At 38.3% G+C, this 72,089-nt stretch overlaps 4 protein-coding genes and 1 long non-coding RNA gene across 6 annotated transcripts; 4 read left to right on the top strand and 1 right to left on the bottom strand.

Moving 5' to 3' along the window:
* Nucleotides 1–908: 908 nt before the first annotated feature.
* Nucleotides 909–2,056, top strand: LOC138882752 (uncharacterized). Its single transcript, XM_070163382.1, has 3 exons — nucleotides 909–1,028; nucleotides 1,457–1,698; nucleotides 1,945–2,056. The coding sequence occupies exons 1-3, from the start codon at nucleotides 909–911 to the stop codon at nucleotides 2,054–2,056; spliced, it is 474 nt and encodes a 157-aa protein (XP_070019483.1).
* A 14,754-nt stretch (nucleotides 2,057–16,810) lies between these two features.
* LOC104249979 (glutamate receptor 2.7-like) lies at nucleotides 16,811–21,409 on the top strand. 2 transcript variants are annotated; one of them, XM_009806520.2, is made up of 6 exons: nucleotides 16,811–17,129; nucleotides 17,416–18,192; nucleotides 18,318–18,868; nucleotides 19,269–19,581; nucleotides 20,200–20,609; nucleotides 20,897–21,409. In XM_009806520.2, the coding sequence occupies exons 1-6, from the start codon at nucleotides 16,823–16,825 to the stop codon at nucleotides 21,407–21,409; spliced, it is 2,871 nt and encodes a 956-aa protein (XP_009804822.1). In that variant the 5' UTR covers nucleotides 16,811–16,822. The 2 variants fall into 2 exon arrangements, with proteins under 2 accessions (XP_009804822.1, XP_009804821.1); XM_009806519.2 differs by having other exon boundaries at nucleotides 17,413–18,192.
* Nucleotides 20,876–22,843, bottom strand: LOC104249980 (uncharacterized). Its single transcript, XR_011404541.1, has 3 exons — nucleotides 22,753–22,843; nucleotides 22,607–22,669; nucleotides 20,876–22,372 (listed from the first exon to the last, which is right to left on the bottom strand). It is a non-coding gene; the product is annotated as an uncharacterized lncRNA (long non-coding RNA).
* Nucleotides 22,844–40,775: 17,932 nt separating this feature from the next.
* Nucleotides 40,776–41,636, top strand: LOC138882751 (uncharacterized). Its single transcript, XM_070163381.1, has 2 exons — nucleotides 40,776–41,129; nucleotides 41,265–41,636. The coding sequence occupies exons 1-2, from the start codon at nucleotides 40,776–40,778 to the stop codon at nucleotides 41,634–41,636; spliced, it is 726 nt and encodes a 241-aa protein (XP_070019482.1).
* Nucleotides 41,637–59,436: 17,800 nt separating this feature from the next.
* LOC104236676 (uncharacterized) lies at nucleotides 59,437–63,214 on the top strand. The gene is made up of 4 exons (XM_070163380.1): nucleotides 59,437–59,750; nucleotides 59,845–60,115; nucleotides 60,390–60,962; nucleotides 63,137–63,214. Exons 1-4 carry the CDS (start codon nucleotides 59,437–59,439, stop codon nucleotides 63,212–63,214), a joined length of 1,236 nt encoding a protein of 411 aa, XP_070019481.1.
* The last annotated feature ends 8,875 nt before the right edge of the window (nucleotides 63,215–72,089 follow it).

The raw sequence follows: 72,089 nt of genomic DNA, 5'->3' as shown, positions 1-72,089 counted from the left end.
AAGGGAATCTCCTGAATTGTAAAAAAATTAGGATACCCATGTAAGTTAAATCAGAAGGGAACTAAGTTTCAATGGACCAATCCTTGAGAACGAAGTTTCCGGGTATTGAAGGACAAATTAACTTCAGCACCGGTTCTACTGCTCCCAGAAAGGAACGATGGTTATGTTATCTACTGTGACGCTTCAAGTGTGGGATTGGAGCGTGTGCTGATGCAGCTTAGTAAGGTTGTAGCTTATGTTTCTGGACAACTAAGTAAGCACGAGAAGAACTACCCGACCTACGATTTAGAGTTAGTTGTGGTGATTCATGCAGTAAAGATGTAGAGGCACTACTTGTATGGCATTCATTTTGATATCTATATGGACCATAGGAACCTCCAGTACATCTTCAAGCAAAAGGAATTGAATCTACGTCAAAGGAAATTATTGGAGCTACTTAAAGACTATGATGTTGATATTTTATACCATCCAGGGAAGGCGAACGTAGTAGCCGACGCCCTCAGCCATAGCACTATGGGTAACCTGTGTTGTATTTACAGCCAGAAAAGAGGGGAATAACCCATGAGGTTCATCAGCTAGCTAGTCTTATAGTACGATTACTAGACTCAAGTGATATTGGAATTACTCTTCATGATACGACAACATCCTCTTTAGTAACTGAAGTAAAGAAACGCTAGTACGAGGATTCTGTGTTAGTTCATTAGAGGGATACCACCCTTCAGAAGGAGAAGGCGTCATTTGAAATTACAGAATATGGAGTCCTCAAATATCAAGGACGATTATGTGTGCCTAATATTGCAGGGCTGCATCGGCAGGTTATGGGAGAAGCTCACTATTCTCGTTATTCTATCCATCCAGGAGCAACAAAGATATATCATGATATCAGGGAAGTGTATTGGTGGGACGGAATGAAAAAGGATATAGCAGAGTTTGTTGCTCAGTTTCCTAATTGTCAGCAAATTAAAATTGAGCATCATAAACCCAGTGGGTTTTTGCAAGCTATGGAGATTCCGACTTGGAAATGGGAAGTAATCAATATGGACTTCATTGTAGGCTTACCTCGTACCCAGCGTAAGTTCGATTCGATATGGGTGATTGTGGATAGGCTTACAAAGTCAGCCCATTTTCTGCCCATTAGAACTACATATTCCTTAAAGGATTATGCGAGGCTTTATATTAAGGAGATAGTACGACTGCATGGTGTCCCTATATCTATTATCTCGGATAGAGGAGCTCAATTTACAGGTAACTTCTGGAGGTCCTTCCAAAAAAGGATTGGGGACTCAAGTAAGTCCTAGTACAACATTTCATCCCAGATAGACGGATATGCTGAGCATACCATTCAAACACTGGAGAATATGTTACAAGCTTGTGTGATAGACTTCAAAGGTAGTTGGGAGATCATCTACCGTTTATTGAGTTCGCATATAATAATAGTTACCATTCTAATATTCAGATGTCTCCATACGAAGCTCTTTACAGACGGAAGTGTAGGTCGCCTATAGAGTGGTTCGATATTGGGGAAACTACGTTAGTAGGACCAGAATTGGTACAGCAGGCAATCGAGAAAATTAAGCCTATACAGGAAAGGCTATTGGTAGCTAAAGACCGTCGGAAGGCTTATGTAGATAATGGACGACGAGACTTGGAATGTCAGGTGGACGACTGGGTATTCCAAAAAGTTACCACCAATGAAAGGTGTTATGAGGTTCGGAAAGAAAGGAAAATCTATCCCTCAGTACATGGGACCATAAAGGATCATACGCGAAGTAAGCCAGGTAGTATATGAATTAGACTTGGCTTCGGACTTGGAGTCTGTACATCCAGTCTTTCATATGTATATGCTCCATAAATGTATCGGAGATCCTTCCAGAGTTGGTGTTAGTTGACGACGTTCAAGTCATAGAGAATCTATCATATGAAGATCTCTCATTGCTATATTAGATGGACAGATTCAGAAATCGAGAACAAAAGACGTAGCTTCGGTAAAAGTACTTTGAAGAAACAACAATGTGAAGGAAGTGACATAGGAGGCCAAGGAAGACATGAAGTCTAGATATTCCTACTTATTTCCTCCTCAAGAGAAGGATCCTACTGAGAGGTCATAACCTTAAGGTACGTGTATGGATTCTACTGATAGTTATTGTCATTGGTCATGTGAGGCCATTGTCGTTATTGATGGTCATGGTCCTATGTGGCGTTGAATTATTAAGCTTATACATGGAGAGTTGGTAGTAGTGTTGTTACAAAGGCGACCCTGCCAAAGTTATATAGGTATCGGGGAGTTGAACATTTGAGGACGAATATTTCTAAGGGAGGAAGGATGTTACATCTCACGTTTTCATATGTTAAAGCTTCATCTTTAGTTAATTGACGTAGACTCGGGGATGAGATCATATTGACGTTAACATATTTATGTTATTTATAACACGCGATAAATAAGTGTCCTGAAGGATAAAGGATACACGAATTAAAGAAAATGAGTTTCGTTGAAAGTGGCCAATTTGGGATAAAATACGCGTCGAGCGATAATACCCGATAATTATGAACTAGTATCATGCAAGGTACTATATGATCACGATAATATAATATATAAAGTATATATGAAGTATTTTAAAAATAAATAGAATTTTAAGTAATTTGTGGTAATTTTAAAATTATGCGGGTAATTGATTAAATATCGGGTAACAGAACATTACCCAGTTAACTAATAAGCGGACAAAACTTAATTAAATAACCCCCAAAGCCACGTGGCACAAAGCTACAATGGCTAAGAATGACTCTTAGTCATTCAAGCCATGTGGGTACTTATAGGAATTTCATTAAGTCTTATCAAGCAAGACTTAGATATAAAGTCTTATACAAAACAAGACTTGGTTACAAGTCTTACATGTAAGACATGGATATAAGCTTCTTTGTTACAAATTCAAAATGTTTTGTTTCTGATCAAACAAGAAAATGTGGGCAGAAGCAAACTTTCAAAGTTCAACAATTAAGATTGAATCCATATATGTTTTTAGTACACAAAAATGTTAGAAGCAGAACAAAGTCATCCAAGATTCAAGGAATCCAAGTGTAAATTTCGCAGAAGCAGATTCGTTCAAATAATTCCAGGAACAGGTATGTTAAGGCCCTCCATTCTTTCTTTTGGCATGGTTCATATGATACTAAAAAATGAGCAAATACACAGTTTCCATAAATTACTCTATTCATAGAATTATTAGGGGTGTCTATATTCTTGATTCCCATGAAAATTATTATTATTTTCTGTTCATGGGTGTCAGAATAATACGCAGTTGAAAAAATATATCGGGAAGGAATATTAAGATTATTACGTATTTTTTATACCTTTCATACATGTGCATTGACCCATGACCATATGACGTTTATACGCGTATATATGTAAATATATGTATATGGGATATGGGAAAAAGGTTACGGCGTTATATACGCACCACCATCTGATCAGCTGGTATATGTTGATGATGTTGCCCATAGTGGCCGAGATGATATGATGGGATGCCCTCAGTGGCTTCATGATATTATGTACCCCCATACCTATGCATGACACAGTATTTATATGCATGTGCATAACGTTATAAACATTTTAGAATTTTTACAAAGTTATTCAGATTTAAAGATGTGTTTCTATATTCCATGTTTCATCTATGTCTTTTACGTACAAATTTTCATGCCTTACATACTCAGTACATTTTTCGTACTGACGCCCTATTTTACGGGGCCTGCGTTTCATGCCCATAGGTGTACGTAGGCAAGCTAACGGTCCCCCTTCTTAGGATCCCTGATCAGCGAGAGTTGGCATGCTCCATTTGATCCGGAGCTGCTTTTGATTTGGTACGATATGTTTATATATATATATATGTATATGTATATGGGTATGACGTGGCTTAGTTCCGTCTTTGTACAGTTATATTTCTGTTAGAGGCATGTGGACAGTATGTCTAGTTAGGTTGTATGTGACCTTGACGACTTTCAGTTTTTAATGTATAGTTGTCTATAGCAGCCTTGCTGGCTCGCCCACTTTATTCTGCTTGTATACGTACATATGCCTTGAAGGCAGGTTTCCTTCTTGTATGTTACTTTCATAATTCAGCAGATGTTATTTAGGCTCGTATCTTAGACGCATACTTAGGGGTGTTTGACAGGTAGGACTCAGGCATCCGTCACGACCCATCGGTTTGGGTTGTAACACTTAGAACCAAGGATGAGATATTTAAAGTAGTTGTGACTTTTTTCAAGAAGATCCAAGCATATATAGAAGCAAATGTGGGTTGCATCAAATTAGATCATGGAACAGGTTTGGATAATGCAGAATGGATGAATGTAGCATTCAAAGAAGAATTACTCAACCTCTTAGCTCTAAGAACACCGCAACAAATGGAGTTGTGGAAAAGAAAAATAGGACTCTTGAAGATTTGGCCTGGTCAATATTATTTGATAGAGGGATTGCAAACATCTTGACCAAAGTTGCTGACTCATTTGAGGATATCTGGGTACAATTTTTATGTTCTCAACAATGGGAAGAACTATCTTTGAAAATCTTATGCTTAAAAGAGATGGAGGAATCCTCCTGATGTACTCGTCTCAAGAGAGAACAGAAATACTGATCAAGGTGGAGAACGCTCATTGATTCCAGCAATGAACCTGGTCCCACGACTATAATAACAAAAGCTAAAAAACGAGTTGTTGAAAAAGGTTTGACATAGAAGCATCACAAGTCATCAGTACTCCCATTGCCACAGCTACACGCCTAGACATGGATGAACCTGCTCACTGCATGTAGACCAGACATCGTGCTCAGAGTTGGGTTCTGTGCAACGTTTCAGTCAAATCCAAAGGAGTCTCATCTGAAGGTTGGTGTAAGAATTTTGAGATATCTTAGAGGAACACAGAACCTGGTTCTCTATTATCCTTCAAGTAATGGATAGGAAAAGCTCACCTGAAATGGGGCATTCTCTAGGTTCCTATCTTGTCTCATGAGACTCAAGGAAGCAAAATTCAATGGCACTCTCAATAGCTGAAGTAGAATATGTATCATCAGCCTCCTGCTGTGCTCAAATGTTGTGGACCAAGCAACAAATTGGAAGACCATGAGTCCAACTCAAGATGGCCAAATACATTGATTGCTGAAGATTAAGTTGCAGATATCTTCACCAAAGCCCTGGAAAGAAAATATTCCGAGAAAAATTGCCTTGCACTTGAGATGATAAAACCCAACTGAGAACCTAGTTGCTCATGATTGGTTATGAAAGTCATATTCAAGTAAAAGTTAGCTAAAGTATTTTCTGGCTAAGTCTAACTCACCTCTATACCGTTACAGGTAGACACGCATGATGCCTACAGAAGCATATGTTGTAGTGCATGATGAAAAAGGGGTTAAACTCACTTTCCAGACCTATCAGGGAACCTGGTTTTCTTGATACAGGTTAGTAGCTTCTTTGTTCTTTCATACACAATTTAAAATGGACAAAAACAATCCCACATCATCATCAGCGTGTCAGTCTCTTTAAGTTGTGTCTTTTCATCCAAAGCGTCACACCTTTTCTGAACGATACAACTCCCCAAGCAAAAGGTTGCCACCATTTCAGAACTGGTCCTTCATCATAAATAAATCAACATCACAACCCTTCTCTTCCAAATTCAAAACCTCCTCTTTGTCTTCTCTCTTCTCAATCCACAACCCTTCGAGTACAATCTCACCATATCTGAAAATCAAGCAACCTCCAGTGTGTTTGACTACACTGTGATTGAGTCCATACCAGTCAGCATTCCAGCGGTGAGCTCCTCACCAACACAATCACTAGTCCAAACCCTAAAACAGAGTCTCTTCCACACTCCACTCCCTCTACTACCCACTCCGATTCTGTTCCTCATCTGAGCAAGGTTGAGAATGTTTGTCCTCCTTCAGTCTCACTAGTCAAACAGAGTAAACAAGGTGAACAGGGTAAATAAGGGAACCTTGTTCAGGAAACATAAACTCTCTCCATTGTTAGACACTCGAGTGAAAATCCAATGATTACTTATGAAAAGACTGAGACAACTATGATAGGCCGCGATTCTACAGGTATCACTCCTTTTTCTATTGAAATTTCTATGAAACCACAAGAAAAGAAGGGAATAGAAAATATGCTCTCCATTGCTTCAAAAGGGGTTATTATAGAGGAAGGTGGATGTGGGTCTGAATCTCAGGGGAAAGAGCGTCAGTCCATAGAAGACTGGGGAGCAATTGTTCCATTTGAACAACTAATTCAGGATGACACTACTGGGGTCCCAAGTGGTGAACCTGATCCTTCCTCGAAGGATCCGGGTCAGGGGTCATCCCCCAGGTCAGTGTTGATCCTGCTCCTTCTTCCCACTTATGTTGAGCCTCTGAATATTATGGTGCCTGAGATGAATTTCGACAGTGAAGATGACACAGATGATTTGGCATATGCTAGTTTTATCAGTGCTAGTAGTAAGCCAATTGCAGCTCCTGAGTCAACCCCTAAGTGACCCATTACGCGGTTGCAGCAAAAGAAGGCTCTGGAGTCTACTCTCAAGAAGAGTCAAAGGAGCAAAATAAAGAGAAGGATGGTAAATGATAGAAAAGTTGTGCATGAAAAGGTTGTCCCTATGGTGAATGTTGATGAGGAAGCAGAAGAGGAACCTAGTTCCTTAACCTTCAAATGCTCGAAGCAGAAGCACTCTCACTCCTAATCTGTAAGGCACACTTCTACAAATGCTGGAAGTCCTTCCAAGAGTGATGATGTTGCTTCCAGTGAAAAGTTAGTGAAAAATTTCTCATGACAAGTCAGTGAAAGAAAGTGGTGACAAGTCTGATGATGAAGAAGTGGAAAAATCTGGTGAACATATGCAGAAAAAGTTAGTGGAGAAGAGAAAGTCTATTTGCAAGTCAGTAAAAATAAAAATGGATGATGATGAGGAACCTGATTCCATCAAGAAAGCAAAAGTTAGTGAGTCTCTGAGTTCTGAGAAAAGGAAGTTGAGAAATCAGAAAGTATTGTGGGGCCAAACATTTGACTCTGGAATTCTAGAACTTGCTGGGATGAGACAATTGGTAGAAATTTGTGATTCTCAACAATAGACAAATTTGTTTATAAATAAGGTTCCCAAAGTGTATAAGGAGGAGGTACAGAGTTTCTACACCAGCCTCTTCACATTAGAGGGTGATCAAATTTGTGTGTTGATAAATGGGGTGGATATAGTGATGGACTCTGCCTTATTGGGGTTAATTCTGGGTGTTCTTGAGGAAGGACTGTCGTCTGCTCAGGGTGCCTGCACATCAAACTTCAGAAATGCCATTGTTAAGGACAAGACAATACAGTATGGGAAACAAGTGCATAAGAAGGCACTCCTTCTAGTATAACAATTACTTTTTGAGATGGTTAACAAAATATTGCTTCCCCGTGCTAAGAGAAGATCTGTTGCATCCAAAGCTGACCTGTTCCTTATGGAAGCCTTGGATAATTTTACCTCAATCAATTTGCCTGCCATAATGATTGAGCATATGCAGAAGGTAGAAAACCTTAAGGATGGGAATCCTAGACTACCTTATGGTTTTCTTCTCACAAAGGTCTTTGAGTTCTTCAAAGTACCTCTGGGACAGGCCAAAGTGGGCATTAAAAAGCAATCATTTTCAAAAACTACTCTTGAGGAGTGTGAGTGTATTGATAAGGTCGGAGGAGTTGGAAGCACTTCCACTATCTCTCAAATGATAAATGCTCAAAACAGTGCCACAAAGGAGATCCGAAAGTTGAAGGCTAGGAACGCAATTCTTGAGAGTCAAATCAGTCAGTTACAAGAGGTACCCGGTTCTAGTAGTTCTCACAGCTCAGAAGTTGCACGCCTAACAAAGGAGAATGTTGAACTCAGGAAATAGGCGGAGGACCTGAAAGAAAGACTGCTCAATGAGCAAATGTCCGTGAATGCTTGCATGGATCTTGTTCTCCAAACCCTTGCTTCCTTTTCCAAGCCCCCTTCCTCCAGTGTCCCCTAAAGAATGTCCCCCCAGTGTCTATCTTCTTAAGTTGTTTTTGGTGATGTTTTTTCTTTATTTCTGGCAATTATTTTTGTTTGTTTTAAAGTATGGATGATAACAATGATTGTGCTCCCGCATGTAAAAGTCCAAATTTGGTTAATGCAAGTGGTTTCCTTTTTGTTGTTTATGCTGCTGATCTTTTATTTCTATTTTCTATCATGTTGTGCGGACACAAGTGGAATGAGCTAATCACACTAGACTTCTTTATGCTACTTACTTGTTCTGTGCTTTTTATGATGCCAAAAGGGGGAAGATTTAATTGAATAATAAAGAGTATAAATGAATAATAATCTGAATGGGGAGAAATATAGATTCAGGGGGAACTGGGAACTCAGAAAGGGTCAGGTAATAGATTTAGGGGGAACTCACAGAGGTTCATGCACTGATTAAGGGGGAATGTAGAGATTCAAGGAGAAACTTAAGCTTTTTCTGGTTCACAGTCCGGTTCTATGTGGCTCTTTTTGGGATTTTCAATTATGAGTTTGTCATCATAAAAAAAAGGAAAATTGATAGGTTACAAGTACTTTGATCATAAGTACTTTGCTTTATGTTTTGATGATCTAACAAACTTATCATCCAGAATCAAATAAGGAACCTGTTACACATTTACAAGACCTTAAGATCACAAGGTTCCAGGTTAGGATTCAGCGTGAGATATGATTTTGCTCTTCAGAATGGAAGGAACAGCTGAGAGAACAGGTCCCTACCAGTTCCCGAGGAGACTGTACGAAAGTCAACTCTCGAGTTGGAAAGTTGTTGCCTGCACACGCTACAGTGCAGGAACAGGCAGTAGTCAACTTTCCACGAAAGACGTTTTACCTACCTTGCTTGCATCATTATAAGTGATGTCACACATGTATATATACAATCAAGGAATGTAAAACACATCAACTTGAACACTTAGAAATTTTTACTCAAGCTCCTCACATGACTATCCAGCAAGAAAGTTACAAGTGCTTCAAGAATAAAGAACAAAGCAACTACGGACAAGTTCCCATATCAAGTCATTATATGTCCTTAGTTGAGTTGTAACTTTGTAATAGTTCTTCAATTGTAATTCCTATATAGATTGTTTAGAAGCATTCTATAGGAACCCCTTTGTAAACCTTAAACCTGTGTGTTTGAATCTTGGCTAGAGTTAGTCATGTTGTAAAGTCTTTGTAATAGAGTTATTATAAAGTGGCTTGTAATAGAGTATTATAAGTTAGTGAGGGATTAAGAGGTTAATTCATAGATTGCATAGATTGTAATCTAAAAGTTGCTCAGTAGTGAAGTTGAAATCCTACAAGGGTAGGTCGTGGTTTTTGATCCCGTTGAGCTGGAAATTTTCCACATAAAATTCCTCTTGTCATTTATTTAATGCTCTGTTTGTGTACTGTTGAAACTAATAGAGAACATTAGAAGAACCCTTATAGAGTTTGATGGACCCTTATATTCTATCATACCCCATTTTATTGATTGGTGTAAAGACAGCTACTTTGATGTACAATTCCCAAAGAAGAGAACAACTTCATGCAACTAGAATTAAATAATTATGTGCCATTATCAGATCTCAATACTTTAACATTCAAGCCAAACTAATTATGTGTCATTAAGAAGAAATCTTTTTGTAAAACTATTACTTCATAATTTGATTTCAATAAACACACCCAAGTGTACCTACTATAGTCATCCACAAAGGTAACAAAGTATTGCTTCCTATCATAGGTAGGAATCATGTGAGGATCCCACACATATACATGAACAAGCTAAAAAATACTGCTAGTTGCACTACTACTAGAAGGAAACTTCAATCTACTCTGCTTACCTAGTGGACATACTTCACAATCATGTTGCACTCTAGCATCTACTTTAGTCTTCAAGGAGGAAATATGTTGTATTACATTTACTGATGGGTGCCCAAGTCTCATATGCCATAAAGTTGAATTTGTTGTATCTTTTGTGACGTCTCTGCTGTAGGTGTTACTCTCTTTCGTAGTATATATAAACCACATGATTACTTACCAATTACAATAACATTCCTATTGTAAAGACCCTGTAGTACACAGAAGTCGGGGAAGAACATTGCATAACATCTTAGTTCTTTGGTCAATTTTGAGACATATAATATATTGAATTTAAAATCTGGTACATGCAAGATATCCTTCAAGATCTGATTGTTTAATATAGAGACATTCCCTATATGTGTGTACCGTACATATGTTGTTTGTCGGCACTTTCACTCCATTACTATTTTGATGACTAGATTCCTTTATATCATGCAAACCTTCCTTATAAAAAGGAATATGATGTGAAACATCTGAATCTATTATCCAATCACATTCAAAAGCATTGGATAATAATATCGTCATACCTTCCATAAGTGAATGACAATCACCTGAATTAGAATTGTTCAACAGACTCAATAATTATTTGTATTGATCTTCAGTGAAAAACCTCCCTCGTGGTTGTTTCCCCTGTGTTTGACTAACAGAAGAATTCCCAACTTCAGCAGCAAAACATTTGCATAAGACTTCGTACCAATACCCTGAACCTTCTTTTTGCTCTTGAAATCAGAGGGTAGCCTATGATTTTATATCAATTCTCTTTTAGGTGACCTTTATATCCACAATACTCACAAATCAACCCTAGTTTTCTTGCTTTGAACTCTTGATTTAAATCCTGGTTTTTTCCAGCCAATATAGTTAATGGTTCTCGGTTGGATTCAGTCACTCCTAGTATATGCTGACTCTCTTCCTGCACAACTAAGGCATATGCCTTATTCACTGTCAATACTGGTCTTTTAAGTAACACTTGACTTCTCACATGACCATAACTTTCATTCAAGCCAACAAGGAATTGTAACAACCTTAGATTCTTAAATTGTTCAATAAAATATCTAGTCTCCTCATAATTACAACCCGGTGATGCTACTAGTAGGTACATTTCATCCCACAAATCCTTAATTTTAGAGTAATAAGAAGTCACTGAATCAGTACCTTGTGTCATGAGCCAATCGCCTTCCATAATCAATACATCTGAGTGAGGTTCGACTTGTCGAATTGTTCTTTGAATTCATTTCATACCTTCATTGCATTGGAAGAATAAATGTTACTAGGTTGGAATTTGGTTGCAACAGTCTATCCTATCCAAGAGAGGACCATTGCGTTGCATCTTTCCCATTGATTCGCTGATTCTCCTTTTTATGAACTCTTCAAACAAGTTCCTTTTGTAAACCTTAATTTGTTCTTAATCAGCAAAGTTGTACGCATGGCTCGACTCCATAGCCCATAATTTTCCGAACCTATGAGCTTAATATCAATCAAGGTTGCACCATGAGTGTCCGATTCTCTCAAGTAAAATGGGTGATTATGATCAATTCGAAGATTCTCTATTTTCCCATGGTTGTCCAAGTTTAAGCTGTAATAATGGCTGCCAAACGGAAATTGTGAGATCTTCAATCCAATTCCAAAATTGGCTGCTCTGATACCATAATATAATCTGCAGTTTAAGCTATGAATCGAGATCTAAGAACATGCATTGAAGCAAGAGATGAAATCTAAGAGAGAATTTAAAGAGAGAAAGTAGAAAGAATGAGAACTAATCTTATTTATTATATATATGTTATTATGTACCTGGAATACATTATGTGTGGGTATATAAACACCCTCTCCTCACGTGTCTAACTAATAATGAGTTGAAAAAGACTAAACTACCCTTACTCACTATCTCCCAATACATTCCAAATCGTCATGCAATATATCTAACTTTCTTTAAAGACTCTCAGCCTCATTGATAAAACTCAATGCAATTTCATTTGGCGTATAAATGACACCAAAACCAAGTTACACTTGATTCACTGGAACCCTCAATAAAGCCTAAAGGGTCGTTTAGTAAGTGAACTAATTTGTTTTCGGATTATTGTACTAGAATTATAATCTCTGGACTAATTTATTCTACTTGAGAGCCGGGGTAAAATAATCTCAAGTTTAATAGAATAAGATGTAGAATTAAATTTATACTGTATTTGGTTGACTAGTCTATTTATAGTAAATTTAAAGTGGACAGTTGGAAATAGAACTAGTATTGATATTTGGTATATGCGTTGGATTCCAAATTCATCCCTTTTAAGAGCTCTTATTGAATGTCCTTTGACTAGGAAGGATGCAAATTAATTCACTTGTTCCGCCTCTGTTTATTGAGTTAGCTATCTTGGTAAATAAAGGAGGAGGAACATTTTTTGTTAGAATTATTTCAGCTAGTATTTGTTATTATTTGTTTAGACTTGAAAACTTGAGATTCTTTATGACACTTCTACTAGTTTGTAATGACTGCTATTTTCTAGTTTAATATTATTAAGAGGAATTTTCATAAATCACTATAATTTAGAGTCTAGTAATTATAATTTGTCTAGTTATCATTCGTAGTTACTATTCAATTGTTACTAACTTAAATCACTTGTACTCAAACGTGCCACGAATACATCTTGTGTCAACTGTATTCATTTGTTGCAACGAATACAACTGTAACCAATGCAAAATACAAAGGCGTATACAATGGATACAACTTGTATCGATTGTATATAGGGGTGTATACAAAGGATACAACATGTATCGACTGTATTTGTTCGCGCAAAAAATACAACTAAGGCCAAATACAAAAATACAGAAAAATAAAATATTCTTGTTGAGAATCAAACTCAAGACCTTTGCTAACTATCAGGCGCTCTAACCAACTGAGCTACAAGAGCTTGTGCTTTCTTGTTTCAGTTCAAAACAATTAATCTCTTATTTCATGGATTTGCTATAAGATTCAAATATAGTTATGAATAGTAAATTTACTGAAAGTATAGCTACGAATAATAAATATAGTGTAAATGTTTGATGTGCCGCGTAATTTTTCCTATTATTAACCCTTATTACCCAAAAAAAACCATGAAAATGGCCCTTAATAGTATCTGTTCATTATTTTTTGGCGCAAGTACACAGATAGTCATTCTTAGGGATGCTATTTAGAGATTAATCATTACTTATTTTGTCCCAAAATTTTAAACTGAAAATCTTAACTTCAGGATAACTTAGGACATTTTTATCCTGAAAAACTGAAATTCAGGATACACGGACTAATTCCTAAATTGCAGCCCTTTAAAGTGGCTACCTGGTGTCATTTCTACTTATTTTCCACCTAGTACTTCATATAATATTATCAAAGCTAGATATTTATGGTGATAAATTTAGAGGAAACTCTTTTTAAAAAATTCTAAAACATTTTCGAAAACAAATTCTGATAAAATATCTTCCACTGGAACATGCAGAACATTACCCAAACATTAATTCAAAATTGCATAAAATTGGATGCAATGGATTCTTGCTTTTAGCACTGCCAATCAGGGGTAAACTCACATCCAATTGGTATTTGGTATTGACTTTTAATCAAACAATATTTCTTGGCTCTTGTGAGCTGTGATTTGAATAGTTGAATGCAATCTTTCAATTGATTTTATTGTTTTATTTTATTTCTGAAAAGGTCATCGAGCAAGTAGTATTAACTAATTCTTGAGCTAACCTGTAATTAGCAGATAATATAAATTACAGTATAACATTTCCCTTTGCAGTTAGGGACTTCAAATTGTGAATATTTCAAAGTCAATTCTCAATATCTTACTAAATAAATCAAGGGTGGGATATTTACAAATTACAAATTAAATAGAAAAAGAAGAAAGAAAAGAGTAGGAGAGAATAAAATTCCCACGTTATAGCGACTTACGTGCTTTGCATAAATGGCTCATGTACGTTATATAATTCTTATTAGCTAGACCAGAAACTAGCTAGGATCTGTGGAATTGGTCAAAAGTAAACTCTTATTAGGGGAATAAATATAACAATATCATAGTTAGTTTAGAAAATGTCTCCATTTTGATTAATGATGAACAAATCCTCAGTTAAAGGGTGTACAACAAATCAAATTAATAATTCGAGTCAAACCAAAAAAAAAATAATCAATTGTGGTTTGGTATTGGAAAAAAATTCGATCATAATTGGCTTGGTTTGGTTTTTAACTAAAAAAAGTCAAATCGAAACTAAACCAACCTTATAGTACATTTATACAATTTTAAAAAATATTTTATACATATAAATATTTATTGTAATATAATTTATAAATATTTCTTAAACTTTTTCACAGTTTTATCTTTTAACGTATTATTTTAAGTTTGAATTTAATATTCTTGAATGGTAAATAAATTTATAGTCCATAAATTTAGTAAATTAAACAAATTAAAGGTCAAATCAATATTAATGCTAAAAAAAATTCAATTCAACACTAGAAATGATGATAATGTTGGATATCTATTTTTAAATTTTATATTGGTTTATAATGAAAGGGAAAATTTTATATAAGAACAATTGGATTCCCTATTTTTCAATTTTATAGCCCATATTTCAATTTACAACCAACTAACCCAAAAATAATAGGTTAATACTCAACATTCAACTCTAATATGTTTTCGAAATTACTATTTAATTTTTAAAAAAGATTGCTCAAGGTTTTAAGTTAATTTTCGAATCAGTTTTTGATTCAAATATTAGTTCAACAAACCAAATCCATTTGAGTGGTGAAAATTAGATTTTTAACAAGTTTAAATATGTGGGTTTAAATTTAGAATTTGATTTTATGAGAAATTTGGAGTGGGTGTTATTTAAACTTGTTAGAAATAGTATAAGGAGGTTGTATATAAAATTTGAAGTCATTTAATAGAGATTTGGACTGGTTTTAAACAAGAATTGCAACAGAAAATTGTGGAAGAAGTTCGTCTACAGACACTTGTATAAAGGTGTATAAAAGTTTATAAGATGTATTTATACACCCGTATATATACAAGATTATACATAATACAAAAAACTGACTTCGTCTTCTTCCTTGCATTTTTTCTGAAATTTAACTCAAATCTTGCTCAGATCTACTCCAAATCACTTCAATTTTAAATTTTGAACTCCTTTTGATATTTTCAATCAATTGGAACAATACCCAATCCAAACAACTAACAAACTCAAAAAATCCTATTTTCGAAAGTAAAGCTTTGAATGACCTTCAATTGTGGACTTTTAATCTTTAATTTTCTTACATTGCAACCAGGTGACATATGGGGGGGGGGAGCAATAACGACGACGCCCCTTGAAGCATATGTAGAAGATGTGAGAAGAAGAGAGAGTGAAAGCAATGGTTGTGAAAATACAAATTTAACTACATAGCTTTTAGAAACATTGGTTGTAAGAACACAAATTTTGAATTTGCTAGTGCTTTCAAAATATGTACAATATGGGATAGGTCGGGTAAAACTTAAAAACATGAGCCATTTTTTGTTATGGTATGAAATCGTGTGTATTTTCTTGTAATTCTTTCATAATGAAAATGAATAACTTAGTTTATCTTTTTCTTTAGTGTGCTTAGTAATGTAATTAATAGTACTTATTAGCTATACTTATTTAGCATGACCTAAATAGTATTTTTAGATTATGTTAATTTTTATTATGGCTTATTAATTAACAATATTTGCTTTATGTAATTTTATTATCTTTGTTATTGAATATTTTAGTATAATGCTGTGACTTATCTTATATTATTGTGTTATTTTCTTGGAAAATACATTATGTAGTTGTATCTTACTAGGACTTTGGAGCGCAAATTACATATTTTGTGCTATGAAGACTTTACCGGGAAAAAACCCGGAAAAAACCAAAAAATCCGAGATTGAAAAACCCAACTTTATTGATTTGGTTTGGTATATAGATTTAAAAACCTGATACCATTGATTTGGTTGGATAATTCAAAAATCTGAACCAACCGAAGCATGTGTATCCCTACCTGAGTTTATAGAAAGTGAACTCAGGATTTTGTAAACGAAATGTAATAAAAGTCAAAGACAAATTCTCTTCAAAACTGAACAAGTTGAGCAATCATGTTTGCTACTTTATTTTGGTTGACATGCGACCTATATATTTTAAAATATTTTAAGAAAGAATTATGGTTTCATTTTTTTTTTTTTTCAATTTGAGAGGTTGCTATGCTTGTTTTTTTAATTTATTTATACCGATAAAAAAATGTAAGTAGTGAATCTAACATGCTATTTGTGTAAAGTTCCCAAAAATATTAGGTAAATTAATCCAAAACTGAAAAATGTATTCACTTAATTTGCAAGTCCTTTTCTATGATGTTGTCCCTTACAAATCATTTGGAGATTGTGATAGTCAATGAATACAATTCGACTCAACAATAATAGTTGATTATTCAAATTCCTGGCTTTAACTTAGCATTATATCTACATTTGTTCAACCCATTCACAGTTGACTTCATAAAATTTCAGTCACTTTAATTTGTATTACGTTTTTATTCAATATATAGTCCAGTTTTCTTCTCCTCGGTCACTTTCTTCGAATTCTGCATCAATGTTTTGGCTTTGACCAAGTAAACTTGTAATAGTATTTGTTAAAAGAAGTTTTTCTCTCTCAAACTTTGTGTTCAGTTAAAATGCATCATATAAATTAAAATGAAGGAAGTATACTATACATCTGAAAGCTACATAAGCATCAAAAGAATTTAAATTTCTGTCTACGTACCAACACTGATTTAAGATAACCCCAAGAATTATATTATTCCTATAGTTTGTAGCTATAGGTAAACTTATTATTAAAATGAAAGGAATAGTAGTCAAATCTCTCTCTCTAGTATGTATATATATAACACAAACTGTCCAAATAATCAGAATCAAACGCACATTTTGTCAAGATGAGAAAGAAAACAAGCGAAGTCTTTTCCTCAATCTCTTCTCTCATTTCCTCTTTCTCTTTCTTTTTCCTATGTTTAGGGTTATTTTTCTGCACGGAAATGGCCATGGCACAGAAAAGAAAAACAGTTCCCATAAATGTGGGAGTTGTGTTAGATATGGATAATTGGACCGGAAAAATGGGCTTGAGCTGTATTTCTATGGCTTTATCCGATTTTTATAGCTCTAATCATGGCTCTGATTATAAGACCAGACTGGTTCTCCATACCCGTGACTCGAAGAGTAACGTTGTTGCTGCTGCTGCAGCAGGTAAGTTTCGTGTATATATATATATATATATAATAATAATTTCTCTAATTTGTCGTTTAGAGTAGGTTAAGTATACTCTATTTTCCCGGTCACCATATCAGACTTGATAAGAAGAATTACATGTTGTTATAGATTAACTAATTAATCTGATTGTGTAAATACTTTGTGTACTATTAGTGCATAGAATTATGTTAACTAATTAGTGCATGTAATTATGTGAATTCAGAGAGACGTTGTTGCTATCACATACTTTCATTGATTCTTGCATTCTTTGTAAATGCAGCAGTTGACCTATTGAAGAATGTTGAAGTGGAAGCCATAATAGGACCAACATCATCAATGCAAGCTGATTTCATAATTGGTTTAGGAGAGAAATCTCAAGTTCCCATCATCTCATTTTCTGCTACAAGTCCTTCCCTCTCATCATTTCGTAGTCCATATTTCATTCGTGCCACTCTAAGTGATTCCTCTCAAGTTCAAACTATTAGTTCCATTATCCAATCTTTTGGATGGAGAGAAGTTGTCCCTATATACATTGACAATCAATTTGGAGAAGGAATTATACCATTCTTGGCGGATGCATTGGAAAAAATCAATGCACGTACCCCTTATCGAAGTGTTATTCCTGAATTCGCCACTGATGATCAGATAACATCCGAACTTTACAAGTTAATGAGTATGCAAACTCGGGTTTTTGTTGTGCATATGACAACTTCACTTGGTGCCAAAATATTTACTAAGGCCAATGAACTTGGAATGATGAGTGAAGAGTATGTTTGGATTATTACAGATGCTATGACAGGTGAACTTACTTCTATGGATTCTTCAGCTATTGAATCCATGCATGGAGTTATTGGAGTGAAACCCCATGTCCCGAGAAATAAAAGGCTTGAGAATTTCACTACTAGATGGAAACTGAAGTTTCAACAAGAAAATCCAACAATTCTTAATGCAGAACTGAACGTGTTTGGACTATGGGCTTATGATTCAGCTACTGCACTAGCCATGGCAGTGGAGAAATCAAGAATCACTGGAGCACCTTTTGAAAAGCTAAACATTTCAGGTACGGTTTGAGTCAAACTTGAATGGTAAAATAAATAAACGAGTCATAATCTAGCTCTTTTGAACATGGGAGTGTTTGGGGTTATTAAAAAATGATTTGATTTTGAACCTCTATAAAATTTTCAGGAAATGCAACAGATCTTGAAACTATTGGAGTTTCCAAAGATGGTCCGAAGCTTCTTCAAGCTATACTAAACACTACTTTCAAAGGACTTAGCGGAGATTTTCAACTCGTTGATGGGCAATTACAGTCACCAGCTTATCAAATTATAAATGTGATTGGTAATGGTGCAAAAGGAATTGGTTTTTGGATAAGGGAAAATGGGATTGTTAAAAAACTGAATTTGAGAAGTGGATATTCCATTTCTAAGGAGAATTTTGGGTCTATTATATGGCCTGGTGACACTACATCTGTTCCTAAAGGTTGGGTAATTCCAACAAATGGGAAGAAATTGAAGATTGGAGTTCCAGTGAAGGATGGTTTCAGTGAATTTGTGAAAGTTACAAGAGATTTTACTACTAACACAACAACAGTAACTGGTTACTGCATTGATGTTTTTGATGCAGTGATGTCAGAATTAAATTATTCTGTTCCTTATGAATTTGTTCCCTATGCACCTCCTGGTGCAAAGACTACAGAAAGTTACGATGATCTTGTTCGTCAAGTATTTCTTGGGGTAAATCTCTTAATCTTTTTCCCTATATTTTCGACAAAGACAAGACCCATTACTCGTCGAGTTTAATTTACAAAGGCAGCCCGATGCATAAGCTCCCACAATGCGTAGGATCTGGGGAAGGGTCGGACCCCAAGGGTCTATTGTATGCAATCTTACCCTGCATTTCTGCAAGAGGCTATTTCCACGGTTTGAACCTGTGACCTCCGGTCACATGACAGTAACTTTACGAGTTACACCAAGGCTCCCCTTCGAGTTTAATTTACAAAGTCCATTAAAAATACCGATGGAGTGATCGTCCGTTGGAAAAATGTCTTGTTTCTAGAATAAGTGAAATACATTTCTTGCATACATATATATGTGTGTGTACTTTTATTTGATTCTAACGTTAACAAATGAACAGAACTTTGATGCTGTTGTTGGGGACGCTACCATTAGATCAAATAGGTTGCAATATGTTGATTTCACATTACCATACACAGAATCTGGAGTGACAATGATGGTGCCAATCAAAGACAACAACAGAAATAAAGCATGGGTATTCTTGAAGCCATTGACATGGGAGCTGTGGCTAACAAGCTTCTGTTTTTTTGTTTTCATTGGTTTTGTCATTTGGGTACTTGAACATAGAGTTAATGAAGAATTCAGAGGACCTCCTTCTCACCAAGTTGGCATGATCTTTTGGTTCTCCTTTGCATCTATGGTCTTTGCACAGAGTACTTACTTTTTCCTCCTCAATTTCATTTTATACGATACTCTTTCCTTTTTAGTCTGTCCCGAAAAGCAGGGGCGGATTTAGGGGGGCGAAAGGGGATTTACCCGAATCCCAGTCGCTAAAAAATTACACTGTATATATAAGGCAAAATCTATTTTTTACCTCTATATATTATGTTTTGAATCCCCTTGATACAACCCAACAGTCCAAAAGCATAGCTTATGGTCAAGAGAGTTCAAAATTTTTGTAACGTCATTGATTCAATTTCCACTAGAGTTTATTTTAACTTTTTTCTTTTTTGAACCCCCTTAGCGAGAATCCTGCCTCCGCCACTGCCGGAAAGTATAGTACATTTGTAGAATTTTAAAATTCCCATTTACCTTTAATGACATGCTCATATATCCGTAGAAATGTCATGATGTGTTTAAGATCACAAGCTCTAAGGGCGCTTTTGATAGGTGCCAGAAGTCTTTTTCTTTCATAAACTTCATGCTCAGTCAAACACCGTCTTTTAAAGTGAGATAGAGGGAGTATATGGGAAACTAGGGAATATGTAATCACTATATATAATTCAAACTTCTATTCTGAATTTTCTTTTGTTTGATTCTTGATACTGCAGAGGAGAAGATAGTAAGCAATTTGGCTAGGTTTGTGTTGATCATCTGGTTCCTAGTAGTACTTATATTGACTTCAAGTTACACAGCAAGTCTTACATCAACATTAACAGTTGAAAACCTCCAGCCAACTGTTACGGATATAAAAGAACTTCAGAAGAACAAGGAGTATGTGGGATACCAACAGGGTTCTTTTGTTAAAGAACTTCTAATAAAGAACAACTTTGATGAGGACAGGCTAAAACAATATAACACTTCAGAGGAATGTATTGATTTACTTTCTAAAGGAAGTGCAAAGGGTGGTATTGCTGCTGCTTTTGATGAGATTCCTTATATGAAGCTTTTGCAAGCAACTCCTTATTGCTCGAAATATACCATGGTTGGACCTATGTATAAGAGCGATGGCTTTGGCTTTGTAAGTACCTCCTTTTTTGTCTTGACAATCATTTTCTTTTGATTTTCATCCGGTCCTTAATATCATAAAAAGGGCAGCCCGGTGCGCTAAGCTCTCGCTATGCGCGGGATCCGTGGAAGGGTCGGATCACAAAGGTCTATCGTACGCAGCCTTACCTTGCATTTTTGCAAGAGGCTGTTTCCACGGCTCGAAACCTGTGACCTCCTGGTCACATGACAGCAATTTTACCAGATACGACAAGGCTCTACTTCCGGTCCCTAATATTATGAAATATGATTTTCATACAGGCATTCCCAATAGGATCTCCTCTATTACATGATGTTTCAAAAGCAGTCTTGAGTGTAACAGAAGGTGAAAAGTTGGTACAAATAGAGAAAGCATGGTTTGGACAACCAATTTGTTCAGATTCTAGCACGTCACTTCACTCCAATAGTCTTGGCCTTGACAGCTTCTGGGGACTCTTTGTCATAGCTGGAATTGCTGCAATTTTCGCTCTCCTCATCTTTCTAACAACGTTCATGCGTGATCATTGGCACATCATAAGACGATCTGATCCTTCGTTCCGAGGAAGAATCAGAATCTTGGCTAGAAATTTTGACAGAAAAGACTATAGTAGCCATACATTCAAGAACAATATTGAACTGAGAGATGCAGTTTCAGGACATATGGATTGTCCACAAAGTCCACGTGATAACCTTCCTCCTCCACAAATGAATGAACCGCCAAATCCAGAGCAGATTTTTCCCCTTCCAGGAGAGGAAGGAGGGAATCCACCTTTGCATGAAGCCCCTCCAACTTAAGCTCAAATTAAAAATAGCAATAAAGAATCTCCTTTTCTCAGAATTGCAGAGAAGTGCTCTAGGAAACTAATAGCAGAATGTGGGAAGATGTAGTGATATCTACACTCTTCGATTTTGGGATGTTTCATGCAGGATTCACTCTATTCCAGTGAGCAAGTTATGGGATAACAGATATTAAATGAGCTACAAATGGTGATTATGTATAGGTGAATTGTGCTAACTAGATAGTTGGACTATCACATTAAAATGCAAAGACAATTGTTCTTTCGTCCTTTAATTTTTGTGCACATGTTAGTTCCACCGCCTACTCATAGTCAAAGACTTTTTGTGCCACATAAATTGGGACAGGGGGTGTGAAAAAGAAAATAGCAGAAACAAAGACAACTGAATCTACAGAAAACAACCTGGAATATTTTCTTTTGGATCTTCAGAGATAACTCCATTATGGTTCTTGCAGTAATGCATATTGTATTCACTTTTTTGGGAACTTAAGGTCCAATTTATGTTAGCATTGATTTTGCACAATTTTCTAGTAAAATCAACTTTCATTGGTTTCGTTTGCTAACAAATAAACTTTCATTTTCTAGTAATGAAAGTTGATTTGTCATAACGAGTATGGTGATGACGAAGTGATGGTACATGCTCGATTTGCTTACTCTTACGAACTCGGAGACGCACACACAAGAAGAAGCTAATTGCAGGCGACGATTGCCATAATACTCTAATGATCTAGGTGACACACACCCAAGAATACGTCCCAACATGAGTTGAGTATTCCTTTAGCTAAAGTAAGCTCCAATTCTTTCCAACGCCACAATATCCTCATTCCTCAATCTACATTAACGTAACTTAATTAATTAAATAATAAACCTCCGTTGTTAACTTTTGTTGAGTTCAACTGTTCAAGTAGCCAATCCCAATTCTCCATTTCAAAGCAGTTGCTGTATATCAATTCCACCCGTCCTATTTCATAAGTTTTAAGGGTTAATCATGTGATTAGAATCATAAGGTTTCTAAATTTTTCAACACACAAACACTATTCGTCATCTCCTTTTATTCTCTACCAAGCACCATGATTAATAGCCACTTTAATTTAGGTTTCTTTATTTATGGTCACTCCAACCACAAACCAACTTTATCAAAATCATTTACTATCATAAATAATCATCATAAATGAACAAGAGTAGGTGTAATTACCTCAAGAAGTCCAAAACCCTGAAATCTCACTTTGAAGATGTTCCGGAGGTTTTTGAAGATACTCTATGGAGTTCAAAACAAGATAATGTTATTACTAGTGATTTGGAAGTGTAATCAACTAAAAAAATATATCCACAAAAATTCACCTTGATGGAGTGATAGAACCCATAGTTAGGACCGCTATGGGGAGGAAAGCTGTCACGATCCGAAATTCACAATCTATTAACCATTTTTAACATTTCCGAATTAAATGAGAACAATAAAACTGAATAGTCTGAAATAAGGTGATAAAGCTATAGGTGTTAAACGGGTGGGCCGGGCCGCTATTTTTTGGACCCGTACGGGTTACGGTCCGGGCCGGTTCCGGGTTGGTTCTTAACGGGTTCGGGTTCATCCGGGTAAAAATTGAACCGTACGGGTCACGGGTTGAGGGGGCCGGGCCGGGTTTAGTGTATTTTTTTTTTTTTTTATATATTTTGTATAACTATTGTAAGTTATATTAATATAAAGAATACAAGTAAGATGGAAAAAAATTGCACTTATAAATTTCAAGTGCTACATTTATTTCAAAATTTAAACTTACAAATTGAAAGGTTTACATTTAATAAGTAAATTAACCAAAAAAGAGTAAATTCAAAGGTTTTGCATTGCCTTAGTAAGTTCTTCATAATCAATATGAACTGAGTGACCTTCTTCTGGAGTGTTAAATTCGGATGGGTTACCATGTGTTAATATATCTCCAAGTTCCTCGTCTTCTAGGCTATCAACATCTTCACGCCCTTGATTTCTTCGTTCCGATCTAATCCAATCTCTGAAACATACTAAAACCTCCAAAGCATAGCTTCCCAATGAGTGACGGATGTCTCCAAGTTGTTGTCTTGCTTGGCTAAATGCACTCTCTGATGCAACAGTTGAAATTGGCACATTCAGCACGTCCCGAGCCATAGCGAAAAGAACAGGAAATTGCTTTCCATTCTCATGCCACCATCCCAACGGTGAAAATTCCTTTGTGCGAGGCTCTTTTTGCTTCTGCAAGTAGAATTGAAGTTCATCAATATTCCTGCTACTGATTTGAGTGTTAGAAAATGTAAAAAAAATATTAAAACTATCAAGGCCTTCTTCATCATCCACATTAGCAGAAGTGGTACAATGCATAGTGGGATTAACATTGCTTACATTAAGAGCAGCATCATCAATTACATTTGCATAATAATTGTATAATTGTTGTAAATATTCATTTAGCTTGTTCATACAAGTATATAAATCTGGGGTTTCGGTTGGTCCAATCTCCATATAAGTATATAAAGCATTCATTAATTGGTGACAATCAGACATCTTAATAGAAGGATTTAAAACAACACCAATTAAGTAAATCGGAGGAATTGTAAAGAAATAATTTTTGAATTTTGCTTGCATTTTTTCAACAACATCCCTATATTTTTCTTTCTTCTTAAATTCAAAGAGTAGAAAAGAAATTTCAGCTATATGTACTAAAGCCATAGTAACAATAGGGTAATATGCTCCAGAAAACTCAACAATAGCTGTATAAAATTTATGTAAAAATTTAACAACATCATTAATGACCTCCCAAGTAGTAGTTGTTAACATACGGTTTGGATCAGTACAATGCACATTAGCAACTTCAGTTATTGAGAATCTATATTTGTGGCAACATTTTAAAAATATATATGTATAATTCCATCTAGTAACAATTTCGTTTGGCATGAATCTGGGTTTAAGGTTATACTGGACACACTTATTCTTAAATTTCTTTATTCTAGATTGTCTATTATTTCCTTGAATAACACCAACTGCTCTTCTAACATGAGTAATCTCAGTTGAAAATAAATCAAGGCCACTTTTAACAATTAAATTATAAACATGACATGCACACCTAACATGAAAAATTTCATCAAGAGGTGGTTGCAAATGCAGTTTTAATATTGAAATTGAGGCATTATTGTTAGAAGCAAAAGACATACACAATACTTTTTGCTTGAGATTATAAAATTCAACAACTTCACAAATAGTACTACTTATAAACACAACAGTATGACTCTGATCTTCATCATATCTAAAAGCGATAATACGTTTTTGCATACAAGTAGTATCATCAATGACATGTAATTGTCAAATAATCATTTCCATTAACAGCATGGCCAATATCAGAAGTTAGACAAACTCTACAAGGAAGGTGGCTAAACAAATAATGTATGTATGTTTGATATTGTCCATGAAGTCTAAAGATATCAGCTCTACAAGTACTTCTAGGGACACCTTTAAATAAAGGACTGTAAATCCTTTGAATATACATAATAAGATATGATGAAGAAGCAAAAGAAAAAGGTAGACAACCCAAAACAATCATTTTTGCTAACTCCTCACGATCCTTCATTTTATCATATTTCACTAGACCTCCAATAGTAGGGTTAAGAGTTGTTTGATTTTCATCACCATTAGCGCCCCATTCTATGGGATGCTCAGTTTTCATATGTTTACTAAGCGTCTCAGTCCCCCCTAAATTTCCTCTAGTCAAATGTTTAAAATCACCTTTACAAAGTTTGCATTTAACTCTATTAGTACCTTCTATTATTTCAAAAAAATTCCAAACCTTAATTCTTTTTCTACGATTAGTAGTCGGAGCCACATATGGTCTACTTCTAGTGCCACGACCACCACCCCTTGTAGCAACCCCAACACTACCAACTCCAACACTAGTAGGTGTAGCTGGTATCTCATCTTCCATTCTTATTTCATTATCTTCTATTCCAAAATCTTCTTGTAATTGTTCATAATTTATATCTAAATTATCATTAGGCGATGGTTCGGAAACATGTGTAAATGATAATGGGTTATTACTATTACTACCAGATGCTGAAGGACTACCTCTTTTTTTATTTCCCCTACCAGTAACTCTTTTACACGTTCTTTTAGCAGCATTAAACATATTGTAAAAATTAAAGTATGAGCTAAAATTAAATATGCAATTAAAATAGTAAATAAGAGAAAGAGTTGGAGGGAGTGCACCGAATTCGACAATAAATTGAGCACTTGATTAGGCAATTCCGATGTTACCACGAACAAATGTCAAGCAAGTATTTCAATTTTGAACTTCAATTGTTCAAAGTTCAAACTTCAAATTCCGAATGACAAACCACGATAATTAAATTCAAGAAAAGAGAGCCAAATAAAATTAGATTGAAGACTTGAAGTCTTGCAAATTGGAGAATGAGAGAATTAGAGAAATTGAGATTGAGAAATGAGTATTGAGTGAAGAAATGAAGAAGAGGGGGGGGGGTATTTATAGTTTTAGAGAAGGTTAGTTTTGTAGATTGAAAAAAGGTTAAAAATTATAAAAAAAAGAGAGGCTATTTGTGCAATATTTCCGTTGGCCAACGGACCAAAACATGGTCTGACCAATGCCAACGGTCTGTGGGGCCCACCAGTTCGAAATTTTTTTTAAAAAAATAGCCGTTTGAACCGGGACGGTTAACCCGGTAAGAGGTACTATTCACTCTACTGGGTTCAACCAGTTCCGGTTACCCGTTTGGGCCAACTAAAACGAGCCAACCCCCCTCCCAAACCCCCTACCCAGCCCAGCCCCCTATTACCGGGCTGGTTCCGGGTTCTACCGGTCTAGGCCGGGCCGGAACCGGTCCAACCCAGCCCGTTTAACACCTATAGATAAAGCTAATAAACGACAAAATCCAAATACAATCCAGATTTGGTGTCACGAATACATGAGGATCTAGAGTACTATAAATAATGGGTCTGAATAAAATAACATAACTGTCTAAATCAAAATAAATAGCTAAGATGATATAGTAGGGAATTTCAGGGTTGTGAACGTTGTACAGCTATACCTCAAGTCTCCACTAATAGCTAGATCCGAGAAAATCTCACTTAGTGCTGCTAGGACCAACTCCGGTATCTGCACAAGAAGTGCAGAGTGTAGTATGAGTACAACTGACCTTATGTACTCTGTAAATTCCGAGCCTAACCTCGACAAAGTAGTGACGAGGCTAAGGCGGGTCACTTACAATAACCTGTGTGCAGTAAACATAATAACAAAAATGACATGAATGAAAATAAAGCAGTTAACTTATAACAACGAACTCAAAATCCGACTACCAGAGAGTCCAGAATAACAAGTTTTGTAAACTCATCTCAAATACCGAGGCAAATCCAACAGTCACAAACAAATACAACTTGTACAATCTGTTGTGGCACGCAACCCGATCGCACTATATCATTATCTGCCAGTATAATAATCTGTCATTATTCCACCATTTTAATTCATTACCTTTCAATTTCCGTTGCAGCGTGCAACCCGCTACCCTAACAATTTCAATCAATAATAGCAATTCAACAATCAAAATTCACAAGAATTTCTACATCAAGAGCGTAAATGTACGAGGCAATGAAGAATCATATAATAATCAAAGAATCTCAAATGTCTTTTAACATTATCAACTCATCGATATCTACCAATCAACAACTCATACAAGTAAAAATGTGTTATAGAAGCCAACCAATTTCACAAAAACTATAAGATAAGTAAGATATATGACAATTTAAATGTGCAAGTAAAGCAAATGGAGACAAATAGCAAATAAACACGAAATCATGGAAGGGATGGACAATGTAATACCAAGATAACTAAATGACAAGTAACGATTATGGCATGGAAGTCAAATAAGAATGTAGCAAGTAAGACATGAAACAAGATATATTATGAAGTAACAAACCAAAACAAGGAAGCAAGTAACATAATGGCGCATATACACTCGTCACACTGCATATACGCTGTTTCTCACGTAATCACGTAACATGTAGATCAAGAGTTCCTAATTCCCTCAAATCAAGGTTAGACCCAATACTTACCTCACTCTGCAACTCAAGCAATCAATCAATCATGACCTTGCCTTTTGAACACGCCTCCAAACCAATCAAATCTAGCAAATTATTGACCAATGATTCAAAATAAGCTTTAAAAACTACCTACAAAAGAAAGAGGTTCAATTTTGGTCATTTTTTAAAAAGTCAACAAAAGTCAACCCCGGGCCCGCTTGGTCAAAATCGAGATTCGGACCAAAACACGATTACTCATTTATCCCCGAGCATGGTTATGTTATTTGTCTTAAAATATGACCCCAATTCGAGGTCTAAATCTCAATTTTACAAAAAATTTCAATTCTTCCCCAAATCCCTAATTTCTAACATAAAAATCTTAAATTTGATTGGCAAATCTCATGAAATATAATGGGTAATTGATAAGAAATAGATTAAAGTCATTTACCAATGAATTTGGGAAGAAAAGACTCTTGAAAAATTGCCTCTAGAGTATTCAGGGTTGAAAAATTGTGAGAAATGAGCTAAGTCCCATTTCTCCCCTCTTTTACCAAGCTGCAGACGTCGCAATTGCGAAGTCTTGTTCGCAAATACGAGATAAGGGTCGCAAATGCGAACCCTGACACAGAAGAGCAGAAGTTGCAAACACATTTAGATTGCAAATGCGAACTTACCACCATTGCAAATGTAACCAGAAACTTCGCAAATGTGAAGCAGACTTCAGTGGTCAATGATCGCAATTGCGACCACCCTTTGCAAAAGCGAATGCCCACAGTTCGCAAATGCAAACAAATTCTCGCAAATGCGAGTTTCACCCAGCCCAGCCCATACTCACAAATGCGAATAATTCTTTGCAAAAGTGAGGCTCATAATTGCGAGTCAGACCTCGCAATTGCGAAATCTGCAACAGAGCATCAGAACTGGTATTGCACCAACAGACTTTTCATTAGCAAATACTCATCTGAAATATGCCTGAAACTCACCCAAGCCCCTCAGGCTCCAAACTAAACATGCACACAAGTATAATAACATCATAAGAACTTGCTCGTGCAATTAACTCATCAAAATAATATCTAAATCTACGAACCAATCCTCAAAACGAATGAAATTTCAAAGTGGAACTCAAGGACACTAGAATCACATTTAAGCGTACAAATCATGTCGAATCAATTTTGAATTGAACCAAATTTTGCAAACAAGTTTCAAATAGCAATACAGAACTATTCCAAGTTTCAACATTAAAATCCGAACCTGTTAGTGAAGAAGTCAACGTACGGTCAAACTTAGTAGATTCTCAAGCTTTCAAAATGCTAGATTTTCGGCAAAATGAGTCAAAACAAACTAGGGACTTGTGAATTTAATTCCGGGCCCAAGTCCTGAATCATGATGCGGACCGACCCGGATTGCCAAAATATCGATCCAGGTTCGTTATACAAAAATATTGACCGTAGTCAACTCAAACCATTTTAAAGTCAAAAAATTCACATTTTCTTCAATTTTTCAAATAAAAGCTTTCCGGAATAAGACACGGACTACGCACGCAAATTAAAAAATGCTAAACGGAGCTAATCAAGGTCTCGAAATATGAAGATAGAGACTAAATCTCAAAATGACCTATCAGGTTATTACATTTTTCGCCTCTAAACAAACGTTCATCCTCGAAGGGACATAGAAAAGTATCTGGAGTGGTGAAAAGGTGTGGGTATCTACTTCCCATATCAAACTTGGACTCCCACGTACCTGCCTCGATCGGCTAACTTCTCCACTCACTCAAATTGAAGGATAACTCTTAGACCTCAACTTTCGGACTGCCGGGCTAGAATGGCCACCTACTCGTCCTCATAAGTCAAATCCTTGTCCAATTGGACTGAGTTGAATCTAACACATGGAACGGATCACCGTGATACTTATGGAGCATGGACACATGGAACACTGGATGAACTGCTGACAAGCTAGGTGGAAATGCAAGCTTGTAGGCCACCTCACCCACTCTCTCAAGAATCTCAAAAAGTCTGATATACCTAGGCTCAACTTTCACTTCTTTACGAACCTCATCACACCCTTCATGGGTGAAACCCGAAGAAAAACCCTCTCTCCAACCATGAATGTAACATCAGGAACTCTACGATCGGCATAACTTTTTTGCCTAGACTGAGCTGTGCAAAATCCATCCTGAATCATCTTGACCTTTTCCAAGACATCCTGAACCAAATCGGTACCCAACAACCGAGCCTCTCTCGGCTCAAACCAACCAACTGGCGAACGACACCACCTCCCATATAATGCCTCATGGGGAGCTATCTGAATACTCAATTGGTAGCTGTTGTTGTAGGCAAACTCTGCAAGCGGCAAGAACTGATCCCAAGAACTCCCAAAATTCATAACACAAACGCGAAGCATATCCTTCAATATCTGAATAGTGTGCTCGGACTGAGAGATGTCGTGGTAGTTTCAGGACATATTGATTGTCCACAAAGTCCACATGCTAATTTGTCAACGCTTCCTTCTCCCAGAACAAAGGGACCGCCAAGTCCAAGTATTTCTAGCCATACAGAGCAGATTTCTCATTTTCCAGGCTGAGTCCGCTGTTGATCTATGTGCACGTCATTGATGTTTTCTCTTTTCTATCTTCAATTACCATCTTTGATTTGTATATTGATGTGAAAGGGATTATGTTCATTTTTAGATTAGCAAGCCTTTAATGCAGTATTAAGTTCATTTTTACTTCCATTGTGCAAAAGGTCAAATCAAATAATATTATTAGAGCAATTTGATAGAGGAGAATATTGAATGACTTTGATAAGGTATTATGTTGAATCATGTAACTTCAATAGGATTGTTTCCCATTAACTTTATTAATCTCCACATAGAAATCAACATCAATTAATATAGTTTTGGTTTACTGCCTTTTGTTTTCCCATAAACAATAGCTGCATAAATTATGGGAGAATCCGTATATTCGGAATAGAATATGGAATAAGAATACGGGTATTAGTAATACATGAATTGAAAATACTAAATAACCAAACTAATCCTCATAATTGTAAGAATTTTTTTTATTTTTAAAACAAATATTTAAATTATACATTGTATACGACTAATATGTAATAAATCAACTAATTATTCAATAATAAATAATCCTTACATTCTCCAATTCTTGCATTAAAATTCTGCATAAATTGTCTCTAAACCATACAACCCTTTTGAGTCACATTGTTAACTTAGAGCTCACTTAGACACAAGACGAGGGATTGAATTGTGTCTCCTTCGATTTTCGCAACTTCAAAGAACCTTTGTCACGCCCCAACCTGGGGAGGCGTGGCTGGCACCCGGTGTCGTATTCCAGAGAACCACTATGCAACTCATAATCGTTCGACTTGGCTGAACTCATTCTTTCTGTAACTATCATGGGCCAACATGGCCACAACTCGTAATGTATAACTGTAAGTAGGCAAACATTGTATTAGCAAATCATCGTACTCAAAGAATGAATACACACAGGCTTTCAAGGCCTCTGACATACTATACATAATAAACCTGTGTCTACAAAGCATCAAAGAGTATTTGGCATCGAAAGATGGTTGGGACTGGGCCCCAGTCTACTCATAAGTTTGTAGCAAAATTCTGACACAATGACTTATAGACTCGGCTGCACTCCAAATGAAGTGGAGTCTTACCGATCCTTCGTTGAATGCTAACCTTGTCTACTATGAGGGCTCGTCAGACTTATTACCTACACGTGTAGTCATGAATGTAACATCCATAACAAAAAGGATGCCAGTACGAATAGTGTACCAAGTATGTAAGACAGAGATGAAACATAACAATAAGCCAACATCAATGAAAGAGATATAAGAATCAACATGAACCTCTGAAGTGCAACTAAGGGCCATAATATGCATACTAATTATACTTATATATCTAATGCCTCTCTTTGGGACTATTATCCATATCATAACATGACTGCTCAACTAATCAGTGGTAACTACCCGATCGGCCGTAGTGCAGTGGTAAATACATATCTGCCTGACCGGCCACAGTTTGGTAGCATATGTTTAACTGTCCAACTGGCCGTAGCTCGATAGTAAAAACATGCTACCCAACTGGCCGTAGCTCGGTACTTTTTGGACAAGAAAAAATGGGATTACTAAAGAACTAAATTAAGAAGCAAAAACAATGTATATTTGTCTATTATATGGCCTGGTGACACCTTTTTTGTTCCTAAAGGTTGGGTGATTCTAACAAATGTAAAGAACCTGAAAATTGGATTTCTAGTGAAGGATGGTTTCAGTCAATTTGTGAAAGTTACAGGAGATTTTACTACTAACACAACAGTTACTGGATACTGCATTGATGTTTTTGATGCAATAATTACAGCATTACCATATTATGTTCCTTATGAATATGTTCTATTTGTAGCTCCCGGAAAGATTACTGAAAGTTATGATGATCTTATTTATCAAATATTTCTTGGGGTAAATCTCTTAGTTTTTTTTTGGTAACATTGTAAACATTATCATTGATAACCAAAGAAAAATTTACAAACTAAAGAGCACCTAATCTTAGGCCTTCAGAATCAAAGAGAGCAGCTAATTATATTTGTAATCTTTGCATGAGTCCTCTACGTCTACATAACTTCTTGTACACGTATGGTAAGTTAGTCTATCAACTAGTTCTTTCTTGATCTGAGTCACCACCAGCTTTTTATGTACATTTAATCTTCTGAATAGCTTCTAATTTCTAGCTCTCCATGTATAAACTAGAGCACTCTAAATGGCTGCAACAATCTCTTTTTGTATACACTTTAATTTCAATGTTTCCGTGTGATACTTGTGAACACTTGCTTGAAAGAACCAGGCTGCATTTGAATACCTTCCAATGACAGCAAGGCCTCCCTAGCAGTTTTGCCACATTCTTCACTATCCAAACCCTAGCTCCCTCTCTCTTCTCTCATTCTACCACAGCCGCCGCCGGTTTCCACTGCCACCACCGTGAGCCGCCGCTGGTGGTGGTCCAAACAACCCCAAATTATCATCATACACTCTCCTCAACCTCCTCTTTCCATGTCTTCAAACCAAATCCTTCAAAACCCCATCAAACTCCACGAATTTTAGAAGCCGCCACCCTTTTGCCCAAATTCGTGAAGCTCCCCATGACATATACATAAATGGACAGAGCTGTATGAGATGTATATTTTCGTGTCAATTTCCATCCCAAAATTCCGACAGAAGTCCAACGCCGCCATCCACCGTCGCCATTGCCGGCTACGACCACCACTGCCTCACACCTCCGCCCTACCACTGCTCCTCTTTTCTTTAGCCTAGTTCCGACCCAAGAACACCCGTTTTATTTTAGTATGACATTGAGCTCATTGAGCTTAGTGTCTACTAAAATGGAACGAGTGTTCTACGATCGGACAGCCACTACTCGGGGTCATCGGCATCCGTCTCGTTGCTCGATTTGGCATTGAATCCTTCCATATGGCAAAACATCAATTTCCTTTTCTTATTTTTATCTTTGCTGATTTTTTTGCTTTTGTATTTAATATTAGTTCTAAGGTTTAATTTCTATTAAAGTTTATGTTATTTATGCGTAATTGAGTATTAGTTTTCAATTACATATTACTTTATAAATGCGTTTTTTAGTTCTTCGACCTGACCGGTCGAGTAGTTCGTTATTGTCTGTTTAGTTCTGATTTTTGGTTCTTCGACCTAGCCGGTTGACTATTTTGAGTGAATTTATTAAGCTTGAACTTTCAGTTCTTTGACCTAACCGGCCGAGTAGTTCGTTATGGTCTGTTTAGTTCTGATTTTTGGTTCTTCGACCTAGCCGGCCGACTATTTTGAGTGAATTTGTTAAGCTTGAACTTTTAGTTCTTTGACCTAGCCGGTCGACTATTTTGTATGAATTTGTTAAGTTTGAATTTTAAGTTCTTCGACCTAGTTGGTCGATAGTTAAGTCTTCATGTTAGTTTCATGAAAAATTAAAAAAAGAAAGATAAGTTGAATCATTTTTTTGGTCAGTCGTTTGTTCAGTTGTTATTAATCGTCTGTGATAGTTAGCGATGCTAGTTTAGTTTCTGTTTCATGCAATAGTTTGTTATCTCAATCGCTTCATGGTAGTTTGTGCAAATCAAATTAGTTTCAATCTAGTTTGTTGAATAGTTAGTTCGGTTACCTTTTATGTCGTGTTTCTGTTGTATTAATCCATTATTTGGTTAGTTTGAAGGTATGAGTGTGTTAGCTTAAATTTCGATCATGATAAAAGCTGAATATTTGAGTGTAGGGTACTTGTTTGGCTGCTTTTTACTGTTTAAAGGGCTGTTTGGAGTACACTGCTCCTAGCACTGTTCATAGTTAGTGAAAAAAATTGTCTTTTGGATAGATTTTTGACCCAAAATATGTCCTTTGAATAGTTGGGACAGATTTTAGGTGAAAAATTCGTCCTTTGGACAGATTCAATGAAATAATTCAATCCCTTTCCTTTCCTATAAAGGAAGAGATCTTTCCTCACTTAAAGAGGATCTGGAACACACAAAAAAAGGGGAAAAGAATCAGAGAGTATTTTACTAAGTTTTCAGCACACAATAGGTTTTAGGCAAGAAAAAAACATCAAGAGTCTTGGTTTCCTTTGTTTGTTTTTGGTCTAAAACACATGGCTGATTCTCTGGATTAACTTTTGAGTTCACTTCTAGTGTTGATTTTACTGCTGGAGTTTTACTGCTGTTGCTGGTTCGTTTTAACTGAAATTATCTGTGCGTTATTGCTCGGTTGCTTTCTTTCTACTTCTGCGAATTAGTTTTCTGCTGTTAGTTGCCCTCTGTATTTGCTGGATATCTAATATTAAAGAAAGTTGTGCTTCAAAAGGTCCGTATCTATTCTTGCTCTTTCTACTTCATATTACTAATTGTGAATCAAAGCCAAGAGAAGTTATTTGAGATTGGTTTTATTAAATTTCCCTTGATCTTTATAATTATTAAGGGAATAAAAACTATCATCATCATAGAGTTTAAAGTACTAATGAAGATTTTTCCATAGCTAGTTCTTCTCTTGTTCCATCTCAAGAATTTTCTTTTCTTAGTAAGTTTCTCTATTATTTAAGTTTATATTATCTAAAATTTGTTTAATGCTTGCTAATATGTTAGCCGTTACAAGAGGTACTAAAAGTTTTATGGTAATAAGCTAGATTAACTAAAAGTAATTTCTTTTCTTCACTTCATGTATTTGTTTAAACATGTATTATAGGCATTAAGTTAATGAAAAATATATTCCACTCTTCCTAGTCTAGTTTAAATGTTTGAATAATATTTTGTTAGTTTAAGATCATTTGACCTCTAGTTTATACTGCAAGTGTTCTTTCGGATGCAAATTACTGATGAACATCATAAAAGTATATGAGTTTTTCTTAGTTGTTTAATGTTAGTTTATCTTAGAATTAAAGGATGTTAATTTCAAATGTTTATTTTGTTAGAGGTTTAATGGTCATTAGTCATTCTATTGCCTCAATTCAGGACTAATATTAGTCGATTCTGCTAGCAAGTATGATCTTTGATATATATATATAGCCACGTCATTAATATATATATATATATATAGCCACGTCATTAATATAGGGATTTAGTTTAAAGGAATGAATTTTTTTTCTTTCTTTGTTTCCTTTCTATTTATGATTATTTCAATCTCATTTTTAAGAAGTTCTGTTCATTCAATTTCAAAGTGTCACAAATTGAGATGCTTTAAAAATCCAATTAATCACGCACTACTCATTTTGAATATGTAAATATTTTTCTTAAATAAAAATTGAGCAATCAGTCTTTTAATTTCATAACATATAGTCTCTAAAAATAGATAATGTTTTTTTCCGAATAAAAGTTATAATAATCTAGCTAAGTCTCGTAAATTTATTCTTATGAAGGTTGAACCTTTTTAGTCTACCAAATAATTTCAATAAAATTAGGTTTTATTTATTATTTTAATTTATTTTATTTTAATAACTCAAACGCCTTAGTCACCTTAGTAATTTATTTAAACACTAGGTAATCAGTAGGTGCGCTTTAACTTACGGAATCACTTGCGTAGCGTGATGCTTAACATTCAATAAATTAATTCAACAATCTCATGCCATATCCATTAGTTTTAGTTAATTTTTAATTTAATCAATCCTTGGCTAAAATCGCAGATTCGCTTGCGCGGAGCGATAGCTAGCCTTTCTTTTAATAATCTTCAAGAATTAATTTTCTCAAATGTAGTAATTTCTAAAAAAAGTACTACAAATAATTGATTGCTATGATTTCGGATTCGCTTGCGAGGTGCAATTATGATAAGTTAATTAATTTTATTATTCGATCACGCATTCGCTTGCGTAGAGTGGTTATGACAACGTAATATTATCCAAATTATTTTTTTTTAATAATTTCAATAATCAAGAAATAAAAACGGATAGGTAAAACATAGAAATCCAATAAAGCATAGTTTATCCAAAATTAATTTAAGCCAAGTTTTAAGTCAATAAAGCGACCGTGCTAGAACCACGGGACTCGGGGAATGCCTTACACGTTCTCCTCGGTCAACAGAATTCCTTACCCGAACTTTATTTTCGCGGACTGATATAAAAGATTCAAATCTTCCTTTGAATAGGGATTCAAATAAAAGGTGACTTGGAACACCCAAAAACTAATTCCAAGTGGCGACTCTGAACAATAAAATAATCCCTATTTCAAAATTGTCACTTTAATTAGAAAAACTCTTTAACCCACAACAATCCATAACATACACATATTATCTTTTGGGGGTAGGGGTAAAAAGGGGTGTGACAGCTCTGGCGACTCTACTAGGGACAACCAAAATTTGAGCTTGTACATGTTGACTTTTTTGGCTTTATTAATTTTGTATATATTGTGATTTATTTGTGCAATGTGCTACCCATTCGATTTTTACCGTTTTGATATTGTTGAAGTATATATAAATTATTTTCTCACGCACCCCCTCTAAGTCTTCTTGAAATTAAAATTGGGCATTTGCTTGACATAGCCCGCTTTCTTTGAGATAGCCGAGGTGCTTGTCACCCGGTGAAGGATTTTAGTCACATATATTTTAGGCAGGGAGCACCACCAGTTAAGCCGGAAAGCAATGCTACCAGTACACTAACCCTCCTCGGCTCGAGTTATCCGCTCGAGTAAGCCAGTCTAGATACCTTTTCCACCAGGATTTAAACCTAGAAGAACAAACCTCATGCCGGATATCCCTAGTAAGTTCTCTTTATGTGCATCATGTGCATTTGACTTAGCGAAGCTCGACATAGGGGCCGGATCCGTATAAGACAGATATCCTCTTTGAGACCATCATGTTCACGTATGTGCTACTTGATACATCATTTGGAAGGCTTACTTGCATTGTCGATCGGCTTTAAAAAAATTTAGTGTAATTATTTTAAAAAAAGAATAATTCTCCTAGTTTTTAAAAAAAATTTAGTACTCTGGTGTGAGTTGTAAAGATTAATTTTCATTAAAAAAAAGAAGGAAAAAGTACCCAGTTTTACCGAACTACGCGGGTTTGATTCTCATCGGATGTGCAATACGTAGGCAACCTCCATCGGGTTCAGCCCACACTTTTCAAAAAGGGGAGCGTATAATTCTGCATGTGCATAAAATTTTCGAAAAAAAGAGCGCCTATTTTGGTCACCTTTTTTCTGTCTTGCACTCATATTCCGGCTGTTTTACCAAGGCAGCCTTAAAATCTTCCTGGGAAGTGTTGAAGGGTCTTTTTGTAAAAATAACTACTTTATCCATATTTATTCACCTTTTACTATTTTGCCCTTCTATCTGGCCATCTTTGTCGAAGCAACTTTAAACTTTTCTGGAAGTACCGAAAGGCTGTTTTCGCAAAAGTAGCCATTTTTATCTAGTTTTATCTGGTTATATTTGTTGAGACAGCTTTTGAACCCCTCTCGGAGTAGCAAAGAGTCAATTTTGTAAAAATAGTTTTTTTTTTAAATTTATTTATTATTTTGTTCCTGTGTTTGACTGTTTTTGCCGAGACATCCTTTATGCTTTCTATGGAAGTATCAAAGGGCCATCTTTGTAATAATAGCCATTTTTTTTGCTTTTATCATCTCAACTTTTGTGTTCGGTAATTTCAAAAAATATATATTGTAATAATAATAAATAATAATTATAGATCGAGTCCTAAAAAAAAGAATGATCAGAATTTGCTTATAGTTTAGGTAAGTCTTGACCCTTTTTATCTTATTCTTAGATTCACCATGAGTTCTCCATAAAGAAGCAGTCAGAAAAGGTCAAGGGACGAGACACCTCCTATGTTCTTGATAAGAGATAAGACCCCGAGTAGTCTCTGTAATTGGTGGACCAGTTTTGCTACATGGGAACAGAATCGAGTATTTAAGCACTTCAAGTTCCTCGCAAACATCATGGGAATTAAGCCTAACAGAGATTTAATCGAGGCTCTAGTGTGTTTTTGGGACCCCGCGAACATGTCTTCAGGTTCAAAGATTGTGAAATGATGCCCATATTGGAAGAATTAGGTGGGTTCACCGAATTGGGGAGAGACCTTTGTGGGAAAAAGCTTGTTGCTCCGAGAAAAGTTGGTGTAAATAACTTTTTAAAGAAGTTATGCCTCCGTCGAATTCCAATGGTTTTCTTAAACGAAGGTTGGGTTCCGTCGGAATATCTTTATGACAGATTTGGGGATGAGAAAGGGTTTGAGAACTTCTCGGGCACAGAATTCATCAACCAGTTGAGTTACGACACTTGGAGGGAGTTGAGAACTTTTGCGTTCATGATATCATTTTTAGGGATCATGGTCTTTCCAGAGCGTGGTGGGCGCATCAAAATTCGATTGGTTGCGGTAGTCTAGTATTTGCAAAGTAGCGAGGATCATACCATTCTTCCCATGATTTTGGGAGATATTTTTCGGGCTTTGACCCGTTGTCAAGAAGGTGAAGACTACTTTGAGAGATGCAACATTCTGTTGCAGATGTGGTTCATAGAGCACCTTTATCATCATCCAATAGTTGTAAATTTCAATGATAATTGGTTGAATTACATTGGATGTCACCCAGTCAGAGTTGCGAGTTGTAATCTTCCAGAGGGGGTGAGGGCTTGGCAGACATTACTTGGTTCATTGAGTGCTGATAGAATCACTTGGAACTATTACTGGTTCCCTTCTACTAAGGTCATGCATATGTCAACGTATTGCCCATTCTTCATACTCATGGGTTTCAGAGGTTTCCAACCTTACGCGCCTCTACGCGTCATGTGCCTGCTAGGGAGAGAGAAAAAGAGGCCCCCGATTGAGGACATGTGCCCGTTCGTGTGGGAATTCAAGGGAGAGGAACCTCCAAGGGAGTCATATGCGCAAAAGGTTTGGTTTGGTAGTCGATTTTCTAATTTAGAGGAGATGGTAGCTGATCATGAACGTGGGGAGGTAAGCCTCGTATACCTTGAGTGGTTTCGCAACCAGGCTATCCCCGAGCAAAGGACAGAAAGATCCATACGGCAGGCAGTTGATTGGGAGGAGGAGATCGAGGCCAGAGTTAGAGAAACCAGAAGGGAAGTGGTACAAAAGTTCCAATCTCGTATTGACATTTTACAAGAAGATAAGGGCATTCTGGAGACAACCATGGACATACAACAGGCTGATTTTGAGCGGGAAAAGGCTCAGTGGGCACGAGAGAAGCAATCACTCAAAGCCCAAATTCGAAAGAAGAACATAGTCATAACCGCTCAGCAACAAGAAGGGAAAGAAACCCAATTCAGGGTAGTCCGTGATCATGAGCGTAGAGGTTTTGCTCCATTAATCCAAGGTCTGAGGGATTAGATAGGGGGAGTTGAGTCAAGCAAGGAGAGCCGGATCGCAGAGTTTGAAATAGAAAGACACCACTACCAAAAGGTGATCAATTAGTTAGAAGCGGAGTCGCTAGAAGTTCAACGCCAGAAAGATATGGCCTTGGACCGCGAGCATGATGCACTGGATCTAGCTGAGACCCGTGGTCAGCAAAATCAAGAGTTGCATGTGGCTCAGGAATACATTAAGGGAAATATCCTCGAGGTAGCCACATATACCTCAAGAGCATGCAGGAGTTGCCAGGGAATGACGCCCGAGCGGTTTGTAGAAGTATCATTGAACATGGCTCGTCATATATCTACAAACTTGGAGAGGATATACCGCAATGTTGGGGGTCATCCGCAGGAACAAGAGCCTTGATTACAGTGATGCTGGTGGATTCTACTGCAGAGATCAAAGTCTTCTTTTAGTTATCAGTCTTTTTTCATTATGCTTTTGTCGTTTTTGAGTCTGTAAGAGTCTTTTGGTGTTTTGAGTCTTGTTGTTTTGCCTTTTATCCTAAAAAGTCTGTTTGAGTCAGGTTTAGTCTGGTTTATCTTTATGTAACTCTTGCTTTTTGAGTCTTGTATCAAAAATAATTATATTGAAAATCAATGAAAATATTTGTTTAGAAAAATTCAAAAATAAACCAAAAAGATATTTGTGTTGTAAAAAAAATGGTCATGTACCTGAACTACGTAATGATCTGATTCATACGGTGACATGATATGTAGGCAACCCACAATAGGTTCGATCAAATATTTTTAATGACTCTGAAGTAAGGGATCAAAATAAGGCGAAGTGAAAAAAAATGGAAAAAGAGAGAAGGAAATAACAGTGTAACAAGCTGATAAGCCGGAATGAAACATGAAGCCTTCCAAAAGCATGTTAGAGATGGTGATATTTTAGGAGCATAGCATATCTACGTGTGATTCCTATTTGTAAAATTCTTAATCCTAACATATTTGTTGCCTCTTATCTAGTAAGCTTAAGGTTGTTGGTTTGTGGTGAAGCTGGCAACACATCATTACTTCACAAGATCTAAGGGAGCGGTGGTAATGGATAACAGCGATGAAATTGAGTTGGTCAGTGACAATCCGCAGGGTCAGTCAGTTGAGCAAAAGTCGGAGGAGATAAGAAAATTGAGACAACAACTGTCGGATGTATATCAAGCTTGGGTTTTCGGTCGACCTCCACCCCAAGGTCCTTCAAAGGGAACTTCCACCATACCCCAGGCTACTCAAACACCGCTCCATGCGACGAGCGATCACATTCTACCACCAAGGTATATGCCAAACTACAACCTTTACGCTACCCCCGGTACCTCTAACATGTGACCTCCAGTCGCACCAGTCAAGAACACCCCTCTCGTCGTGTCTGGCGCACCGGTATATACAATCCCGCCACCACCTCTTGTGACGAGGCCAAATAATGAGCCACCATATCATGCTTATGATGGACAATACTACTCTCCAAATATGGCTTTCGGGGTCTCGGCTCCATACAATCAGACTCCCCAGTATGAGTCACCAGTGGAAAATGAAAAGCCTACCACGACGGTTGAGCCAGATGAGATGGACAGGAAAATGAAAAGTCTTGAACAGAATATAAAGAATATACAGGGACTAGGTGGTCACAAATGTGTTTCATTTAGTGATCTATGCATGTTCCCTCACATCCATTTGCCACGAGGGTTCAAGACCCCAAAATTTGAGAAATATGATGGACACGACGACCCTATCACCCACTTAAAAAGGTACTGCAACCAGCTGAGGGGTGCAGAAGGAAAGGAAGTGCTGCTGATGGCTTACTTTGGGGAAATCCTTGTGGGGGTAACTTCCGAATGGTTCATTGACCAAGACATCTCTCACTGGCATATTTGGGATGACATGGCCCAGGCCTTCGTCAAATAATTTTAGTACAACATTGATATTGCACCGGATCGTAATTCCTTGTCCAATATAAAGAAAAAGATGATCGAAAGTTTTAGGGAGTATGCCATCAAGTGGAGGGAGAAAGCGGCTAGAGTTAAGCCACCCATGGATAACCACGAGTTGATCAATGTTTTTCTGGAGGCTCAAAAGCCTGATTACTTTAAGAACATGATGTCCGCGATGGGTAGACCTTTTGTAGAAGCAATCAAGATAGGGGAAATGGTCGAAAATGGCCTCAAGACTGGAAGAATTGTAAGTCAAGCTGCTCTCAAATCCACCACCCAAGCCATCCAAAATGGGTCAGGAGGTTTGGCAAATAGAAAGAAGAGAGATGAAGGGTCCATGATGGCTTCGGGATCTAGGGAAGTTCAAAGAGGGGCATCACACCCTTATGTGCAAGTTTAGCAGGGGCAATCCAGCTACCCTCAACATTATTATTGTCACACCTCCTTTTTCCGCGCCCGGGGGGCGCAGGGGAGTTTTTTCCAATTAAAGGACAATCGAAACGGGATTTGTTTAATTATTTCAGAGTCGCCACTTGGGAGATTTAGGGTGTCCCAAGTCACCAATTTTAATCCCGAATCGAGGAAAAGAATGACTCTATATTACAGTCTGCGTACCAGAAATTCGGATAAGGAATTCTGTTAACCCGGGAGAAGGTGTTAGGCATTCCCGAGTTCCGTGGTTCTAGCACGGTCGCTCAACTGTTACATTCGGCTTATTTATCTGATTTTTAATACAATTATGAACCATGTGCAAATTTTATCTTTTACCGCTTTATTATCATTATTTTTTAGGAATGTGAACATCGCTCAAAACATATCTTTGGACTGTGTCACATGAAATGCACCCACAATCCGAAACATATTTTATTTGATGTTTTAGGATTTGGATTTGGGTCGCATGAAATGCACACCCGAGTTTAAGAAAGTAATTTAATTAAATCGCGTCTAAAGAGGCTAACGCATTATTATCTTTAGGGAAGACAGTGAGATTCACTAAACGGTACATCCCAAATTCTAAGTATTTATTATGACCAATTATTGAGGGCCCCGCAGTTTGCATTTTTATTTGGCGAGGCTCGTCTCATTCATTATTCAAAAAAGAATTTGCAACGTCATGGAAATGCATCTCATACCACGTCACAGTCGATGTCCCCGTGATTAAAGACACATTTCGATTTCGTTGAGATTTGGATTTGGGTCACATAAATGTGCACCCGAGTTTAGGGAGTTAACATTATTAAAGGCGCGCCTAAAACAACTAGCGCATTATTATTTTGGGTGGGGCCGTGAAACTTGCTAAACGGCCCGTCCCGGAATCTAAGTATTTAATATATACATTTAGAGGGCCCCGCGGCTTGTGCATTTTTTCTTTTTTTTCTTTTTATTTTTTTTATTTTTTGCGAGGCTCGTCTCATTTTTACTATTTAAGGGCAAACTTAAAACAACTACGATTTCCTACTAGTGAAGCCATCCGAGATTAAACAAAAAAACGATTCTAACAGGTAATAATATCCATGGTAAAAATGAAAAAAAAAATAGAATAACCTCGTTCATATGCTCACATTTACTTTAAGCATGCAGTAACTAAACATAAAATACCATTTTTAACACAACAACAAAAATTGCATCGTTGACATTCATAACTATCGAATATTTTCATTTATTGCCTTGAACCATAATATGCAAAATGAATGAAATGAACCAAAGGACGAAGAACACCAACCTTCGAACCTCGACAATCCTAGAACGACAAACAGTGCTTCCTACGGAACTCAAACCGGATCTCGCTGAACAACGACGGGACCTCGGACAAACACCTCGACGTGCCGGACCTCGATGGAAATAGCAAACTCGGACCCGCAAGTACTAACAATCCGCCATGTTCGCTGCTACTGACCTTTCTCGACCCAGCAGCTTGGTGCGAAAAGATGAAGCAGGAGGGGTCGAGGGACAGTGACGGGGTAGAAGAACACAGCAACAGCTGCCTACTTTCCGACGAGGGGGGAGTGACGACGAGGGTGGCTGGATTTTTGGCTCGGCAGGTGGTTTTGGTGTAGGGTTGGGTTAGGTTCAGGCGTTAGGGGGGGGGAACTGGTTGCGACGTGATGTTGGGACGCTGTGGGTGGTGGTTTCGGAGTACAGTGGCAACGGGGGGGGGGGAAGCTGGTGGTCGACGGACGTGGGGTGGTGGCGTTTCAGAGTTTGGACGCGAGAGGGTGGCGACGAAAGGTTGCTGGGCTTCGAACGTTGGGGGGGTGCGACTGGAGGTGGAGAAATCTGTTTGTGGTGGTGTTAGGGTGGTGTTTGACGATGATGGGGCTGCCGGGGAAGGTCGTTTGGTTTGGACGCTGCGAGGATGAGGGTCCTCGTGGGTTCTCGACGCTGGGGGGGGGGGCAGTAGGGTTTTCTGGGTTTTGCTCCAGGAGGAAGACGGAGGAACAGTAGTCGAAGAGCAGCTGGGAGGTTTGTAGATGGTTTGGGGTCTGTTTGGTGGTGACGGGGAGTGGTTGTTTCCGGCGAGAAGGAAGTGGGGAATGGAGTTTGTGGTCGTGAGGGTGTGGGGAAGGTGACGGGGTCCTCCTTTCACAGTAGGGTTTTTTGCTTCTTCTTTGTTTGAAGAAGAAGCGTGAACAGTAGTATATGTTTTCCAAATTCTCCTCCGTCCGTTTTTTGTTGGTCCGTGTTTTTGTAATGGGTTTGCCCCAAAAAAATGAGCCCCACGCGTGGTGGGGTTCGAGGCATATGTCCCCCACGCGTGGTGGGGTTCCCCACGTGTCCTAGACACGGTTTATTATGGGCTAGGTCCGAAAATTAGGCCTAAAACCGGGTAGTTTGAACCCGAATATTATTCTTTTGCCCGGACCCGAGAAATAGGAACACGTTGCTTAACTAGTCCTATGTAAGCAAAATAACTACCAAAAATAAGACTAGTATTTAAACAAAACTATATATTTTTAAATATTTTTCAAGATTTTAAAATAGCTACAAAAATATTAATAAAACTATTTTTTTGTAATTTTCGTAAATATTAAGATAAAATGTGAAGTACTATTTTTGTATTTTTTCAAAGTTAAAACGACTATAAAATATTAATAAAACCATTTTTTTTGTAATTTTCGTAAATATTAAGATAAAATATGAAGTAATATTTTTTGTATTTTTCAAAGTTAAAATAACTATAAAATATTAATAAAACTATTTTTTGTAATTTTCGTTTTTTTAATAAAGACAAAAATATGAAATAATATTTTTTGTACTAAAATGACTTCAAAACATTAATAGAATTATATATATATTTTTTGTTATTTTCGAATTTATATAAAGTACCAAAATAAAGTACAATTTTTGTATTTTTCAAATTTATGAGAGATACATAAACTAAACTTATGTATATTTTTTTGAAATTTTCTTTTTTTTTGCAACGAAATAAAGTAAAAATAGTTAAAATAGCTATACTAGACCCAATTTCACATATTCATGCTAAAAATGTGAAAATTCTCGGGGAGGGTCAAAAATCACGTGCTTACAGCTGCCCCTCTTTGACTGGAAACACGAAGAGTTTTCCGACAAAGAACGACTAGCCGTGTTTTTGACCCGACCATTACTTGGACGGACTACACTTAAGGAAAGGGAGGGAATGTGACCGAGCCCTGGTATCTGAGCTGCCTACATATCCTTGGTTATACAGGAATCAGGCCACGTGTAGTTCGGGATGAGAGAGATAGTGAAGTGTACCGAGGTGAAGAGCCGATCGAGGTGCCGTTCCGTTGAGGTTCCGGTCCGCGGTCCTGTCATTACAACAAAAATGAAAACTGAAAAAGACTAACCTAAGCCTATCAGCTACTAGTTACAAGGATTCCTATCTCTTAAGTCTTCTGAAACTTGGTCTTGAGTCTTGAATGGTGCTTCATACAGACTTTGGATCTGAACCTTGATACTTGCTAGTTGTAGGTGCTAGTTCTTGAGCAGACCACATTTGTTCTCCACTTCCGTATTTTGGGTTCTTTTTTTTTTTTTGTTTTTTTGTTTTTTTTTTGTTTTGTTTTTTTGACCAGCTCCTGTTGATCATCCCAGACTATTGATTCGCGTTCTTGAGGCGAGCTTCTAACTTGGATTGAATGCTGGGGATTTCTGTTGTAATCCTTCTGCTTTCCAGTGGGTCACTGCTTGATCTTTGACAGGCGGACTCCTGACTTCTTCGATCTTTGACATACCACAAACTCCGTTCTACAGGCGGGTCCCTGACAATCAAAACAAACAAAACAAACAAAATTTCCTAACCCAGTTTGCCCTGGGGAGGTTTGTGAGTCGTTAGCAAAATCGTAGCCCACTGATACTACTGATGCAGTGCTGAGAGTGAACTAAACACTAGATTAGGATGTATTCCCTTGTTATACAGATGGGCTCCCAAGTTCAATGCTTGAAAATTAAAGACTGAAATGTATGCCTCTGTTCTATGGGCGGGCTCCCAACTTCAACAACAACTTTAAAAATGAATGTCATTCCTCTCTTCAACCAATACATCGCCATTCTGTTCTTCAGAGGGGGCTCCTGATTTCAACAACTTTAAAAAATAAAATCCTATTCGAGGGCGGATGAACCCGAAATATCCTATTCGAGGGCGGATGAACCCAAAATATCCTATTCGAGGGCGGATGAACCCAAAATATCCTATTCGAGGGCGGATGGACCCAAAATATCCTATTCGAGGGCGGGTGAACCCAAAATATCCTATTCGAGGGCGGGTGAACCCAAAATATCCTATTCGAGGGCGGGTGAACCCAAAATATCCTATTCGAGGGCGGGTGAACCCAAAATATCCTATTCGAGGGCGGGTGAACCCAAAATATCCTATTCGAGGGCGGGTGAACCCAAAATATCCTATTCAGGGCGGGTGAACCCAAAATATCCTATTCGAGGGCGGGTGAACCCAAAATATCCTATTCGAGGGCGGGTGAACCCAAAATATCCTATTCGAGGGCGGGTGAACCCAAAATATCCTATTCGAGGGCGGGTGAACCCAAAATATCCTATTCGAGGGCGGGTGAACCCAAAATATCCTATTCGAGGGCGGGTGAACCCAAAATATCCTATTCGAGGGCGGGTGAACCCAAAATATCCTATTCGAGGGCGGGTGAACCCAAAATATCCTATTCGAGGGCGGGTGAACCCAAAATATCCTATTCGAGGGCGGGTGAACCCAAAATATCCTATTCGAGGGCGGATGAACCCAAAATATCCTATTCGAGGGCGGATGAACCCAAAATATCCTATTCGAGGGCGGATGAACCCAAAATATCCTATTCGAGGGCGGATGAACCCAAAATATCTTATTTGTTGGGGAATTCTTTACTTACCTGTTGGGGATAAAATGTTATCAGCTGACTTCCAGAAAATTTTCTAAATGGAAGGAAACTTTTCTGCCCCAGTTTGATAATATCCCTTGTGGCATGCGTTTCTGCCTCAATGCCATTTCCCTTACCTGTTTCAAATCAAACAAAATTGTTAGTTTAAAACATGGTGGTTGGTTGTGATACTCCTGCTGGGATGGTTTTCCCTTTCTCCCTCCTTGCTCTGTGTTCCACAACTTGTTGGGGATGATATTATGTGCTGGGGATAATCCCTTCCTGCTGGGGATATCCATCTTCTTTTGTGGCATAGCTCGGAAACTGGCATTTTCCCGACCTTTTAGTCTAGTATGGATTTCGCCAAATCACGCTCACCGCTTTCCTTGCTTCATTCATGGGCCTTGGCCTTGAGGTTTATAACTTTTGTTTTGGCAAGGATATCCCTCTTGATGCTCGTCAATCCTTTTGTCAATTCCCTTTGCTGGGGATATCTTTTTTGACACTGACCTCGCGCTTGTTCCTTGCTGACTATACCATTCGGATATACTAGTCAGATCTCATCTTGGAAAGCTGATGGCATATTTTGAAGTCATTTCATACTTGTTCTGACCGGACAGACTCTATTGGGGAAATTTTTTATGAAAGGAGAAAGATAACAGAAACAAAATAAAAGACAAAGGAAACGATGACTCTTTTACAAAAGAAACTATAAATAAAAACCTATCAAACGCAGATACCGACTCTAATGGCCATGACATGCGTATGTGGCCTATCCTCTACCGTCAATCATCTTTCAAGATCTTCAATTGGCGATTCCCCATTGGATTCTTAATCTGATGCCGACTCTAATGGCCATGACATGCATATGGGGCCTATCCTTTACCGTCAATCCTCTTTCAAGATCTTCAATTGGCGATTCCCCATCTGATTCTCACTCTTATTCGACTTGTAGTGCCCGAAGGGTTTTCACTATCAAGCCTCTCTCATTTTGGTTTTCTCTCAGCTTTTATCGCCTTATGGTGTCTGTGAAGGTTTTCACCAATAAGACTCTCTCATTTGTATCACTTTCCAGCTGGGAATTTGGAGTGTTGCCGGCATGACTCTTTTTGTTGGAGATTAGAGTCCTTTCTGTTGTGGAAACAGAATGTTATGTTCGCCGGTAAGAATCTTATTTGTCTGACTTGGCATCTTTTGAAGACTGGTCAGAAGGTCTTTCTTTGGACCGTAATGTGGGTTTTGGATAGGGCTAGAAAGAAAGGGTATTAAAGGCTCAAAAATGAATCGATTTTGGGTTATTAATTACAACCTTCGGAATTAGATTTATTTACAACAAACGCAACTTTTGCCTCAGTTTCTTGCTTGGGGATATTTTAATTGATTTTTTTTTCATTTTTCAAAACTTTGACCGAGCCGTGAAGCGCCTACGTATCCTCTTTGAGGAATCAGGTCAAACGTAGTTCCCAATTCCTCTTTTCATTTGACTTTCCCTTTTTTGCTTTTCGTTATCATTTTTCTTTTCTCTTTTTCTTTTCTCATCTTCTTTTGTCGTTTTTTTTCTCTTTTTCTTTCATTCTTCTTTTCCCATTTTGTTGTTTTCTTTTCTTTCTTTTCTCTTACCCGCCATGCTTGCGTATTTTATTCGTTGCTACTAATTCCGAACGAGGGGTACGAAAGAAAAATAAATAAGGCTCAAAAGGGGTAACGAAGGATAAAGTGTTTAGGTAGCAGAACAAAATGCCTTCGTCATTCCAGTCTTCAAAACATGCCAAGTGCAAACAACATAATTTAAACTTGTAGTCCCTTCTGATGGTGCTGGACTTGACAATTATGTTAAACGTCTGTTTGTTCATTTGTCACTTCTAAAGCACCGTTGGGCGACACTCTCATTCTCATTATTATGAACGACCCTCATGCCAATTTAGGCGAATCTTTTTTAACGGTTTTCTTTGTGTTCAACTTGCCCCAGTTCCACATGACTCGAGCTCTGAATAATCTCAACCGTCCTTATTTCCTTTAAATGGTCTGAATCGCCTTTCCAGGGTTTTATGATTAACTTTTGAGATTAGGCCCAAACTGGGTGCGCATGTCATGTCCCTAGAATCGGTATTGAACAAAAATGGTAAAAAGGACTAAACAAAAGACGACTGGAACTTAACAAAAGACCGGCTTTGCATTAGACTACCGGCGAAATGGTTTGAATAATACAACAAACAAAACAAATAAAATCCTAACCCAACCTCGACAAAACTTAAACAAACTGATATGACAAAATGGAAAGATAAGAAGGTTTGACGCCAGAAAATATTCGGATTACAACTCTAAGAATAACCCGGACGACAGAAATGACAACAAAATAAGCCACCACCAGCTTCTCTCTTGCTGACCAAGGAACGGAGCGTGCTCCCACTTTATCAAAACTGGCATCTTAACCACTGAGCTTCGCAGCAATACTGTCAAGACCATTACCAGCTTCAATATCATCAATCTCCGTCAACAAGTTTCCAACAGGATTCGAATGCTTCTGTCATCAGGCCTGATCCTCGCAGAGTGTGCAAGTAAAGGATTCTGGGTGTCATTGTCCGGCTTACCACAAACCAACCACCTTAACTTTATTTGCGAAACTAACAGGTTAGAATGGACTCAGTCGGTCCTCATTATTAACAACATCTTTTTTTTCTTTTTTTTTCGATGTTTTTCTTTTTTTTTTTCTTTTTTTTTCGCTTTTTCTTTTTCATTCTTTTTTAATTCTTTTTTTTGTTTTTGCTTTTTTTCATTTTGCTTTTTCTTTTCTTTTTCCACTTTTTCCTTTTGTTGTGGTCGAATCTTATGGAGATTGCCTACGTATCATGACCCCGCATGAATCAGACCTTGCGTAGTTCGTGCCAATAAAAGATAAGCAACAGTAAACATTTTTCAATTTTCATATTAGAACAAACTGGGTTTCAAGGATTTAAAGATGACCCACAAACTTGAAAATCAAACAAACCGCATGTTCTAATCAAAAGATTGGTAGACTCAAAAACAAAATTCCAGCTCCCTTTCTCTGTTCGACAAATGCAACCAAATGGTTATTTTTTGCAAATGTGGCCCCTTCCAAATTTCACATGAATTTTGAGGCCGGGGAGGATTATTTTATGACACTTTTACAAACTTGTCCGTTCTTTTACGAAAATAACCTTTCGGCAACTGAAAGATACTCTAAGGCTATTTCGGCAAGAACGGTTTAAGACGCGGCCGAAGCTGGCTCGGCTTATTATGACAAAATTTGAACGGTATTCACCTGACCGTCGACTTTTTTTCAAATTATAATAAAAACTTGGTGTTGCAAAACACGGCCCTTCAGCGTCTCGGGGACGAAGCTTTCTTAAGGCTGTGTGGGTCCATATCTCAAAATGACCCAAAGGTGGCTGTTTATGCCAAGTCAGCCTTCCGGCGTCCCTTTCGGGAACATTCGGCTATTTATGACAAAACAGCATCACCTGACTTATTTATAACTTTTTTTTCTTTTTTTTTCAAATTAGAAAACTCAATATTGCAAGCACGGCCTTCCAACGTCTCGGGGACGAAGATTTTTAAGGCTGTGTGGGCCAATTGGACCAAATCCAAAACATGACCCAAAAGTGGCTGTTTATGCAAAGTCAGCCTTCCGGCGTCCCTTTCGGGAACATTCGGCTATGTCTTGATAAAACAGCGTCACCCGACTTCTTTATGACAAAACTAAAATTTGACATGTATTTATTATTATTATTATTATTATTATTTGTTTTTTGGTTTTTTTAGCAAAAGGTGGGGTTGGACCCGATGAGGGTTGCCTACGTATCTCACACCCGGTGAGAATCAAACCCGCGTAGTTCGGGCAAATAAGCTATTTTTGAGAAGACCCTTTTCCATTTCTATTTTTTATTATTATTCTTTTTTCACAACAATCAAATAGACTATTATTTTTCATTCATAACAAACAAACAAATTAACGAAAAACATAAAACATTCCTTCTTTTTTGAGAAGGTGGGGTTGGACCCGATGAGGGTTGCCTACGTATCTCACATCCGGTGAGAATCAAACCCGCGTAGTTCGGGCAAATAAGAATAAGTAGGCAAATAATAATAAGCAGATGAACTAACCCTTTTTTTTTGAATTTTCGTTTAAAAGAACTACTTTAAAAGAAGAAAGGAAATATTATTTTTTGACTGATTTTCTTTTTAAAAGCAAAACTAATATTTTTGAATTTTCATTTTTTTTTATTCTAAAAAAAGAAGAAAATATTTTCGGAATTTTACCTTCAATATAAGAAATGCTTCTAACTTGTTTTTTTTTTGAATTTTCTAAAGAAGAATCTATTTTCGGATTTTTCATTTATCTTTTTGAATTTTGAACTTTCTTTTGAAATTTTTTTTGGATTATATATATACTTATTTTTGGAACAAATAATAAAATCACATTCAACGCCGGACTCTTTTTTATTTTTATTTCTGGCATTGTCATAGACAAACAAAGTAAAACAAAATAAAACATTTTTTTTAAAAAAAAAACAGACTCATTTTCATTTTCATTTAATGGCAAAAACAAACTATTTTCTTTAATATTTTTTTTTTTAAAACAAACAGACGGAACAATGATGATTTTTTTATTTTATTTTTCTTTTGCTTTTAATATAACAAACTAACAAAACATTTTTCATTTTCAAAATTTCGGCAGAGTTTCGACTCTACTCGGACTTCTATGCTGTTATTTTCTCCTTTTTTTCAAGATTTTCTTATATGTGGAAAATGATGACAACATACAAAATCTTTTTGAATTTTCCAATGCTTTTATTTATTTGTAATTTTATTTTTTTATATTTATTATTTCTTTCAAAAATGTGGCATGGGAGACATAACGATTTCCAAGACTTCTTGGATTCCGCAAATGCTCCCCATGCGCTTTTCCCAACAAGCAAGCGTGGGGGACATAGGGAATTCCAAGGCTTCTTGGATTCCACAAATATTCCCCCTGCTTTGATTAAAATAACATCATGCTGGAAATGACCAAATGACCCATACGCCCTTGACTAAATATAACATGTAGCACATAGGATGCCGAAAGATTGTCTATTATTTTCAGGTTGCTTGTCCTAGACGGACCCAACCCCTGTGTTAAGTCCCCTAAGTCAAATGCACATGATGCAAATAAACGCTCCTACTAGGGATCCGGCATGCGGCTTTGTTATACTAGGTTCAGAACCTGGGTGTTTGTTCTAGACCTGGCTTACCCGAGCGGACAGCTCGAGCCGAGGGGGGCAGCGTACCGGGAATACAGAAGCTTCACCGGCTTAGCAACTTATCCGAACCTCGTTCTAAATTGGGATTTGACACTATACAGAAAAGAAGTCATACGAAGTACGCCCTTCTTCATGATTTAGAAGACTCAGAGAGAAGATGGGTTTCGGCACAATTTATATACAGTTCACATAATATCAAAGCAGTAAAAGCAACATTTAGCACATTAGGCTCAAAACATGTAAAAAATCAGATAAAGCCAAATATAACAATTTATCTAAGCTCGAATTTCTAACCCTGAACCAGTGGTTCTGGGTTACATCCCCAACGGAGTCGCCAGAGCTGTCACACCTCCTTTTTCTGCGCCCGGGGGTACAAGGGAGTTTTTTCCAATTAAAGGACAATCGAAACGGGATTTGTTTAATTATTTCAGAGTCGCCACTTGGGAGATTTAGGGTGTCCCAAGTCACCAATTTTAATCCCGAATCGAGGAAAAGAATGACTCTATCTTACAGTCTGCGTACCAGAAATCCGGATAAGGAATTCTGTTAACCCGGGAGAAGGTGTTAGGCATTCCCGAGTTCCGTGGTTCTAGCACGGTCGCTCAACTGTTACATTCGGCTTATTTATCTGATTTTTAATACAATTATGAACCATGTGCAAATTTTATCTTTTACCGCTTTATTATCATTATTTTTTAGGAATGTGAACATCGCTCAAAACATATCTTTGGACTGTGTCACATGAAATGCACCCACAATCCGAAACATATTTTATTTGATGTTTTAGGATTTGGATTTGGGTCGCATGAAATGCACACCCGAGTTTAAGAAAGTAATTTAATTAAATCGCGTCTAAAGAGGCTAACGCGTTATTATCTTTAGGGAAGACAGTGAGATTCACTAAACGGTACATCCCAAATTCTAAGTATTTATTAGGACCAATTATTGAGGGCCCCGCAGTTTGCATTTTTATTTGGCGAGGCTCATCTCATTCTTATTTTTTAAAAGGAATTTGCAACGTCATGGAAATGCATCTCATACCACGTCACAGTCAATGTACCCGTGATTAAAGACACATTTCGATTTCGTTGAGATTTGGATTTGGGTCACATAAATGTGCACCCGAGTTTAGGGAGTTAACATTATTAAAGGCGCGCCTAAAGCAACTAGCGCATTATTATTTTGGGTGGGGCCATGAAACTTGCTAAACGGCCCGTCCCGGAATCTAAGTATTTAATATATACATTTAGAGGGCCCCGCGGCTTGTGCATTTTTTCTTTTTTTTCTTTTTATTTTTTTTATTTTTTGCGAGGCTCGTCTCATTTTTACTATTTAAGGGCAAACTTAAAACAACTACGATTTCCTACTAGTGAAGCCATCCGAGATTAAACAAAAAAACGATTCTAACAGGTAATAATATCCATGGTAAAAATGAAAAATAGAATAACAAAATAGAATAACCTCGTTCATATGCTCACATTTACTTTAAGCATGCAGTAACTAAACATAAAATACCATTTTTAACACAACAACAAAAATTGCATCGTTGACATTCATAACTATCGAATATTTTCATTTATTGCCTTGAACCATAATATGCAAAATGAATGAAATGAACCAAAGGACGAAGAACACCAACCTTCGAACCTCGACAATCCTAGAACGACAAACAGTGCTTCCTACGGAACTCAAACCGGATCTCGCTGAACAACGACGGGACCTCGGACAAACACCTCGACGTGCCGGACCTCGATGGAAATAGCAAACTCGGACCCGCAAGTACTAACAATCCGCCATGTTCGCTGCTACTGACCTTTCTCGACCCAGCAGCTTGGTGCGAAAAGATGAAGCAGGAGGGGTCGAGGGACAGTGACGGGGTAGAAGAACACAGCAACAGCTGCCTACTTTCCGACGAGGGGGGAGTGACGATGAGGGTGGCTGGATTTTTGGCTCGGCAGGTGGTTTTGGTGTAGGGTTGGGTTAGGTTCAGGCGTTAGGGGGGGGGAACTGGTTGCGACGTGATGTTGGGACGCTGTGGGTGGTGGTTTCGGAGTACAGTGGCAACGGGGGGGGGGGGGAAGCTGGTGGTCGACGGACGTGGGGTGGTGGCGTTTCAGAGTTTGGACGCGAGAGGGTGGCGACGAAAGGTTGCTGGGCTTCGAACGTTGGGGGGGGTGCGACTGGAGGTGGAGAAATCTGTTTGTGGTGGTGTTAGGGTGGTGTTTGACGATGATGGGGCTGCCGGGGAAGGTCGTTTGGTTTGGACGCTGCGAGGATGAGGGTCCTCGTGGGTTCTCGACGCTGGGGGGGGGGGCAGTAGGGTTTTCTGGGTTTTGCTCCAGGAGGAAGACGGAGGAACAGTAGTCGAAGAGCAGCTGGGAGGTTTGTAGATGGTTTGGGGTCTGTTTGGTGGTGACGGGGAGTGGTTGTTTCCGGCGAGAAGGAAGTGGGGAATGGAGTTTGTGGTCGTGAGGGTGTGGGGAAGGTGACGGGGTCCTCCTTTCACAGTAGGGTTTTTTGCTTCTTCTTTGTTTGAAGAAGAAGCGTGAACAGTAGTATATGTTTTCCAAATTCTCCTCCGTCCGTTTTTTGTTGGTCCGTGTTTTTGTAATGGGTTTGCCCCAAAAAATGAGCCCCACGCGTGGTGGGGTTCGAGGCATATGTCCCCCACGCGTGGTGGGGTTCCCCACGTGTCCTAGACACGGTTTATTATGGGCTAGGTCCGAAAATTAGGCCTAAAACCGGGTAGTTTGAACCCGAATATTATTCTTTTGTCCGGACCCGAGAAATAGGAACACGTTGCTTAACTAGTCCTATGTAAGCAAAATAACTACCAAAAATAAGACTAGTATTTAAACAAAACTATATATTTTTAAATATTTTTCAAGATTTTAAAATAGCTACAAAAATATTAATAAAACTATTTTTTTGTAATTTTCGTAAATATTAAGATAAAATGTGAAGTACTATTTTTGTATTTTTTCAAAGTTAAAACGACTATAAAATATTAATAAAACCATTTTTTTGTAATTTTCGTAAATATAAAGATAAAATATGAAGTAATATTTTTTGTATTTTTCAAAGTTAAAATAACTATAAAATATTAATAAAACTATTTTTTGTAATTTTCGTTTTTTTAATAAAGACAAAAATATGAAATAATATTTTTTGTACTAAAATGACTTCAAAACATTAATAGAATTATATATATATATATTTTGTTATTTTCGAATTTATATAAAGTACCAAAATAAAGTACAATTTTTGTATTTTTCAAATTTATGAGAGATACATAAACTAAACTTATGTATATTTTTTTGAAATTTTCTTTTTTTTTGCAACGAAATAAAGTAAAAATAGTTAAAATAGCTATACTGGACCCAATTTCACATATTAATGCTAAAAAATGTGAAAATTCTCGGGGAGGGTCAAAAATCACGTGCTTACAATTATCCCCCGCCAATTCCTCAATACTCTATGGTCCCACAATAATTTATTGTGTTCAATGCTCAATCATATGCTCAGCCTCCCAATCAGCAGGTATGGTCACCAGCTCCAAGGGCCCCGCGACCTCAGTAGCAAAAGTTTTGGGCACCCTACAATGCTCATTCCAGACAGGATTATGGTCGAGAGCAGAGGCCGGCAGAAAAATTTACTCCATTGGCTGAATCATACTCTAGTCTATTCCAGAAGCTGAAGCAAATGTGCGTGATTGGACCCATCGCTTCTCACCATATGCATCCTGATTCACATGGATTTAAAGCAAATGCTAGATGTGAATATCATTCAGGTGCCCCGGGGCATAGCACCGATGACTGTTGGACTCTGAAAAGAGCCATAGAAAGACTCATTTCTGAAAAATTGAATATAGTGACGAATGGAGAGGACCCTCATAATGTGATAAACAACCTATTGCCAGCACACAATGATGTTCATTTCGTTGGAATGGTTGACTGAGATCAAGAATACAAGCCGGTCGGCCAAACAGAAATGACAGTGGGAGCAATTCAAGAAGGAACAAGTCTGGAAGTAAGTCTAAGCCAAGATGTGCAGTTGATTGTGAAAGGCGCCCCGAGCTCATAAAAGGTAACTTTATTTATGCCCAAGGTTTCGAGGTTAGAGGTTTTCTCCAATGTTCCAAGTCCAAGGTTGTATGTCCTTGGAGGCCACCTTATCACAAGGCAGAATCAGGGTGGTACGAATGGCATAACAAAGTCGATCATAATCAAACCTGCCGTGCAACCCCCTATGACAAACATGAAAACCATTCCTTGGAACTACAACAAAACTGTGATGACCTACAAAGGAAAGGAAATCATAGAGGAAGTGGGGGAAACTGGAGGTTTGACTCGATCGGGGAGGTGTTACTCTCTAGAAGAGTTGAGAAAGGCCAAGCAAATCTGAGAAGGCCAATTGCCAATAAAAAAACCAGTCACTGAAGCAGAGTCGGAAGAGTTTTTGAAGAAGATTAAAGTTCATGATTACTCAATTATTGACCAGCTAAGAAAGACTCCTGCCCAAATCTCTTTACTATCTCTGCTCATACATTCCAAAGAGCATGCCCGTGTACTAATCAAGGTCCTGAACGAGGCACATATCTCAGAGGAGACCATAGTGAATTGCTTAGAGAAGATGGCCAACAGATATTTTGAGGTGAACAAAATCTCCTTTACTGATGATGAACTTCCCGAGGAAGGGGCCGGGCACAATAGGGCTTTGAACTTGATGGTCAAATGTGAGGGGCATTATGTAAAGTGAGTCATGGTTTATGGAGGCTCAAGTGTAGATGTATGCCCCCTCTCTACCTTGCAAAGCATGAAGATCAATACATACAGAATCCAACCCAACAATGTTCGCATCCGGACTTTTGATGGCTCAATGAGAGATACCATTGGGGAAATCAACCTCACTATGACGATTGGGCTGGTTGACTTTGAGATTGTTTTCCAAGTAGTGGACATGGTCACTTCTTATAACTTTCTTCTTGGAAGGCCATTGATCCATACAGCCCGAACTGTGCCATCCACCTTGTATCAGATGCTCAAATTCGAACATGACAGGCAAGAAATTATTGTTCACGGGGAAGACGAGTCTTCCATTTATAAAAACCCATTAATCCCCTGTATTAAGGCCAAGGAAGGGTGTGAGTCCATTGTCTATCAGGCTTTTGAAGTGGTTGTTGTGGACCCTGTTGAGGAAGGAAAGCCCATTCTGCATCCTCGTCTTTCTGCCACATCTGTAATGGTGGCTGCAGTTATATTGAGACAAGGTTAAGAGCCAGGAAAAGGCTTGGGGGCATCATTGCAAGGAATTTCGAAGCCTATTTCTAAATTCAGTAACTAGGGTACTTTTGTCTTAGGCTTCATGCCAATACAAGCAGACAAAAACAAAGCCAAACACCGCAAAAAGCATGGATGGGTCTTGCAACAACCTATCCCTTACATTTTCTACACTTTTGTCAATCCACGACTCCAAGAGGGTCAAAATTCCTTGGCACATGCAAACACTAATGAAATTTGCCATGGCCTCAGCCAGATGTTTTCCGAAGTGAATATGATCCAGGCTGGTGAAGGCACTAGTCGTGCCGATATGCAACTAATTGACCCAAACACCATGCTCACCAACTGGGAAGCAACTCTTCTGCCCACAAGGATGGAGTCTTGGTAGTTCGCTTTTGCAGCTTCTTTTTTGTATTTTGGGTTACTTTCAGGGTTATAATCCAAACATCTCAGTATGATTGTTTTGTTTTGATGTTAACCCTTCTATCCTTTCGAATTCAATGAAATACAGTTCAGTTTCGTATTAAGTTTTGTATCTTTTCCTTTTTCTAATTCTTGTCATTTTATTTCCATTTCAGTTTTGTTAATTCCGGCTTTAATAACATGACATGCATGTAGAATTCATGCCCAGATCTTAAAAAGCTGTCTACTATCGAAATAATGCATCAAGAGGTTGAATATGATGAAGATGAGGTTGTTGAGGAAATAAAAAGAGAGTTGGAACAATTTGAAAATAATCCTAAGCCCAACCTTAATGAAACTGAGCCAATTAATATTGGAAGTCATGAAGAAGTCAGAGAAACGAAGATAAGCATTCACACTGAACAAAAAACCAGAGATGCCTTGATTCAACTTTTATTTGAATACAGAGATATGTTTGCTTGGTCTTACGAAGATATGCCGGGTTTAAGTGTTGATCTAGTGGTTTATAAGCTTCCTATGTATCCTGATTTTCCACCAGTCCAACAAAAGCAACGAAAATTTAAAACAGACGTGAGTGACAAAATCAAAGAGGAAATAATGAAGCAACTGAGCGCCAATGTGGTCAGAGCTTTCCGATATACCACCTGGGTGGTGAATGTTGTGCCTGTGCCGAAGAAAGATGGAAAGACCAAAGTCTGTGTTGACTATAGAGACCTGAACAAAGCAAGTCCAAAGGATAATTTTCCTTTACCAAATATCCACATTCTTGTAGATAATTGTGCAAAGAATGAGATGCAATCGGTCGTGGATTGCTATGCTGGGTACCACCAAATTCTAATGGATGAGGATGATGCAGAAAAAACCACTTTCACTACTCCATGGGGTACTTATTGTTACAGGGTCATGCTATTCGGTTTAAAGAATGCAGGGGCAACTTACATGAGGGCCATGACCACCATTTTTCATGACATGATGCACAAATAGATTGAAGTATATATCAATGATGTCATCATAAAATCAAAGACACAAGCTGATCACGTGTGCGATTTGAAAAAATTCTTCGAATGGCTTCGAAGATATGACCTTAAGCTTAATCTAGCCAAGTGTGCATTTGGGGTTCCATCTGGGAAACTCCTTGGTTTTATAGTCAGTCGGAGAGACATCGAATTGGATCCATCCAAGATAAATTCCATTCGAGATCTGCCACCCCCAAAGAAAAAAAAAGGAAGTCATGAGTTTGCTCGGGAGGTTGAACTACATCAGTAGGTTCATTGCTCAGCTCACAACCACGTGCGAGCCCATCTTTAAGTTGTTGAAAAAGGATGCCGCTATCAAGTGGATGGACGATTGCCAAAAAGCTTTTTACAGGATCAAACATTATCTGTCAAAACCCCCTGTACTGGTCTCACCTGAACCTGGTAGGCCTTTGTTTTTATATCTATCGGCGATGGGTAATTCCTTTGGATGCATTCTGGGGCAATATGGTGCAACAAGCAAAAAGGAAAATGCAATCTATTATTTGAGCAAGAAGTTCACCAATTATGAGGTTAAGTACACCCTTTTAGAAAGGACATGTTATGCCTGACTTGGGTCGCTCAGAAGCTGAGACATTATCTTTTGGCCTACACTACTTACCTCATATGCAGAATGGATCCTTTGAAGTATATCTTCCAAAAGCCAATGCCCACTGGCAGGCTCGCAAAATGGCAAATTCTGCTCACAAAGTTTGACATCGTCTATGTCACTCGCACCGTGATGAGAGCACAGGCTTTGGCAGATCATTTGGTAGAGAATCTAGTTGATGATGAGTACATGCCACTTAGCACATACTTCCCAGACGAAAAGTTCAACTCAATAGAGGAAGTGGTTCCAGACGATCACCCTGTATGAAAATGTATTTTGATGGGGTTGTCAATATCAAAGGAGTTGGGATAGGGGAAATCCTCATCTCACCTATTGGACATTATTACCTTACAACAACCCGACTTCGGTTCTTTTGTACCAATAATACGGCAGAATACGAAGCTTGTATCATGGGTTTGAAAATGGCCATCGATCTGGATGTGCATGAACTATTGGTTATGGGAGATTCTGACTTGCTTATCCGGCAAGCCCAAGGTGAATGGGAGACTCGAGACATCAAGCTTATTCCGAATAGACAATGTGTGCAAGACTTGAGCAGAAGATTCAAATCCATCGAGTTCAGGTACATTCCCAGGTTTTACAATGAGCTAGCCGATGCCTTGGCTATTTTAGCCTCCATGCTCCTTTATCCAGCAACACTCATATTGATCCACTAGAAAAATCCAAGTTCGGAATCAACACAGTTACTGTAATACAATTAAGACAGAACCAGATGGTGAACTATGGTATCATGACAAAAAACGATTCCTAAAAATAAGAGAATATCTAGAGCATGCTAAAGGAGATAAAAAAAGAACTATAAGGCGGCTCGCCAGTGGTTTCTTCCTAAATGAAGAAATTATGTACCAGAGGACCCCAGATTTAAACTTGTTGAGATGCATAGATGCTATAGAAGCAGAGAGGATCATGAGTGAAGTGCATTCAAGGGTATGCGAACCTCACGTGAATGAATATGTTTTGGCGAAGATGATTCTGTGGGCAGGGCATTATTGGCTTACTATGGAGCGAGATTGCTTTTGTTCGCAAGTGTCACCAATGCCAGATTCATGGTGACCTGATTCACTCGCCTCCTTCGGAGTTGCATCCCATGTCCTCTCCTTGGCCTTTCGTTGCTTGGGGAATGGATGTCATTGGGCCGATCGAGCCAAAGGCTTCAAATGGTCATAGATTCATTTTGGTTGCAATTGATTAATTCACCAAGTGGGTGGAGGCCGTCACTTTCAAAGAAGTCACCAAGAAAGCAGTGGTAGACTTTGTTCATTCCAACATCATCTGTCACTTTGGTATCCCAAAGACCATTATCACTGACAATGCAGCCAATCTAAATAGTCATTTGATGAAGGAGGTATGCGAACAATTTAAAATCATGCATCGCCATTCTACCCCTTACCGGCCAAAAGCCAATGGATCCGTTGAAGCGACAAACAAGAACATCAAGAAGATTTTTAGAAAGATGATCCAAGGTTCCAGGCAATGGCATGAAAAGTTGCCTTTTGCTCTTTTGGGATACCACACGACTGTTTGCACATCTGTTGGTGCAACTCCGTATCTGCTTGTATATAGAACTGAAGTTGTAATACTCGCTGAAGCTGAAATTCCCTCTCTCCGAATTATGGTGGAATCAGAGATTGAAGACACTGAGTGGGTTAAGACCCGATTAGAACAACTGATGTTGATCGATGAAAAACGGCTAGCATCAGTGTGTTTCGGCCAGTTATACCAGCAAAGAATGGCACGCGCTTACAATAAGAAAGTGTGCCCAAGGCAGTTTGAGGTAGGCAGTTGGTTTTGAAACGCATCATTCCGTACCAGGTAGAAACTAAAGGAAAGTTCGCCCCAAACTGGAAAGGACCATACATCATCAAGAAAGTGTTACCAAAAGGGGCCTTGCACTTGGTAGATGAAGAAGGACAGGTACCAGACATGACTATTAACGCAGATGTAGTCAAAAGATATTATGTCTGATATATACCCACTGTAGAATTTTCACGCATTGATTTTCTCAGATTGAAGTGACAAATGCTATCATTTGCTCGCTATTCCAAATAGGTGTCACCCTTCTGTTAATCCTTTTGAGCCGTATTTGTCTTCCTTGTTTCTCACTTTTTGGAACCTGTGTACTTGTAAAAAAAAAGAAAAAAGAAATAGCCAAACAACAAATCTCTAAGTAATTGAACTACGTCCGACCTGATTCCGAAAGGATACGTAGGCAGCCTTACCCTGGGTTTGGTCCCATCGGAGCAAAAAATCCATATTCCCAATGTCACACCTCCTTTTTGCGCGCCTGCCCCGAAGGGTAAAATGCGCGAGGGAGTTTTTCCAATTTAAGTGACAATATTCGAAATGAGATTATTTATTTAATTCAGAGTCGCCACTTGGGAAAGGTTTGGCTTTTGGTGTCCCAAGTCACCGGTTTTTCTTGAATCCCAAATCGAGGAAAATATTCGACTTTCCAAATGAAGTTTGCGAACCAGAAATTCTAAGTAAGGAATTCTGTTGACCCGAGGGAAGGTGTTAGGCACCCTCGAATCCCGTGGTTCTAGCACGGTCGCTTAAATTGTTATAATGGCTAAATATCTGATTTAAATACATGTTATGACTTATGTGCTTTTATTAAGTTTAAACCGCTTTTATTATTATCATTTATTTTTTATAGAATTGCAACGTCGTGAAAATGCATCTCGAACCACGTCACAATCAATGCACCCGTAGTTGTTAACACATTTCGACTCCGTTGAGATTTGAATTTGGGTCACATAAATGCGCACCCGAATTTAAGAATGTAATTTAATTAAGTCGCGCCTAAAAAGTCTAACGCGTTATTATCTTTGGGGAAGGCAGTGGAATTCACTAAACAGTCCATCCCAAATTCTAAGTATTTATTATGACCAATTATTGAGGGCCCCGCAATTTGCCTTTTTATTCGGCGAGGCTCGTCTCATTATTTTAGAAGGGTACCCTACAATGACTACGTCTTTACTACATTTATCTTTAAAGAAAAGGATGATGCCGAATTTTGCTGGTTTGGACAAATACGGACTGAATCCTTATTATGTTTGCCGAACCTAAACTTGTTTGATTACCTGATTGATTGTTCATGAGGTGAGGGTTACCGCATGCTTTGTCTTCAACAAGTGAATATGCTTATTAATTCGCTAAGTGAGATTGCAAACAAACTAACAACATATATTGAGTTATGTTTAACGACCTCCAAGTTCTATTCTTAACACTCTAAACTATTTGAAATTGATAAAAGAAATCGGCTGTTTTATTATGAAAATTACTACTAATTGAACTCAAAAAGGATTATTAGTTTTTCTCAACAATCATCAAAAGAATCTATACCGAAACCCAGTATCGAACCTGCATTGGAACGAATAAACTGACAGGAGAACTGGCATTCATAGCCAGACTCTTAATGTGACTGTATGTAACTAAGATCAACAGTGTTAAACAAACTAAGTTTCAATTAAGTACGAGCTACCTAATGTATTCTCTATTGAATTACAAACTAACAAATTACCAAATCTAACAACATTTTATAAAGCTGTAATTACAACAGCAAATGATTAAACTCCTTCGCATCTTTCATTTCATGCTTTCACTGTTACATCAATGTGAAATTCTAGTGTGTACCTGGATGTTGAAACGCGAAAAGAAGAAGAAGAAGGTAGAGAAATCAGTAGCAGCAACAAAGGAATGGCAACAACAACAGCAGTAGTAACGAACAGTAGCAAATTGCCAAGAATCCAGTTGCAATCAAACAGAAAATAACAACAACCAACCAACCGCGAACAACCAAAGCCCCAGGAAATCAAAATATGGCCCAGAAACACACAGATTGCAGAGGAGAAAACTATTAATATTCAGATGAGTCCAGACAACTCCAAAAACTTCAAACACCGGACAGGATTCCTATTACAAACTATCCTTCTGTTCTTTTATTAGGTGCTGGAGTTGAAATTTAGTTTAGCAATTGGAAACAAACCAGAAGAAGAGGCATTGAAACAGTGCTTTTCTCTTTAGCTCTCAAAACCTTGAACTTTTTCCCCCTTCTCGTTCTAAACTCTTGGTCTCTCCCCCTCTTTTCAGAACTCCTAATGTCTTGGTTTTATATTCCCCCCTGGAAAAGAAGTTCCCCCCTTCCCTTTAATGACAGGCTGCCCAGGCCCTAAAAACAACTCCTAGTGGCTGTCATTTCCACTTAGCCTTGTCTAGGCATGGGTTTTTCTACTTTAAATTTGCTGAAATTCAAAAAATGCAGTGTATATCCTACTTTACAACAGGTTCCACTACCATTCTCATGTGCAATTCCAGCCTTTTATTATTAAACTCATCTTACATCTGACTTCCCATCTTTAAAGATGTCAGCCAAAGTGTATTTGCACTATAGATTATTCTAATGGTTCAACCCATACTTAAAACTGGCAGTCCACTTAACTTAAGCTCTGACATTTCTCATTAAAGTTGCAGCTATAACCAATCCTTAAGTGGTTTCTGATTTAACTTAACAGACTACAAGCAATTGTAATCAATTCTCAACTGATTCAAGTAAGAATTAAACTGCATGAGTCAGATTACTACCATTCCAAACTGGAACTAATTGACGACATATATCGAATCGACTCCGCGAATTACAACCACACAATTAATAGCAAATGGTTAGAATCCAACAGTATTAAACAGGTGATTCAAACTACACTGCCCGAAACAAAAGTTACCCTGGAAATTAATTGATCAACCAAATTTATTTCAATCGATTATATAGTTTAAACACACATACACTTAATCAATGAATAGAGAAAAATTTCGACCAAATAAAAGGTCCGGGCAAGGGTGGATAGAATGGTCGACACAAAAAATAAAAGCAAATCAACTAAAATTTGAACACACGAACCATTTAACAAAACAAACAACATGAACTGGCAAGGAAAAGAAAAAGAAAATACCTTAAAGAATTGAAAAATCAGATGACCATGTCTCGGATTTTGAATCGAACCTCTTTTGGGTTGAACGGACTTTAATCGAAGTGTTCTCAATTGAGAACACTTCGATTAAGGTCTATTAGACCCCAACCTCCTCTTTTAATTGTACAAAGCCCTCAGATTCCGGATTTCTAGGGTTCTTGGGCTCGATTTGGGACTTGGGGTTTTCTGGTTAGATTCGGACCAAACCAGGCTTGGTTTGGTCACGAGGGAGGTCAGGGGGGTACCTGGTATGGATTTGGGGGGGGGGGGTTGGCATAGGTTGGGGTCCAGCTCGAATCTTCAAACGAAGATTCGAGACCCATGGCTTGTGGATCTGTGTTCAGGGGGTCGAGGTGCCCTAGGGGTGTTAGTCTGGGGGTCACCAGCGTTATTGCCGCCATGTTTACGGTGAGGGGAAAGGGGGGCAGCGCTAGGGTTCTAAGGGATTTGGGTTTGGTGAGGGAGATGAAGAGAGAGGGGGGAGGGTGTGATTAGGGTGCGGGGGTGAGAGGTGAGAAGGCTTATATACGGGACGGGGGGTTGAATTTTGGCCGTTGGATCATTGATGATCAACGGCCTTGATCTCTCAACTTAAAGAGACGACGCCGTTTGGTTTAATGTTGGGGACGGGTCAATCCGGGTATCAGTGGGTCGGGTATCTGGGGGAAGCTTGGGAGCCGTTGGATTGGAGGGGATGAACGACTCCGATTGGTCGTTCCTAAACGGCGTCGTTTGGGTTTATAAGGGACCTGAACTGGACCGTTGGATCTGTTTGACCAACGGTTCAGATGAAGGGTGCCAAAACGGCGTCGTTTCTTTGTATCTGGGGAGGGCTGGATTGGACCAATGAGTTTGGGCCTGATTTTGGGTCTAAAACCAGCCCAATTCCGATTTTCTCAAATTTAAACTCTTTTCTTTTCCTTCTTTTAATTTCTAATTTAAACAAAAATCCTAACTAAGTTGTAAAAATAAAAATAAAACTTATACAAATATTAATTACTACTTAAACAACAATTAGCACACACATTAAACATTTAATTAAAATAAAATCACTCAATGACAACAAATAGAATAAAAGATGCATATTTTTTGTGATTTTCCTTAAAACCAAATTATGGTTTGATTAATTTCTAATAGTAGAACGATATCCTAAACTTACACGCAACATATATTTTTTATATTTTTATTTGACAAAACTAAAACAGTCAGAGACAAAACTACAAATAACTACCAAAAATGCCACGCAAAATTCCAAAAAGTTGTACAACAAAACCATTTGTTTTTTTATTTTTCGATTTCTTTTGGAGCGATTGTCGCGTAAACAAAAATCACGTGCTCACAGCTGCCCCTATTTGCCCGAAAACATGCGAGGTTTTCGTGCAAAGATAAAGTGAGCGGATATGAGCGATTTTTGCCCGCTGGACTACTCCGTGTGAAGCATATTTTGAAAGATTTGACCGAATCTTTGCTTCAAAGATTTCCTACATATCCTGGGCTAAACAGGAATCAGGTCAATGTAGTTCGGGAAACTCTGGTAGCTGGGACTACCATAGGATTGCAATGCTTGCTGTTACTGCTGTCGCTGTTGCCACTGCTGCTTTACTAACCTCCTTATTATAACCAAAGGAAATTGAAACTGAACTGACTACTTATGCCTGTCAACTGCTAGTTACAAGATTCCTATCTATAACTCTTTTGCAACTTGATCTTGGGTCTTAGCTGATTCTGCTTGTAGACTTCGATCTGAATCTTGATGTTCGCAAGTTGTAGGCGCTTGTTTATTTTTGCAGTATTGAGTGAAACGGAACTGGCAGAGCTCGGGCATTTGATCCAATTTTTGAACGACCTGCCCTTTGTTTGTTCCAGTATTTTGGGAACATATTCTTTTTGTTCTTTTCTTCTTTTCTTTATTCTGGATTGAGACTCAAACCATAGGTCATCTCGATCCATGCGCCTCGAGGTCAGGCCTGCTGAGACAACAAAACAAACAAACGAAATTTTCTGCCCCAGTTTCACTAGGAAAATTTCGTGAGTTAATCGTCATGAGAATTTACCGAACTGATGAGGGAATTGGAAAACTCTAGTCTAAAAGGCGTAACTCAGGGATTGGAGCCCTAATGTCGTAAAAGGTAAGAATGCGCAACTCAGGGATTGGAGCCCTAATGCTGGCTAAAGGAAAGTTGCTCAACTCAGGGATTGGAACCCTAATGCTGGCTAAAAGAAAAATTTCTCAACTCAGGGATTGGAGCCCTAATGTTGGCTAAAAGAAAAACGCGCAACTCAGGGATTGGAGCCCTAATGTCGGTTAACAGGAAAAACGCTCAACTCAGGGATTGGAGCCCTAATGCTGGCTAACAGGAAAAACGCTCAACTCAGGGATTGGAGCCCTAATGTTGGCTAAATGTAAAATGCTCAACTCAGGGATTGGAGCCCAAATGTCGGCTAAAAGCAAATCGCTCAACTCAGGGATTGGAGCCCTAATGCTGGCTAAATGGAAAAAATGCTCAACTCAGGGATTGAAGCCCTAATGTCGGCTAACAGAAAAACGCTCAACTCAGGGATTGGAGCCCTAATGTCGGCTAACAGGAAAACGCTCAACTCAGGGATTGGAGCCCTAATGTTGGCTAAATGGGAAATGCTCAACTCAGGGATTGGAGCCCTAATGTCGGCTAAAAGCAAATCGCTCAACTCAGGGATTGGATCCCTAATGCTGGCTAAACGGAAAAATGCTCAACTCAGGGATTGGAGCCCTAATGTTGGCTAAAGGAAAGACTGCTCAACTCAGGGATTGGAGCCCTAATGTTGGCTAAAGGAAAGACTGCTCAACTCAGGGATTGGAGCCCTGATGCTGGCTAAATGGAAAAACTGCTCAACTCAGGGATTGGAGCCCTAATGTCTGCTAACAGAAAAACGCTCAACTCAGGGATTGGAGCCCTAATGTCGGCTAACAGGAAAAACGCTCAACTCAGGGATTGGAGCCCTAATGCCGACTAAATGGAAAAACTACTCAACACAGGGATTGGAGCCCTAATGCTGGCCAAAAAGCAAAATGCTCAACTCAGGGATTGGAGCCCTAATGTCGGCTAAATGGAAAAATGCTCAACTTAGGAATTGGAGCCCTAATGCCGGCTAAATGGAAAAACTGCTCAACTCAGGGATTGGAGCCCTAATGCTGGCCAAAAAGCAAAACACTCAACTCAGGGATTGGAGCCCTAATGTCGGCTAAATGGAAAACGCTCAACTCAGGGATTGGAGCCCTAATGTCAGCTAACAGGAAAAAATGCTCAACTCAGGGATTGGAGCCTTAATGTTGGCTAAAAGAAAGTCGCTCAACTCAGGGGTTGAAGCCCTAACGTTGCCTAAAAGAAAGTCGCTCAACTTAGGGGTTGGAGCCCTAATGCTGGCTAAAAGAAAATGCTCAACTTAGGGATTGGAGCCCTAATGTCGGCTAACTGGAAAAAAGTCGCTCAACTCAGGGATTGGAGCCCTAATGCTGGCTAAATGGAAAAACTCTCTCAACTCAGGGATTGGAGCCCTAATGCTGGCTAAAGGAAAATGTTGGGGATTCTAACTAACCCTCTTTTTGAGTTTTCTTCTTACTTCTTTTCGTTTTATTTTTATTTTTATTTTTATTTTATTTTTATTTTTTTTATTTTTTTTGTTTAGTAAAATGCAGGAGAGAATTTTGGGGAAACTTCCCTTTTGGGTTGATCCCTTATTGCAAAGTTATTTCTTGCATTCACGTATTTCTTTCCTTTTTGGGGCGGCACCTGCTTCTTGCACGGTTGCTTTGGATCAAACTTGTTTCAATTTTCCAAACAAAGAACAATTGTCAGTTTGAAAATAGTGGTTGATTCAGTGGCCTTGATTGTTCCAACTCCTTTGTCCCATCCTTATTCCTGTTGAGAATCTCTGCCATTGATTGGATTCACAGGCGAAACCCTTTTAAACTGCTCAGACTCGCATTTCCAGATTTTGTGATGATTTGCCCGTGTAAGGTTTTGGTTCTTCCATTCCATCCGGCTTGGGGATTTTTACCGAGGCAGACTCAATGGGGATTTTTATTGGGGAGACTCTGTGGGGATTTGTACAAGGCAGACTCATTGAGGATTAGCTGGGGCAGACTCTTTGGGGGATTTTTACAAGGCAGACTCGTTGGGGACTAGCTGGGGCAGACTCTTTGGGGGATTTTTACAAGGGGAGACTCTGTGGGGATTTTTACAAAGGGAGACCCTGTTGGGATCTGTACAAAAGGAGACCCTGTGGGGATTTGTCGTTTTTTTGTGTGGGTGTGTGTGGCTTTACTTCGAAGGCAACCAACATCATGATCAATCGGGACTGGACAAATGTACCACTGAAGCGGGGTATTTACTTCTTACTAAACGGGGCTCCGTGAAACCGGTCCTGCCACCTATTTTTTCCAGTATATTTGGAACTTGGGGTTAAAATGAAAGGGATTCAAAGAAAGGTAAAACAAAGAGCGGAGAAAACAAATTTAAAAGAGAAGTGTCCCTTTCGGGACAAGAAAGAATTATCTGAGGAAAACATGCTGACTTTAAATTGACATGACATGCTTTTTGGACTGGATGCCTGACCTTCACGAACTTGCATTTCCTCATGAACCAAAACGGATCTATGTTTCCAAACCGGTGGAACCTTGCCAAGACTTTCTGAGGTGGAATCATCTTTTCGGCCGACAGCGCCCTTTGCGGATTTTCGCTAATCGACCTCTCTCATTTCTCTTCTTGTTGTCGCTTGATAGCACTCTTTGCGAGTTTTTACTAAACAAGCTCTCTCATTTTCGATTTCTCTGCTCCCGTCACCTCACGGTGCCCGAAGGTTTTCACCGACAAGACTCTTTCTTTTTATTTCTCTCAATTTGAATGTGACGGCCTCCAATCATGATGTCTCTCGGCTCCCCCTGCCTTTGGCAATCGATCCGAAGGGCTTGTGCTTGGTAAAGGAATGGTAGATGAAACTACAACTTCTAAACCATTTGGTGTGCCCCGGTTTCAATTTCAGGGTAAATTGGATTTTATTTTTGGTGTGACTGAACCCCAGAGAGAGGCTGCCTACATATCCTTTCGGAATCAAGTCAGACGTAGTTCAGGCTCAATCAAATTTTTTTTTGATTAAGGTAGCCAAAGAAATGTGACTGGCTCAAAGGGCTTGTAGAGAGAGTTGATAGTGTTCGGGTAGTGGGAATAAGACCTTCATAATCCCAAATGCGACAAGACATCACCGAAGTAAAACTCAGACATAGTACCTTTTGACTGCATCTGCATTCACTGCTGTTTTAGGATCATTTCCTTCAATATCACCCAGATACAATGCTCCTCTTGGCAGTATCTTCCTGATGATGTACGGGCCTTTCCAATTAGGAGAAAATTTTCCTTTCGCTTCCTGGTGATGTGGCAGAATGCGCCTCAATACCAGTTGGCCTACTTCAAAATTCCTGGGTCGCACTTTCTTGTTGTAAGCACGGGCCATTCTTTGTTGGTACAACTGCCCGTGACAAACTGCGGCAATTCGTTTCTCGTCAATCAAAGTCAATTGCTCTAATTGAGTCTTAACTCACTCGCTATCTTCAATTTCTGCTTCGACAATGGTTCGGAGCAAAAGAATTTCCACCTCTGCTGGTATCACAGCCTCGGTCCCATAAACCAACAAGTAAGGGGTTGCCCCTACTGATGTGCGTAATGTAGTGCGATATCCCAACAATGCAAAGGGCAACTGTTCATGCCATTGTCGGGAACTCTATATCGTCTTCCTCAAAATCTTCTTGATGTTCTTGTTTGCTGCTTCAACAGCGCCATTGGCCTTGGGCCGATAAGGAGTGGAGTTCCTATGCGTTATTTTGAACAGTTCGCATACATCCCCCATCAAGTGACTATTCAGGTTTGCCGCGTTATCTGTGATGATAGTTGCAGAAATACCGAAATGACAAATGAGATTTGAATGTACAAAATCCACCACAGCCTTCTTAGTGACCGATTTGAGAGTGACAGCTTCTACCCACTTCGTGAAGCAGTCGATAGCAACCAATATGAATCTGTGTCCATTTGAGGCCTTCGGCTCGATCGGACCAATGACGTCCATGCCCCAAGCAACAAATGGCCAAGGTGCAGACATGGGATGCAGTTCTGTGGGAGGTGCATGAATCAAATCACTGTGCACCTGACACTGATGACACTTTCGAACGAAGCTAAAACAGTCCTTTTCCATGGTCATCCAGTAATAACCCGCTCGAAGGATTTTCTTTACCAAAACATACCCGTTCATGTGGGGCCCGCACACTCCTGCGTGTACTTCATGCATGATTCTTCCTGCCTCCTCGGCGTCAACACATCTTAACAAATTGAGGTCCGGGGTCCTTTTATACAATACCTCGCCGCTCAAAAAGAAACCTCCTGCATGCCGCCTAATAGTCCTCTTTTGATCTCCAGTAGCATGTTCGGGGTATTCTTGTGTCTTCAAGAACCTCTTGATATCATGGTACCATGGCTGTGTACGCGATCCTGCCTCAATTACATTACAGTAACCGTGTCTTTCCCTGATTTGGATTTCCAAGGGATCGACGTGGGCGTTGCCTGGGTAGGGCAACATTGAAGCTAAGGTAGCAAGTGCATCCACTAGTTCATTGTGACACCGCGGGATATACCTGAATTCTATTAATTTGAAACGCTTGCCAAGGTCCTCCACGTGCTGTCGGTAAGGAATAAGCTTGACATCCCGAGTTTCCCATTCACCTTGGGCTTGCCGGATAATCAGGTCAGAATCCCCCAATATCAATAAATCTTCAACGTCCTGATCGATCACCATATGCATGCCCATGATGCAGGCTTCATATTCAGCTGTATTGTTCGTGCAAAAGAAGCCCAATCTAGCTGTAGCAGGATAGTGCTGACCAGAGGCTGAGATCAAGATTGCCCCAATTCCTACACCTTTGGCGTTTACGGCCCCATCAAAGAACATCTTCCAAACATGAGCGTTTTCCGAGACTACTTCTATGGTGTTTATTTCTTCATCCAGAAAATAAGTACTCAATGGTTGGTATTCCTCATCAATCGGGTTTTCGGCCAAATGATCTGCTAACGCCTGGGCTTTCATTGCCGTGCGGGTGACATAGACTATGTCAAATTCGGTAAGCAAGATTTGCCACTTGGCCAGTCTTCCAGTAGGCATTGGCTTCTAAAATATGTACTTCAAAGGATCCAACCTGCTTATGAGGTAAGTAGTGTGAGCTTGGAGATAATGTCTCAATTTTTGAGCAACCCACGTCAAAGCACAACACGTTCTTTCCAGCAAAGTGTACTTGGCCTCGTAGCCGGTGAATTTCTTGCTCAAGTAATAGATTGCCTACTCCTTCTTTCCGGTTATGTCATGTTGCCCGAGGACGCAACCGAAAGAATTTTCCAAGACTGTCAGATACAAGAACGGGGGTCTCTCTGGCTCTGGCGGGACCAAAACTGGGGGATTTGAAAGATATTTTTTTATCTTGTCAAAAGCTTCTTGACACTCAGCTATCCATTTGATCGCTGCATCCTTCCTCAATAGCCTGAATATGGGCTCACATGTGCTAGTCAGCTGGGCAATGAATCGACTGATATAGTTTAACTTGCCCAATAGACTCATCACGTCTTTCTTCGTTCTTGGAGGAGGTAGATCTCGGATATATTTTATCTTTGTTGGATCTAACTCGATACCTCTCCTGCTTACTATGAAACCCAAAAGCTTGCCTGATGGGACTTCGAAGGCGCATTTAGCCGGATTTAGCTTCAAGTCGTACTTTCTCAGTCTCTCGAAGAATTTCCTCAAGTCTTGGACATGATCGTCCTGAGTCCTGGACTTGATTATCACGTCGTCCATATACACCTCTATCTCTTGATGCATCATATCATGAAAAATGGCAGTCATGGCTCTCATGTAAGTTG

This window comes from Nicotiana sylvestris, chromosome 12, assembly GCF_000393655.2.
Source record: "Nicotiana sylvestris chromosome 12, ASM39365v2, whole genome shotgun sequence".
NCBI classification, from domain to species: domain Eukaryota; kingdom Viridiplantae; phylum Streptophyta; class Magnoliopsida; order Solanales; family Solanaceae; genus Nicotiana; species Nicotiana sylvestris.
This window is presented reverse-complemented; position numbering and strand designations above follow the sequence as displayed.

Excerpts from the sequence above, each read along its gene's own strand:
- LOC138882752 (XM_070163382.1), top strand. The coding sequence starts at position 909 with ATGAAAAAGGATATAGCAGAGTTTGTTGCTCAGTTTCCTAATTGTCAG. Across the intron at positions 1,029-1,456 it reads TTCCGACTTGGAAATGGGAA|ATGTCTCCATACGAAGCTCT; the intron begins GTAATCAATATG and ends TCTAATATTCAG. Across the intron at positions 1,699-1,944 it reads AAAGTTACCACCAATGAAAG|ATGGACAGATTCAGAAATCG; the intron begins GTGTTATGAGGT and ends TTGCTATATTAG.
- LOC104249979 (XM_009806519.2), top strand. The coding sequence starts at position 16,823 with ATGAGAAAGAAAACAAGCGAAGTCTTTTCCTCAATCTCTTCTCTCATT. Across the intron at positions 17,130-17,412 it reads TGTTGCTGCTGCTGCAGCAG|CAGTTGACCTATTGAAGAAT; the intron begins GTAAGTTTCGTG and ends TTGTAAATGCAG. Across the intron at positions 18,193-18,317 it reads TGAAAAGCTAAACATTTCAG|GAAATGCAACAGATCTTGAA; the intron begins GTACGGTTTGAG and ends TAAAATTTTCAG.
- LOC138882751 (XM_070163381.1), top strand. The coding sequence starts at position 40,776 with ATGGCTTTCGGGGTCTCGGCTCCATACAATCAGACTCCCCAGTATGAG. Across the intron at positions 41,130-41,264 it reads TTGGGGAAATCCTTGTGGGG|AAAAAGATGATCGAAAGTTT; the intron begins GTAACTTCCGAA and ends TCCAATATAAAG.
- LOC104236676 (XM_070163380.1), top strand. The coding sequence starts at position 59,437 with ATGTATTTTGATGGGGTTGTCAATATCAAAGGAGTTGGGATAGGGGAA. Across the intron at positions 59,751-59,844 it reads TTCAAATCCATCGAGTTCAG|AAAAATCCAAGTTCGGAATC; the intron begins GTACATTCCCAG and ends TTGATCCACTAG. Across the intron at positions 60,116-60,389 it reads TGAGTGAAGTGCATTCAAGG|TGGGTGGAGGCCGTCACTTT; the intron begins GTATGCGAACCT and ends TAATTCACCAAG.